The 54,008-nt window shown below is 43.5% G+C and overlaps 1 protein-coding gene across 1 annotated transcript; it reads left to right on the top strand.

The window, feature by feature from the left end:
* The first annotated feature begins 428 nt into the window (after nt 1-428).
* On the top strand, nt 429-51,066 carry LOC124545091 (alpha-tocopherol transfer protein-like). Its single transcript, XM_047123903.1, has 7 exons — nt 429-494; nt 14,150-14,288; nt 24,992-25,151; nt 39,675-39,933; nt 45,540-45,650; nt 48,115-48,217; nt 50,788-51,066. The coding sequence occupies exons 2-7, from the start codon at nt 14,150-14,152 to the stop codon at nt 50,937-50,939; spliced, it is 924 nt and encodes a 307-aa protein (XP_046979859.1). The 5' UTR covers nt 429-494; the 3' UTR covers nt 50,940-51,066.
* The last annotated feature ends 2,942 nt before the right edge of the window (nt 51,067-54,008 follow it).

Genomic DNA, 54,008 nt, shown 5'->3' with positions numbered 1-54,008 from the left:
TTTAATGGCCAGTAGTGTATTTACAAAAAATACTTGCCTATTAAATTCAGATTCTCGAATATTAACTCAGTTGGAAACGTGAGGAACATGCTCGGCGTATAACCAGGTTATCGTTGCAGATGTTCCACACTATCTGAGTGCTTTAGAATTTAATAACACACCCGTGAGGCTTAACACGGTGAGAAAATACAATTTTAATGACAGTCTATGATTCCGTTTTACGTATGGGCTTCTGTTGTTTGCACTCGACACCTCGCTATGCTTTTTAGATGCGGATATGCAGCTATCGGAGCCTCGAGTCGCCTCCGATACAGCTTGGGATTATTACCTAATCTCTGCTTATCTGTCATCATAGCTGCTCTTTGGCATTTCCGATAACAGCTACTGAGCGGTATATTAAAAGTTTCCATACGTGCGAGGGCCGTGTGAGCGCCTGTTACATCGTCCGCAGGAGGCGCCCGTAGTGGTTCAACCCGTGCACCAGATCATTTAAGGTTAGTGAAACTTTTAATTTCTGACTTAATTACTGCTCATTGCTAATTATCCTCCCCTTATTGTTGTCTCTCTGTCATTGGATGTATGGGCATGATAAATTCATTTATCCTAGTGGCAATACCGACTTTGTGGAAATTCAACTACAGCTGTATCACAAACTGTTAAACCATGTAGTAAATATAAAGTGCAACGAGTATAATTGCAGATATTTCTGTTGCTAACTGAGGGCAGTATACTGAACATTACATCGATACTAACGTCATTTGCAGACTAATACCCAGCGAGGTGGTGCAGTTGTTAGCACAGTGGACTCTATTTCTGGAGGACGATTGTTCAAACCTGCGTCCGGCCATCCTGACTTAAGGTTTTCCGTGATTTCACTAAATCGCTTGAGGCAAATGCCAGGATGGTTTCTTTGAAAGGGCACGGCCGACATCCTTCCCTAATCCGATGGGATCGATGACCTCGCTTATTGGTCCACACCCCCAAATCAACCAACCAAACTGACTAATGGTTATAGCTATTAAAAATGATATATTTTTAGGTTGGGTAGTACTTCCAAGTACATGTGGCAAGTTACTATTGTTATTTTCTCCTGGGTAGCAGGTCAGGTGTTTCAGTGTGGATGAGTGGCCAAAAACGGGTAGTCTATACTGAGTGTCGTAGTCCACTAAGTAGTTACAGTAGTCCAGAAAACGTCAGGTCATGAAGTTTGTAATATGTTTGTGGAAAGACTGTTCGATGCAGAGAAAAAAAGCCACCAACACACTGATGTGTGTACGTATTAAGGTACAAGACGTAAAAATATACCAGTTACACCCTGTATAACGTACATAAGCACACCAAGCCGAACCCCAGGAGATATCACTGTAACATCATGTCATACCTCCTCTAGCCTTCGTAATTACCCAAGTTCCATTAAGAAGAGATGCCACATTCTTCAGGTGTGCCATCTGTATAATTAAACTGCTAACCCATTTCATGGTTCATGGTTCTTGATCCACGGTTCACAGTTCACGGTGCGCTATACCAGTTTCAGGGTGCCTCCAAGAGCCAACAAAAAACTGATCAGCAGTCTTCTGTACTATTAACAATGCTAATAATGCAACTGTAAAACCGTCGTGTCTGTCTGTTGTCTAGTAGGGAAAACTTTTAGAACAATTTTCATGGGGTTTTACAGATAGCTTGAGCGTAGCTTGGGGCAACGTACAGGCTTCATTTAATCACAATCGGAACAAGGAAAAAAAATCGTAATTAATGTTTTATCTAAAGTCGTCTCCTCAGCTTAGCGGTATGGATGGATCACGGCATAGTACAGAAAAAAACCAACAGATCGCGCTGTTAGCTTTTTTAACTCAGTGACGGATGTATTTTCTGTGGTTTCCGTCAGTGACAATTAAGAGCCGTAATCTTATCTCTACAGATACTTGGCTAGGATATATCGATTTACTGATTTCACCATGTGTATTAAAAACTTGCTTCGTCCGTTAGCTTTACATTTTCTTTTACGAAAAACGAATTTATTAAGTTTGCTTTGTGATATGGGTGCCTGCTCATTACATTCTGATTTTGTTTTGCTTACGAATAAAAATGCCTAAAACGGTCGAGTCGTTCTTAGTACACCAGAACGGCTAAAAGACTAATGACCATCGCTCTCAATAATCCAGTGGGGATTGTTACATTCTTTGCTAGGAAAAACAAATTTATTGGGTTTTCTTAGTGATACGGGTACCTATTCATTACAATTTGATTTCGTTTCGCTTACGAATAAAATCATCAGTTCAAATGGTTCTGAGCACTATGGGACGTAACATCTATGGTCATCGGTCCCCTAGAACTTAGAACTACTTAAACCTAACTAACCTAAGGACATCACACAACACCCAGCCATCACGAGGCAGAGAAAATCCCTGACCCCGCCGGGAATCGAACCCGGGAACCCGGGCGTGTGAAGCGAGAACGCTACCGCACGACCACGAGATGCGGGCGAAAATTATCAGTGAGTCGTTCTCAATACACCAGCACGGCTTAAAGGTTAAAGATTATGCGGTGTCAAGAATCCAAGGCAGAGGAGCATTCATTGTGGCTCGAAAACTTTGGGGCTTAACTCGCTTTTTCGAAATTCCTTCTGAAATGGGAGGCGCGAGACATAACTCTGATAGAGAGTGCCATGCATTATCTCGCCTCTCAGAACGCTTCACTCACAGAGGCTTAAGGACTGATTGCTGACAATTTACCATTTCACTTTAAACGTCTACAATTCTCAGTAAGGTTATGTTACGTCACAACCATAAACTATGCACAGGGTAAGGCTCTGCGTGTTGAGGTCATGGATCTTGGTGTCAGTTGCTTTTCACACTGCCTATTCTGCATGGCTCCCTACCAAGAAAGTGGAGCAAAGAAGACCTTTGTTCATGTCCCCAATCATACAACTTCAAATGTTATATACAAAGAAGCTTCATACGTCGAAAATCAAATCCATACACACGAAGTCTCGGGTACAGATGTAAATAAATACTCAGGCAATGCCGGGTTTCTCAGGCAGTGTTTCACGTAATTACTAAAAGAATTGAAAACTTTAAAGCGCTATAAAAGTCTCTTCATGAAGAAGTGTCATGTTAAGTGTTTAATACAATAAGGCGAGTACTACAGTTAAAAACTGTGTTTCTCTCTTGAGGCAGCGTAACGTATGGCTCGCAGATTTGAATGAGATTACTAACTGACTTGCAACAAACTTTGCAAATAATTTCAAACTTTTCCAAAATTTATTCTCGCTGACACCCCCGGAAAATGATCAAAGGAAACAAGACTATCACTTACTACATTTTCACCATTATGCACCAAAACTACAGCATAAGGCATGACGTTTCTGTTTAGTGCTTCTTTACGACTAACTCTATTCACAACTCATTTAACAGACATTATCCCTATATACCACTGAATATAGGCAAAATTATATCACTGAAAGATACAGTTAAGAAGACATGACGTCATACATATTGGCATCGTGGCCTACGATAAATAAAGGGCTAAGCGCACGACTGTCTGAAATCATCAGTGTAATGTTCGTGTTCATCGACTAATGCTTCTCAATGTCCTTTGGTCAAATCTCTCTTAGTGTAGTAAGAAAACATTTAGTCAAGGTCTTCGATCAAAGTTAAAGCGAAGGCCTTACCAACACAGCAAAACAAGTTTGCCATTATGTACAGGTTACTTCGCTTGTTTTAGTGCATTTGAGCTATAAAATGACGAAGTATGTGTTGTGTGTGACCACCACCACAGTGATCACTAGAAAGTATGAAGAATACTAAATTCTTCATAACATAAAGCACGCTGATAACAAAAACTGTAATAAGCAGTTTGAATAGCTGCAACAATCAGTTCCATCCGAAATGGCTGCACTGTAAATGATGTTAAGCTTACATGCGAAAAAAACGGTATGGAAGCAGATGCAGATGTGAAAAGCCAACTGTATTCAAATTGTGCATAAGTTAAATAAATGTGTATTTATGTGTATTCCATATAATCTAACTTAACCTACATAAATCCCTTAGGTGGTTCACCTGTTTCAGGAATAATACGTAAAACGGTGCACTGTGGGATTCGAGTGCTACGAGTATATTGCAAGCTGGAATTGCTTTCGCATTTTGCTAACAGTCTTACCCTAACCATGAAGCCGTTTTTAGCGTAAATAGCATTCATGATTTAAATAATGATATACTGCACCACATATGTATTTTTTCACGACTTGAGACTGCAGTAGACCACAAAAACCAACTTCAGGGCAAGACAAGCAGAAAAACACACATACAAACATCACATAAAATACCTATGTGAATATTTCATCTTGATAATGAGAATAAATTCTCGAAACGTGCCATATTAAGCATGAGAAAAGACGTAACTAATTCAGTGTTTAATTATTTAAATCATAAATGACACAGTAGCAGGCTTTCTAGAAACATCAATTAGGATGATTGAAATTATGAAATTGTATGTCTTAAATGAGTATTTTGTATGCAAATATTTAGGGCCACTTTCTTGAGGGAAAATTGAAATTTTTGTTCATCCTTAGTCACAAAGCAAATTCTGGTGATCACTTTGAGCTTCTCTTCTTCCTACTCACGGTTTCAGCCACAATTCTTTCCATTTCTCTTTGTTTTCAACCAATGATTTCGCTACGGACATATGCTGTTGTACAGGCGATTAACTGTTTTGCATCCATTTCCGAACAACTGCGACGAAATATTTTACGGTTGTGTGATAGCTCCAGTGAAGTAGTCTGATCAAAGATATTTGATGAAAGCTTTGACAGAGATCATTTTCAAACATATTTTGCAGTTTCACATGGGCCTCAGGCGTCATGTCTTTAGTGTCTGCCGACAGTAATACTACACTACTGACGTCATACAGAAAAAACTAGCCTTTGCTTAATATGGAACGCTGATTACCGTAACTGTAGTCACAAAGTGCGATGATAATGAGAGCACTCAGCAACTTCCAACAAACTTTGAAGATAATATCAAACTTTTGATGAACTTTCACCAGTTCACATGCTAAAAGTCAAATATTTATTACATTGACTCATTTTGAAAGTAATCAGACGTCTGAAGCTGTTTTACATGTAGGAGTTAGATTCCTTACAGAGTCAATGGTTTATTGGATATTTAGATCCTGCAGAGTGGAGATGCTGATTGCTAAGTTTCACTCGCTATCCTAAGGATTTTCTATGGTTTTAATGTCGGATGATTTAGCGGGAAAGTGGAAGTGCGGTATGGTGTGTATATGCACCGGTTTATCAAAATCACTGTTGTCATCTTGGCAGATGGGAGTTCAAATGGTTTAAATGGGTCTGAGCACTATGAGACTTAACTTCTGAGGTCATCAGTCCCCTAGAACTTAGAACTATTTAAACCTAATTAACCTAAGGACATCACACACATCCATGCCCGAAGCAGGATTCGAACCTGCGACCGTAGCGCTCGCGCGGTTCCGGACTGAAGCGCCTAAAACCGCTCGGCCACCCCGGCCGGCTGCAGATGGGAGTGTCCACAGCTCACTCGTCTTGAAGATGTAGACGATAGAGCAACGCGACAATGTTGAAATAAACTCCCTCGTTCATCTTCACGGCAGTCTGAGTGTGTAGGCTCATACGGCTCCACGCGCGAAGCGTTGAACATCTCATTGGACCGTCAGTGCATTCGACAACTTCATTTGAAAAGGGCTTTAAGGACCACGCTATACACCTCCAGTCAGCTACTGTCGAGTTTCAACGTTGTTTGGCCACTGAAGACGTCCAGATTCATGTGCCACTATGAGCCGTCGTCTTTAGTGACGTACCCGACACCAAATTTCCACCGCGTGCAGCTTCTTCGTGTATCATTATTAGGAAATTGTTTGAGATGAAGTTCCATTCACTAAGAGCAGCGGTTCCTGTCGAGATTGAAATCGATTGACATTGACGAAGGTGGTTGTCTCTGATCCATGTCGGCTGCGACTGGTACACTATCCTTGTAAGACGTTGATACTCCCACTGATCGGGCACTTTCATTCACAATGTGGTCACCGACATATTCATACACTCTAGCTCTCTTCTAGGTCTATACGTCGACGCAGCTTACCATGATAATTCTACACAAGCGACAATCACATACAAATCACTTCATTGCCGTATCTATGATGGGTCACATGACCGTCTGGTACCAGTTATATACCACCTATACGCTACAAAGCGACTAGTGTTCTATTTTCAGGGGATGACTAACAATTTCACTGGCGAGTTTAGTACACAGCACTGGCTCAGAATCATTCACGGTCAGAGAGTACCGAAGCTTGATACTGAACACAAGTCTGCAGTTCGGGCGATCATATGGGGCTTCGGATTGTCTTGCAAAACCACTGCAATGTTTCGACAGAGAAACTGATCATCAGCAAGTCGATGATACATACCGCTGATGGAAGACACAAGTAGTGTCAATTGTGGCGAAGCACGTCTGTGGGTTCCAAGTAAAGTTGTAAAACTAACGTAGGCTGCCGTGTATTATAGTAAGTAAGCAGAGACAACGGTATTTTTCCTAGCAGCATTACCTGTACGTTAGGTGGATCGCCTCATTTAAATCGCTTCGTTTACGTATGTGATCAGTGTCTCCCTAGAGTCCCCTAGAAACTGGAAGCAGTAAACCGTAAGAAACTGAGTGTATCTAAAGGGTTGAGTAAAATATGGACCACTTCGTTCTATGTAGTTATCATCCTGTCTGTTACTTAAAAATAAGCCGAATATAGCAAAACTCAAATTTTCAATACTTAATTCGAAATTTTATATTCCAAATTTGTTGATTTGCAACGTGAAACAGAGGGATGTTGTAGTAAGAATAACAAAACAATACAGATATATTATATAGCGCTTGAAAACGCGATATCCTCAAAAAAGACAAAATTTAAAAAACACGGCAAAACCAATACATATCGAGCGTCGCTTCAATACTTCAGCGGGCTTAAATCAAACATGTTTCTCTTATTCTTATATATAGTTTTCGCACTTACCAACAAAAACAGAAAATTCTGGCCTTTAATCAGTAGAGATTTCAAAAGCCCCACAAATAAGTGACTAGTAAGTTTAGGCCCAGAGCTCATGGAGGCCACGAAATAATCGTTTTCTTTCTGTCCATCTGTCATGAACTCTGTTGTTTAAAATCCAACAAGCACTATCACTGAAATGAGAGGAATTGCATTCTGCATGAATGGCGTACTTCATCGCACTGAAAACCATGCATTTTCTAGCAGATCATGTACTTTCCAATGGAGCATTGTGAGTCAGTACATTAAGCTTGAATGGGAGAATATGACACCATAATACTAATAATGTCAACCCAAACATTAAAGAAAAGCTTTGTTGATGACATGCTTCAACAATATCGGGGGTAGTCCGTATGTGCCCACTGTGAAAACTTACAATAACTGATCTACTATTACCGGCTATAGAAAATGAGTTCTGATATGCAAATAAAGCTTTTCGGCACCCATAACCATGTAACATTTTGTCTTCTTTCATGTGTAATGAGCGTATCCTGAACCTATGTTAGTACCTTCTTGTTACATCTTGTATATCAATGATTAGCAAATAAAGATGGCAGGATCAGTTAAAGTCTTTCCAAAATAACACTATGGGACTGAGGGTACGTCTTGATTTAAAGCACTTTTCTTAAATGTTTATTCCCAAAATAGTTTCAGCGACAAATGTCGCCATCATCAGCGTTTTCTTTGATTCTAAAACATGCAGAAATTGTAAAACTTTCTACATGTGCTCTGTTTGGTTTTAAATATTGTTTTCTCTGAATAACTAGATACTACAGTATTAATTATACGTCACCGCACGGTTTTACGATTGTTGCCGCTGTTTCCGGCATATTTTCTGCGTTTATTTGTTGCCGGTTTTCTCGACATACATCATGTAATCTTTAACAGTATAAGTGGCTATTAGTAAATTACTACAAAAAGGTGAACTTGTGGATACCAGCGTTATACGTACAATTGGAACTGGGGTAGTGTTCTGGACGCAGTTTCGATGTTTCCTAGGTTGTTACGTAGTTTACCATGTGGTCACGTTTATTGGACAGCTTCCTGCTATCTTTTACCACAGAAGAACATAGCTTTCGTACCTTATTTGTTAACAAAAACATTGCGCCATCTTGCTATTCGCCGGTGTCGCGAGAAATGTATCCCATTATGCGTGAAGGTTATGAAAATTGTAGCGGGAGTTCTGACGACTTCTGTTCCTGATTTATGTATCTGTGTGTTACAGAGTAGTGATTCTCTCTCTCTCTCTCTCTCTCTCTCTCTCTGTGTGTGTGTGTGTGTGTGTGTGTGTGTTTTTCCCTGTTCTGTGACCTGTATCAGTTCCCTTAGAGCGGCATAGAGTGTGTTGTTGCAAAGTGTTGTGTTTTCGTTTATTGCGTTTTCCCTTCCACTATATCATTTTGTATGTAGTAATTTTCTTCTGTTGTTAGTTTTAATATTATTATTAATTAGTGTCCTCTACTTCCGCTGATTCCGGATCTATAGTTGAACTGATGGTAAGTACGTGGATAAAGATTTATTCTAAGTAGCAGCTTCAAAGAACGTACAAGAAGGCTCAAGCAGAGGGGTACTCCATCAGAAGCTTCAAATGGGGATCTTTGTGTATTAAAACCGTTCTGCATGTCATTCATAACAAATATAAGCGAGACGAGTGTTTCAGACACAGCACAGCGTTCATAGTAACAGAATGGCTGCACTGTGTTGGTTGCGATAGTTCAAGCCTGTAATAATTTGAAGCATACACCAAAGTTATCTGCCTTTGAAACATACATTCACATTCAGTCAGGTTATTTTTACTTTCATGGCCTTCGTGTGCAGTTGGTAACAGATTCATTTGCTTATCTCTTGATAATGAATGTTAGACAGGTCGCGAAAACACTTGAGATCCCGGATATGGGAGTGTATCAGTGACTGCGTGTGTGCACAGGATATATCCAGGTGTAGCAAACAACACAAATTAATGTCTGTGCTGTTCAACGCTTTCTTCATGTACCATATTTTCCTAGGTTTCTGGGGCATTCTATCGAATGGTTTCGCCAAAACCTTGCTGCGTTTCTGAAATCACCTGAGCTACAGAACCGTGTGCAATAATAGAAGTAAGAAATCCCCACGCTTACGCCTTGTGTTTCGACAGCCACATAACAAAACAGTTTTTACCACATTTCATCATACAGTGCTATTACCTGGTTTCCAGAGTTGAGAACCGTTACCTTGAACTAGAGTTCTGCTCTACCAAAACTACTGTTCGATAGCTTTGGTACAGATCATAGCAAATGATAGGATTACCGGTAGTACTGGTTGCATTTGTAGAGAGTAAAACATAAATGGATGTGTGAGAGACACTCGGAGGCGACGACTTCTCTTTGTATTTTGTTTGTTTTATTTGCACATAATTAGAACCAGGCATTGTACAGTGTTAACCCAGTGTGTATTTTATATCCGTACAAAATACAAATTTCACTTTATAAGTAATAAAAATTAGTTGATTTCGCATCTTCCGCGCTTTAATGTAACCAGAGCAATTATTTTTGATGCAGGTACAGCTTACAGGCAAAAACATAAAAAAATGTACATCATTTTGTTGATGTTTTGTAGTCAATAGAATGTTCTTCAGTACACTAGTCGTTTTTTTGTCATGATACTCGATAACTGACACAATATGTGAGCGTATCCGGAATTCAATATGATGGGAGATCGATTCACGTATTTGTAGTAACCGATAGCATTCTCAACATTCCACGCAAGGAAGAGTTTCATGTGCTACACTGGTATGCTCTGTTTCTGTGTGTTTCCCATGATTAATTTATTACGGAAATATGTACAAATAAAGAAAGTTTATACGACCCCATATCCACGCAACATATTTTGCTCAATTGTGTCTTAGAAATTCTTCCAAGTCTAGCAGCAACTTTGTGTTAAACATGATATTCAGAAAAGCAGTGAATGAAGAACAAAACGCTTGAGAACCTGTACTTCACTACACCACGAGTCAGATTTTGATTCGCTCCCTGTTGCCACGTGTGTAAGAAGCCGTAGGCGAAATTTTTCCCCTAAGTCCGTTATATCACGAGTTATGACCATACAGCTAAACGCCTTAAACAAATCAAAGAGAATACTATCTTCCACGAGTTCCCCCTGAAAGTAACTCGTACAGAAATGATTAAACACACGTGATGCTGATTCTTTTTAATAAGTAATATTTCAACAATGACATGTTGCTGTCCCAGAACACATAGTCCTGTCTCCGACAGCAGATACAGGATCATGGTGGTTCTAAATAGGAGCCAGATAGTTCAATGAGTTAACTCATGGTGTACAGTCATCGTCTATACAGTAATGTGCGAGCTAAATACACAGAACCAAAAAAATGCCAACATCAAGAAGGAGCTGTACATCAAAAACGAAAGTTGTTAGCCATACTTCTACATGACGTCTATTCAAATCTCGCGCCAGTCGCATAAGAGTGGCGCTAGTATCGACACTATGAGCAGGCACGCAAGGCTTTAAATACAAGCTGTAACGATCGTGAGTGTCTTTCCTGATAACCTTAGTAAGGCCAACCATTTTGCTTCTTACCTCTCCGATGTCTTTACTCTCCCTTACAATCCCCAGTTCAATTATTCCCTCTTCCCTGATGTCCGCGATCGAACTGACACCTCTGCCCCTCCACTCGCTCCTGGCTTCCACTACTTGGACAACATTACACACACCTAACTCAATGCCCCGATTACTACTCAAGATATCATATCTACGCTCCACACGAAACGCAACACCGCTCCCGGTCACGACCGTGTTACCTATCGTCACCTCCGTGAAGTTCCGGCCTCCTTCCTCTCCACCCTGCCCATACTTTATAATGTGGTATTGTCCACCGGCTTCTACCCCGACCTGTGGAAAACCTTCTGGATCCTGTTGTTCCTCAAACCCGACAAACCGCCATACGCTGTCTCTTCCTACCGTCCGATCAGCCATACCTCAGTCTTCAGCAATGTCCTGGAATCCATCCTCTCCCGACACATCCACCAGCATCTCCACCAGCACCGCCTCCTTCCACTACCCAACGTGGCTTTCAGCCGTCTTTCTCTGCTGATGACCTTCTCCTTCACCTCACTCACCTCCTCTCTGAACAACTCAACTCCTATCGCTCCGCCATCTTCCTCTCCCTCAACCATGACATGCCTACAACTGTGTATGGCATTCCGGTCTCCTCTTCAAGCTCCAAACCTTCGCCCTTCCTATTAACTACGTCAATATGGTCGCCTCCTTTCTTTCCCACCGTCCTTCCTATGTCACCATCCATAACACGGATTCCTACACCTTCTACCCCTCCACCGGTGTGCCCCAAGGTTCCGTACTCTCCCCTATTCTCTACCTTCTTTACACAGCGGACATGCCGCCACCTTCACCCGCCTTGCACCTTCTCCAGTACACCGATGACACCGCCTTTCTTGCCCTCGCCCCCACCCTGCAACGCTCCCATCACCTTCTCCAATCCCATCTTGTTTGGTTCACCACTTGGTATAACCAGTGGCTGCTTAAGGTCAATCCTTCCAAAACCCAGGCAATCATTGTAGGCAAAACCACCCCTTCCTTCCGCCTCCTTGATTTTTATGTCACCATCTGTGGCCATCCTATTTACCTCACCCCCACCCTCAAGTACCTTGGTGTCACCCCTGACCATCGCCTTTTCTGGACCCCCATCTCTGGATGATCCAAGCCAAGGCACATTCCCGACTCCACCTCCTCAAATTCCTCTCTGGCCGCACATGGGGTCTGGACCCCTCAAACATCCTCCACACCTCTAAATCCCTCATCCGCCCCATCCTCTGCTATACTCATCCAGCCTGGATCTCTGGCCTCTCACCAACTATGTCCCTCCAAACCCTCGAACGCCACGCACTCTGACTCACCTATTACATCCGCCTCCCATCCCCCACGCAGATCCTGTATGACTCTGTTCCCTTCCTGTACCATCTCCTTTTCCTCGAACGGATATGGATCCTTTACACCTACTGCCAGCTCGATCCACTACACCTGCTTGTTTCTCCCATCCTCGCCCATCCCAATGTGCTGCTGGAGCTGTATTCTTGCATCCCACCTGCTCTCCACCCCCTCCATACCCGTTCCCAAGGTGTCTTCCGCCAACTCCCCCTCTCTGATGATGTCCTTGGTCCTTGTCCCGTCCATCTACCCCTCCTACCAGCTCTGACTCTTCCCTCCCATTCCCCCATTCCCTCTTTTCCCCCAGGGCTCCCTCTCTCCCTTCTTACCTTCCTTTTCTCCCCCTCCTTTCTCCCACATCTCCCACTTCCACCCCACTCCCTGAGCTTCCGACCCCTCCCTTCTCTCCACACCACACTCTCCCTCCTTTCTCCCACTGGCTCCACCCCCCCTCCTTCCTGCCCTCCTACCTCTCCCTTTGTCCTGGAGGCAGACTCCCTCCCCCCCCCCCTTCGTCAGTGTGAGTGCTTCGCCAATGATCGTCACCAGTGTTTCAATGCATCAGTGTCTCTCTGTCTGTGTACAGTGTTTTCATCGGTTTTCTACTACATTCGCATCTCGATCTGGATGTCTTCATCTAATCAACTAGTGCAATCCTTCATGTACAGTGCCTTCTGTCGAACGACTTCTGATTTATTTGTGCAGTGTCCATTATGTGTTTACCATACTTTTTATGTTTTGTCTGTATTCCGTGTCTATATGTTGTGTCTCTTGGCCGAAGAATGGTGTATGTAGGCAACTGCCAGCCCGCCTCAGCTGAGGCATGAAATAACAATAAGAGAGAGAAAATCGTGAGTGTCAGTTGCTTTGGAGACTGAACGTGGTGAGTTGAAGTTAGTCAAGAATGCCTTTAAGGCGACAAAGACGTCATCATAAGAACCTCACTGTCTTTGAACGGGGTCGTGTAATAGGGCTACAAGAAGCTGGATGTTCGTTCTCCAATACCGCAAAAAGGCTTGGCATTAATGTAATCACTATAGATAGCAGGTGGATGCGGTAGTCACTATAGTCACTAGAACGTATGGTCCCAAAAGTCCCGGGTTCAGGACAGCCGCGCGGTACTACCGAGACAGAACATCATCGTGTTCGGCATATGGCTCTGACGCATTTTAGCAGAAAGTGGCACCACAGTGACACAACGAATTACAACAAATCGGTTACTTCAAGGACAGCCCCGTAGCCTGCATTCCACTGACCCCCACCCCCAATGAAAACGCCATTTACGACTTTAGTGGCGCCAAGCGAGAGCTCATTGGAGGGCAGGGTGGAGGTCTGTTGTGTTTCCTGATGACACCTATTTCTGTCTCGGTGCCAATGACGGCCGTGTGTTGTTTAGACGAAGGGCCTGCAACCAGCTTGTCTGGTGCTAGACACAATGGAACTAGACCTGAAGTTGTGGGCTGGGGTGTGATTTCGTATGACACTAGGAGCACTGTCGTGGTTATGCCATGTAACCCGGCTGCAAATTAGTACGTCAGTGTGGTGATTCAACCTGTTGTGCTGCCGGTCATGAACAGCTATCCACCAGGTTTTTCCAGCGTGTTAAGGCCACATACCGCTTTTGTAACCCAGTATGCTCTAAAGACTGTCGACAAGTTGCCTTGGTCTGCTAGATCGGCAGATCTGTCTCCAATTGAGCACATACGGGACACCGTCGAAAGAAAACTCTGGCGTCATCCACAAGCAGCATTAACCGTCCATGTATTGACTGACCAAGTGCCACAGTCCTGGAACTCCACCGCACAAACTGACACCTGGCACCTATACAACAAAATTCATACACGTCTGCATGTTTGCAATCGACATTCTAGTAGCTATACCAATTATTAATGTGACAGAATTTCACATTGGTAATAGCTTATTTCGCACTAACACTTAGGTGTGATCTTGCAATGTTAATCACTTTCATTTCTAGACAAATGTATTGCGGAAATTTAATTAGTCTAAATTCATTAGTGTTCGTTGTTGCGAATCTTTTTTCCTGTCAGGCTATTTTATTTTAGAAGAATGTCAATGAGAAGTACATGAATCGCTGATTACCCTAAAATTGTTTCTGTTGACTACCTCGTTGTTACAGATGAGTTACCGGCAGATTTCGCCCGAACTACAGGCTATAGCGCAGAAGAATCTGAATGAGGACCCCAAGAGGAGGGACGAAGACATCAAGCACATCAAGGAGTGGCTGAAGAAGCAGCCCCACCTCAAGGCTCGCGATGGTGAGTGTTGATGCGCCGTCGAAGAACACTCGCTACTAGCAATTATGTTTTATTTTTCAGAGATACGTCGCTGATATACATAGCAAATTTCCCAATAGCAAAGCCAAGAGAATCGTATCACCCACAGATTCTTTTTATATTTACTGATCTTGATTTAAACATACCACGCAACGGAGATCTCCTTTACGTTATCATCATTCGTCTTCCGAAGTTATACAATTGCCTGAGTATGCAGGTGGCGGCTATTACACTAACACAGCGTAATTTCCAACCAAAGATACGTTTCCTTTACATAACCTAAAGCAAACATACTCATGTGACAGAAGTCATGCGATACTTCCTAATATCGTGTCGGACATCATATTGCCCAGCGTATTGGAGCATCTGGACTTGGAATGGACTCAACAAACCGTCGGAAGTCGCCTGCAGAAATACTGAGCCATGTTGTCTCTATAGACGTCCATATTTGCGAAAGTGTTGTCGGCCAGTGCAGGATTTTGAGCACTAAAGGACCTATCGATTATGTCCCATAAATGTTCGATGTAATTCATGTCGGGCGATCTGGGTGGCCAAATCACTCGCTCGGATTGTCCAGAATCTTCTTCGAACCACTTGCGAACAATTGTGGCCCGGTGACATGGCGCACTGTCATCGCTAAAAGTTCCATCGTTCTTTGGGAATATTAAGTCCATAACTGCCTGAAAATGGTTTCCAAATAGACGAACATAGCAATTTACATTCAGTGATCGGTTCAGTTGGGCCAGAGAACCCAGTATATTCCATGTAAACACAGCTCACAATATTATGGATCTACCACCAGCTTGCAAAGTGCCTTGTTGACAACCTGGGTCCAAGGCTTCGTGGACTCTGCGCCACACTCGAATCCTACCATCAGCTCTTACCAACTGAAATCCGGACTCATCTGAACAGTCGTCTAGGGTCCAACCGATACTGTCACGAGCCCAGGAGACGTGCCGCTGGCGATATCGTGCTATTAGCAAAGGCACTCGCGTCGGTCGTCTGCCAGATTTCGCGATCTGTACTAACAGATACGTTCGTTGTGCTTTCCACATTGATTTCTGTGGTTATTTCACTCAGTATTGCTTGTCTGTTTGCACTGACGACTCTACGCGAACGCCGCTGCTCTCGGTCCTTAAGTGAATGCCGTCGGCCACTGCATTATCCGTGGTGAGAAGTAATGCATGATATTTGGTATTCTTGGCACACTCTTGACACAGTGTTTATACCATAACATTGATTTCTCTAACAATTTTCGAAATGGAATGTCCTATACGTCTATTTCCAACTACCGTTTCGCTTTCGAAGTCTGTTACAATCATGTCGGATACAGCGTGAATCACCTGAATAAAAATGACAGCTCCGCCGATGCATTGCCCTTTTACGCCTTGTGTACGCGTTACTATTGCCATCAGTATATGTGCATATCGTTGTTCCATGACTTTTGTCACTATAATCACTGCGTGGAAAGCACTGTTAGGAATAATGCAAAAACTACAATACACTACAATACAATTTAATACAATAATACTAAAAATTTAAAGAACATGTAAATATGTCATTATCATCAGAGTTTCAATGCGTTTTTGTTGTGGTCTTCCGTCCGAAGATTGCTTTCGTACGGTTTTCCTCTGTAGTCTCTCCATAACAAGTTTTTTCCTCTGTCCGTGACATTCCTTTGAATCGGCTTACTGTATCCAGACCATAACCTCCGTTTGCAGAGTAACCCCCTACACTTTCCTCCGTTTCTAAACCGACGATTCCTTGTTTCATTTATGATTTCAGAAATAGTGCCGTACTGGTTATGCCCCTACAAAATGCACAGTGTTGAGTATAGGTGATTTTTCTTTAGCTGCACAACCCAACTTTATGCTTGGGTTTTGCTACACCTTCCAAATTTTGCAGGCCTATACATACGCACGTTCGGTCTGGTAAATGAAACAGGGTGACCTTGTAGCAGTAGCTCCAGATTAACTAAGTTTTATTTATACGCTATAGAAATTGTACGTTATATATTGTTGTACTCTGGTCATACACCTATGATGAGTCTGTCTTGAACAACAATTTCGGTCTATCAGACAGCCTCCTCCATTTATAAAGAACTGTGACAAAGTCAAACACCTACAGCCGTCCTTATGATTTTATTTTATTTTTTTGCAACCAGTTTCAACACTTCAAAGCGCCATCTTCAGGCTGTTGTTGATGCGGTATGGGTTGACATGATCCCTGTATATATCACATCAATTGCCAGCATAGCATGATTCCCAGATAATGTGTCAGCACTCCAACCATCAACTGCCGACTGACTAGAGAAACATTCACATACCAAGCATTGTTGGACTTGAGAAACATTCAAATACCAAGTATTGTTGGCAGTTGATGGATAGAGTGCTGAAACATTATATACGTATCCAGTTATGCTGGCAACTGATGTGACATATATAGGCATCATATCAACCCATACCGCATCAACAACAGCCTGAAAATGGCGCACTGAAGCGTTGAAACTGGTTGCAACAAAATAAAATAAATTCGTAATGACTGCTGTAGGAGTTTTATTTTGTCACAATAGAAATAGGTCGTCTTCCTAAAGAACTCCTGCCAAAAAGATGGACATACAAAAACTTATAAAGTAGTCCTGCAAAAGCCATTTTGAGTGAGAGTTCACGTTAGTTTCAACTACTGTCGACTTCCGCAATTTATTTGAACAGGTATACTGATTCTGATACACCACGTGTTTTTACTGTTATGTTGGGTCGTCGCCGTGTAACGCGAGACGTGAGTGAACATATAGTTGCATGATGGGCAAGCGCATGTCGGTATAGGGCAAGGTACAGAGAGGGCTGGGTGATGTTCTGGAGGCTGTCCACATTGTTCAGTGTCACTACCGTCTGCAAAAGACTTGGAGGTGCTCGGTCATTGGGAGCATGTGGGAAACTTTCATGTGTGCAGTGATCCACATGCGACCTCTGTCACATCCATAGAGTGGATTGCCTTCATCACGTTTCTTCCGAAATGGTCTCTTATATCACTGTCTGATGTACTTTCTCAGTAAGTGTGCTGTTCTCGAGACTGCACTTTCAAGCGACTTATCTGTAGCGCCTGTAAATAATCTGCTTCCGTCACTGAACACAACTTTCCACCATCCATCCATGAAGTTGGGGTTGTCGCTACTATACACCAACAGAGGTGTGCTGCACCATGGAGAGTCGTGACCGAAGCTTTATAACGTAGCTGCCAGTAATTTATTTCTGAGGTCTCGACTTTCGGATTACAAAATTTGGCCTACTTTTATTGCGTTCGTCATAGGATTAGCAGCAACTGTTCATCTGATGTGGAAGTCCTGACGTGAATTTAGAAACCACTGAGGTTCGTAACCACAGCGATGAGCAAGTGCTCTTTCCTTGGGCCATCAGCTCGAACATCGATACACTAGCGACACCCAGGGCCCAATATCTTGGGCTGATGTTGGAAAGAATATACAAGCTCTCAAACGTCACCAATAGGGTTTCGCTGAACATCAGTTGCCTGCAACTGTGCTTGTCGAAGCTTTCCGGAAGCACCTGCAGTGCTTACTAACACCAGGTGTTCGAATGAAAGGGAAGATTTAAGTCCCGTCAAGGACGAGAACCCTATATACAGAGAACAAACGCGGAACAGGGAAGAATGAGGATTTAAATATGGCATGTCCTCTCCAAAGAAAGCAGCCTGGCTTATCGAAAAGCGATTTAGTGCAATCACTGAATATAATTGGATGAGAGACCAGAAAAAAATTGTTCGGTCATAATAAATTTTCCTCTTCTTCTCAGACTGTAAAGGAGTCACACTGCTTCATTGACACGATAAGTGCCACACAAACCAAATCCTCAGCGAAGAGGAAGTGATAAGATTGCAGAAACAAAGTGCAGTTTAATACATCCAACTCCAACTAAGCCGAATTTGGCTCTACACTCAGTACGTAAATTCTCTTATATGACTACCACGAGGATGGCCATACCGTACCACATTCGATACCGACGTCACTAATTCATGGTAATCCGACCACATAAATAAGACGAATGGTAGAGAGGAGGGCCACACGCCACTCAAGAACAGTGTTCACCACTATTAGAGTTCCATCCGAATCACCCTGTACATGAAATGATTCGCTTGCAAACATTAGATTGACAGTTCAATAAGCTGAAGCGAACGTCGCCAGCGAGAGAGGGCTGAACGGAAGAGGACCTAAAACTGACTTGTGATTGGAGATTGTTCTCAGACTATGGACAAATGCCAAGCATAAAGTCTTCACGAAACAAACTCTAATGTAAGGAAACAGTAGTTAATATCCTGTAGCAGATAGAAGCTGAAGTCTTTAACTTCCGATCAGTGAGAATTTTCGGTCTTTCTGTTCGGAACAAACTTGCAAACAGCCCTAACTCCTGAGAGAGAGATAAGTCAGGCATAGTTTGACTTAAGACATATTTTAAGTAGTTCCGCCGTCTGTCTCTGTATAGTATCCATTAGTAACAGAGGTGAAAATAGCAGCGCTTGCTCTGAGAAGTCGACGAACACGCACTGATACGTGAAATCATTATGACCACTGTCCACCGCCAGACTGAATGCCTGTTTGAAGCATTGGGGGCACGATATGGGTCAAGAAAATTATGTAAGCGAAACAGAGACGAATGGAGGATCATTCTAGCGACGACATGTCTGCAAATAGGGAAATCCACTAATATAACTGGCTTCACAAATGAAGGGGAGTTATGGCTGCACCAGGGAACAAGTATTTCAGAAACAGCGACGCCAATCGGCTCTTGCACATTACTGTGAGTATATATGAAAAGTGGTTGAAGGACTGTGAATCCATGATAAGGTGTCAAGCTGTTGAACGTTCCAGTTTCATCACACAATGTGGAAGTTGGGGGCTTGCGCACTCTGTAAAGTTGAATAGACGGAAATCTATGGCTGCCGTGATGACACGGTGTAAACTGCCTGGAGACAGTCCACTGGATAACTTACACTGAGGAGCCAAAGGAACTGGTACACCTGAATAATATCGTGTAGGGCCCACGCGAACACGCAGAACACGACGTGGCATGGACACGATTAATGTCTGAAGTAGTGCTGGACGACAATGACACAACGAATCCTGCTGGGCTGTCCATAAATCCGTAAGAGTGCGAAGGGGTGGAGATCTCTCCTGAACATCAGGTTGCAAGGCACCCAGATATGATCAGTAATGTTTATGTCTGAGGAGTTTGGTGGCCAGCAGAAGTGTTTAAACTCAGAAGAGAGTTCTTGAAGCCACTCTGTAGAAATCTGGGACATGAATGGACACAGATGATCAGATGACATGCTTACGTACGTGTCGCCTGTCAGAATCGTATCTAGACGCACCGGGGTCCCATATCTCCAACTGCACACGCCCCGCACCATAACAGAGCCTCCAAAATCTCGAATAGTGGCCTGCTGACATGCAGGGTCCATGGATTCATGAGATTATCTGCGTATCCGCACATATCCATCAGATCGATACAATCTGAAATGAGACTCGTCCGACCATGCAACATGTTCCCAGTCATCAACAGTCCATTGTCGGTGTTGACGGACCCAGGCGAGGCGTAAGGCTTTGAGTCATAGTCATCAAAGGCACATTAGTGGGCCTTCAGCTCCGATAGCCCATATCAATGATGTTGCGTTGGATGGTTCGCACTGTGACACTCGTTGATAGCCCAACATTGAGATTTGCTGCATTTCGCAGAAGGGTGGCACATCTGTCACTTTGAACGATTCTCTCCAGCCGTCGTTGGACCCGTTCTTATAGGATCTTTTTTGCGGCCGCAGTGATATCGGAGATTTGATGTTTTACTAGATTCCTAATATTCACGGTACACTCGTGAATTGGTCGTACAGGAAAATACCCCCTTCATTTCTACCACGGAGATGCTGTGTCCCATCGCTCGTGCAGCGAATATAACATCACGATCAAACTCAGTTAAACCTAGAAACCCTGCCATTGTAGCAGCAGTAACCTACCTCAACTGCGTCAGACACTTGCAGTCTTATACCGTATAGGCGTTGCCGACCGCAGCGCCGTATTCTGCCTGTTTATATATCGCTGTATGAGAATACGCATCGCTACACCCGTTTCATTGGTGTCAAACGCTTGCTAGATGTCGCATTGGATCCCTGTCTGTAGGAAAAAAAATCTCATGCCAGTCTTTAGCGGAGTCTTCTGATTGGTGGAGTATTCTATTGCGGGGGTTTTTTAGGAGCTGAGAGGAAAGGAGTAGAAGTACACGCTCGTTTATGGACAGCGGTACGATCGGGCCAATTACTGCACGCAGACCAACTGCTACATATTTTTGAGAATGCTTTATTAAGATGATGGTCAGTCACGTACCATATGTCCTTGCGGACATTGCCAAACCAATGTACCTCTGATTTTATTATGTTCAGATGCTCATAATTGGTAGTTCCTGTCACTTTGCTACTTGATGCCCACAATAATGTGTACAGGGAATGGTACAAACATGGAATACCTCTCTGTTTTTCGTTCAAAAAATTTCTCAGTTTTTCACTCAAAGCAAACAAAATGTCTATAGCACATACTTTGGGATATATTTTAATTCTTCCTATATTTTCGAATACATACTACGTTGGGAACATTCCTAAATTAGGATTAACACAAAGTTTGACATTCTTGGCTACTCAGATTATGGGGTACAAATATGGAATAGTCCATTTGTTTCAACTTTGTTAAGTTAAAACACTGAAGAAGAGAAATTTGTTAACATCGAGTATAGATTTAAGTGTCAGGAAGTCGTTTCTGAAAGTATTTGTATGGAGTGTAGCCATGTATGGAAGTAAAACGTGGACGATAAATATTTTAGACAAGAGAATAGAAGCTTTCGAAATGTGGTGCTACAGAAGAACGCTGAAGATTAGATGGGTAGATCATATAACTAATGAGGCGGTATTGGATAGAATTGGGGAGAAGAGAAGTTTGTGGCACAACTTGACTAGAAGGAGGGATCGGTTGGTAGGACATGTTCTGAGGCATCAAGGGATCACCAATTTAGTATTGGAGGGCAGCGTGGAGGGTAAAAATCGCAGAGGGAGACCAAGAGATGAATACACCAAGCAGATTCAGAAGGATATAGGTTGCAGTAGGTACTGGGAGATGAAGAAGCTTGCACAGGATAGAGTAGCATGGAGAGCTGCATCAAACCAATCTCTGGACTGAAGACCACTACAACAAGTTAAAACAAATAATGAGAAATCTTATGATTCACTATCAAAGAAAACACTGTAAAACATGATGAAAGAGTAGCAAAACACACGGAATATATCATTTTCAGTTATTAAATTCCTGACTAAGTAATTTCACTTGCAGACGTCCTCTGTCGTGGCATGCACATTCAGTGTGCGCCCACATTTCGCAGATTAGACACGTTACCCATTCTTCGCCTGCCTTGTCCTGCGAATATATACCTGAGCAAAAGAAATAATCGGCATCTTCATTAGTGGGTAAGCTGTTGCCTGGAACGCTGAGGGTGGACAAATCGTCTCTCACACTACATACATCAACCTCAGAATCAGATGATTCTTGGTTTTGGTGCCCTGTGCTTCTTTGTCTCCAGTTTATTTGTTGCTGTCGTTGATACTTCAAGACATCTCTGGCATGGACACGAGGTTAGGACTGCTGAAGGATCTGCTTTTCTTCCCCTGGTGCCTGGCCTCTTCTCTATTTGTGGAACGGGTGAGTTCTGCCAAGATGTAATTTCCAGTGTGGCAGACGACGTTCGTTCCTTGACTGCCACATTAGCCTTTCCACTTTTAGAAGCCACAGCTCCTGCAGATGGTTCATTGACTGGATCACTGGATGAATCACCAATCATTCCTTCATTGGCAACAATGAAATCTGCATCCGTGAAAATGTGAGGATTTAACGGGCATATTCCTGTCACCCTAGCTACCTCCCTTGTCTGGTATTTGAGGTAGGCCTTCCCAAACAGTTCGGCGATGTTCATGTTTGTTACTGGACCTGCAGTTTCCCTCATCAGTACGCGTACCTGCTCAGAGTAATGGGCTTTCAGAGGACTCATGAAAACTCTATCCAGTGGGTCCATCTTGTGGGAGGCATGAGGAGGAAGACACAGGATGCTGACATGGTCTTCGTGTGCGAGGTTTATAACATCCATATTTCTGGAGTGGCTATAACGCCCATCCAGAATCAGAAGTCATTTCTGAAGCAATACTTATAAATATCACAGTTTGTGACAGTGCAGTAGAAATGTGGAATACTAGGGTACAAATGTGGAATACTATTGTTTCATATTAGTGACACAGCCATCTTGAAATTGAGAAATGCAAATATAACCGAAAATTAAATTTAAATAGGCAACAAACACGACATTTACAACTTAATCTATTACACATCTTTTAAAAAGATATGCTAATATTTTATATCTTACGATAAGAATTAAACTGAAAAGCACCAACTTGCAACAATTATTCCTATTCATTAAACTGGCATCACTCACTAACAATGGCTGCCAATTGCAATACGAATTCATCCCAAAGAAGTCTACAGTTGCTGAACGTACTTTTCAAGCAGCTCACCAGAGTACAGCACATACAAGGTGAGAAACCATAGGATTTCAAATTATACCCCTGTTCCACATTTGTACATCTTCCTCTAATTATTGCTTTCTTTATTAAATATTTGAAATGATTGTAAGAAAATGGGGTTAAGTTGAACCAAGGCTTTTAATTCAGTAAACAGATTAGATCCCCTTTTTAATTATTGAGCCTTTAATTCTTTTGTAAGAACGAACACCCAGAACCAATTTACGAGGGCTATTCTATTCATATCTTTCAACCCGTTGTGCGAGAGAATCATATACGTACCTGAGTTCGTGGGGAGCGATCTGTCTCTTGGTTGATCCAGCCAGCTCAGGTCATTATAACAGCTGAAAGGCTTACTAGCTCGGTTGTCATCTAATGAGCTGCTGACTATGTGAACACTACTGCGGGCCACATGCGGTCCCTTCACGCTTGATGTCTTTCTCTATGGCGTTGGCATCTCGTTGCACAGAAACTGTCTGCAGCACAGGGCCAGAATCGTGCAACAGTACTTTGAGAAGCTTAATACTGAACTCACTTTCATATCTTTGGTACCAAATTCGGCTGGCCTGAACCATTTGGCTGGCCACTGTGGCCGAGCGGTTCTAGGCGCTTCGGTCCGGAACCGCGCTGCTGCTACGGTCGCAGGTTCGAATTCTGCCTCGGGCATTGATGTGTGTGATGTCCTCAGGTTAGTTAGGTTTAAGTAGTTCTAAGTCTAGGGGACTGATGACCTCAGATGTTAAGCCTCATAATGCTTAGAGCGATTTGAACCATTTTTTGAACCATTTGGAACTCGCCTGGGACGTTATCAGCTACCAGTGCCAGACCCACCTACAACCAGTCCGTAATTACAGGAATTGCGTTATCTTTTCGTAGACATTTGGTGAGGTCTACCTACCAAGTACTAGAGTCCATGCCGCATCCAAGCAGGATCGCTACAGTAGTGCGTTGAACAGATGGATCAATACACTGTTAAGGGGATGGTCATAATATTTTGACTCATTAGTGCATACTGGAGTTAGTCTGAAGATATATTGCTATCTCTGTCAGTTCAAATGGTTCAAATGGCTCTGAGCACTATGGGACTTAACATCTGTGGTCATCAGTCCCCTAGAACTCAGAACTACTGAAACCTAACTAACCTAAGGACATCACACACATCTATGCCCGAGGCAGGATTCGAACCTGCGACCGTAGCGGTCACGCGGTTCCAGACTGAAGCGTCTAGAACCGCACGGCCACACCGGCCGGCTATCTCTGTCAGTGTAACCACTTACTTCAATAAAAGTGTAATAACCGAGGCCTATAAAAGACATTTAATCCAGAATTTTCTCTAACTATTTAATCTAATAAAATGCTTGATTTCTCATCTCTCAAGACTCTCGTGGAAAACATCCCGATCGATCTCAGTTGTCCAACCCGAATTTTTTGTTAAGGTGCAGCATAAGCATAGCGATCAGCAACAGTCAAACAAGCGGGTCTCTACACGGTATTCGAAAAGACGTCTACCCCTACGTGAGTCCAGTGCGTCACGTCACTCGCTAGCAGACAGTGTTTTAAACAAGAGTGTGTTTTTAGTGAATGAGATAAAGTAGATATACCTCAGCAGTTTCATGCTGAGTACGTTCCTCATGCTGTATCCACAGAATGGCGCTTAGAATAATTATTGTTTATGCCCCTTGTCGGATGACGTAACAAGAAAACATCACATCTCTGGATGTGTTTTACTATTTTTTATTTACTTTTACTTTCATACCATACTACGGATTGCGCGGCCCCTCCCGGAGGAGGTTCGAGTCCTCCCTCGGGCATGGATGCGTGTGTTGTGTGTGTGTGTGTGTGTGTGTGTGTGTGTGTGTGTTTGTACTTAGCTTAGTTTAAGTAGTGAGTAAGTCTAGGGACCGATGACCTCAGCAGTTTGGTCCCTCAGGAATTAACACACATTTGAACATTTTTAATTTCATAGATTTTTAAATGTTCTTTGTTGATTCCATTGCATCAAAATTTTTATTTCAGTCCACTGCATAACTAGAAACTATGTTGTTTCGCACTATGATGGTGTTTCACAGACGACCAGTGGATCCTGACGTTCCTGCGCGGCTGCAAGTTCTCGCTGGAGAAGACTAAGCACAAGCTGGACATGTTCTACACGATGCGCTCCGCGCTGCCGGAGATATTTACCAACAGGGACCCCTTCTCGCCGATAGCCCAGAAGTATCTCAACTCTGCGTAAGTTGAAACATGGCTGCGCCAGTTAAGCTACGATGGTGACATTGCATGATTGGTTTTTGATTCCTTACCATGGTTTTGCCTTCTTATCGAATATCTGTCCCAGGACCGTAGGATGAACCTGTTTGTCAGACAGTGATCAACCAATCCTTACGTGAAAATGGCTATCATTGGCTTCTGACACAATAATCGCTGAGAGGCTGTTTTCACACCTAATTCGAATAATGCCAGGCTGTTTTACCATTTCCGCTTTAGAAGTACAGCACATAAACAGTTACATCGCGAAAAGCACACAACCAAAATTCACACAGATCGCAGATAGGGTTTCACATACGTGTTACGGTGGCAGATTGGTAACAGGAAATATAAATGCTACGAGAAATGATCAAAGATGCCACTGAATGTATACCGTCTAGCCAGGCTAATGTGGCCACCTGTCTCAAGGCGGAATAACCACCGTTTGCAGCGCGAGAAGTGTCCGTCCCTGGTTCAAATGTTCATTTACGGTCGCAGGCTCGAATCCTGCCTCGGGCATGGATGTATGTGATGTCCTTGGGTTAGTTAGGTTTAAGTAGTTCTAAGTTCTAGGGGACTGATGACCTCAGATGTTAAGTCTCATAGTGCTCAGAGCCATTTGAACCATTTTTTTGCGTGAAATTTTAAGAGACTTAACTGCTAAGATTATCAGTCCCTAAGCTTACACACTACGTAACCCAAATTATCCTAAGGACAAACACACACACCCATGCCCGAGGGAGGTCTCGAACCTCCGCCGGGATCAGCCGCACGGACTATGACTGCAGCGCCGTAGACCGCACGGCTAATCCCGCGCGGCCCGCCCCTGGTAGCTGAGTGGTCAGCGCGACGGAATGTCATGCCTAATGGCCCGGGTTCGATTCCCGGCTGGGTCAGAGATTTTCTCCGCTCAGTGGCTGGGTGTTGTATTGTCCTTATCATCATCATTTCATCCCCAGCGACACTCAAGTAGCCGAAGTGGCGTCAACTCGAAAGACTTGCACCCGGTGAACGGTCTACCCGACGGAAAGTCCTGCCCACATGGCACTCCCATAGCGCGAGAAGTGTGGGAAGAGAGTAAATGAGGCTCTGGAACGCACCGACAGAGATGTGGAGGCATGCCGATTCTAGTGCTGCGGGCAGTTGTGATAGGTTTGTCGGTTAAGGATCCGTGGTGGGAGCAGCCCAATGGAGGTGGTCCCACAGACTCTCGATTTGGTTTAAATCCGGGGAGTTAGAGGGCCAGGGGAGTACGGTAAACTCATCGTGGTGCTCTTCGAACCACGCACATACACTGCGAGCTGTGTGACACGTTGCGTTGTCTTGTTGGTAGATGCCATCGTGGCGAGGAAGAACAAACTGCATATAAGGGTAGACATGGTCCCGAAGGATAGATCCATTCTTGTGATGATCGATTGTGCCTTCCAGAATGACGAGATCACCCTGAAAATTCCACGAAAACATTCCCCAGACCATAAGGCTCCCCCCTACCGGCCTCGACCCTTCCCACGATTGTTGCAGAGAGACCGCCATCTGTCCGATGGAGCATAAAACTTGATTAATCCGAAAGGCCACCTGTCACCAGACAATGGACGTCCAGTTGCGGTATTCACGTGCAAATTCCAGCCTTCGTCGCTGGTGAACAGCAGTCAGCATGGTGCCAAGAACCAGGTGCTTGCTGCAGAGAGGCTCACACGCACCAACTTTCGGTGAACCGTCACTTAGGAGATACTATTGGTAGTCGCTTGGTCCATTTGGGTAATCAATTCCTCAACAGATGCACGTTTGCTAGCCCTTACACATCTCCACAGCCGTCATTCACTCCTGTCATCCACGATTTGTTAACCGATTTTTTCATGTTACAGAGGTGCTATTTATTACTTTAATTACTTTTATCATACGTCTTTCACAAACGGAACCATCATCTCCAGCATATAAGTGCTAAATCTATACTTTACTTAAAGACATTAAGATTCAGTCATTCAATCACCTTAGTGATGAATGAGACACTTTTTCTTCAGTCATCAGTCTGACTTGATGCAGCCCTCCACGAATTCCTCTCTAGTGTCAGCCTTTTCACTTCAGTGTACCAATTGCAACCTACATCCTCAGTTATTTGCTGGATGTATTCGTATTCCAATCTCAGCCTGCTTCTGCAGTTTTGTGATCTACAGCTGCCTCTAGCACCATCAAGCTATTACCTGATGTCTTAACAGGTATCCTATCATCCTGTCCCTTAGGTTACGTAAAGTATCCGAAAAGTGGACAATAGTCTTAGAGGCAGGCATTGCATTAGACAGACAGAGTTCTGTGTAGCCATTGAGAAAGTAGTGGTCTAACGCGTCACGTAACAAAGCTGTTGTCGTGCTTAGTACTGGCTGTCGGCTTCGCATTCGACGGCTAAATGGGCAAGCAAATGCATCGCGTCCAGTGTGCACACATTCGCTCTTGGAGATCATGCATGTCATCTTACGTTGACTAACACTAAACTGAGTATTTGATGTTCTAAGCTGTAGTTCACGCTCCAGACAGACACGGTAGACTGTTGCTATTGGCTGGTGTGCCGTGTGGTACCCTGTCCCTTAATTCCGGCCACTCCGCTGCCTTCATCTTTGCTCTCCTCTCTATATAACATCAGTTACAACCCACCCGCCACATCTTAGCCCGTGGATTCTGTTGAATCGTTTGCAAATTATTCCTTCATTCTGCCCTAGTCTCCTCTCTCTTCAGCTGGTGCTGCTCGAGTTTGGAATTCATTGATCGACGTGTTTTTTATTATTTTATTTTTGTCAAATATATTTCTTAACTCGAAATTTTTATTTGCTAAGATTGTCAAGGTCTACATGTAAGTTTATTCTTGCGTCCGCAGCATTTAGTTGTTGTGGTTGGATACTTAAATACACAAGCGTGTAACAGCAGCAAGATGAGAAGTGGCCTGTGGTCAATCATAAGAATGTGAATGACACAAGGCAATAGGGTTTCCGACACAGAAATTATTACGAAAAATGGCGGCATAATTATATGATGTTATCCTCATACTGAAGAAGGGATCAAAAAAAAAAATACATGCTAGTAGTCATTATCATCACTATCCAACAAACAAATGCACTGAAAACCATACGTTACTTCTTAAAATCACTAAAATTCTCTAAGGACTCATTCTTTCAGTGCCTCAGACCAAACTACTTTGATAACTTGTTTTTATAAATAATCTCTCATTTTACCAAGACTCTTGCCTTTTTCGATTTTATCACGACTACAAGTCGGGCCATCGTTATTTCACACATGATGGTATACAGAAATCTTGCGCAACACGGCCCGCTCTATCTGTTCACAAATATCAGGAGGTTTGCAGACAGCAGCGCTCACGTCGGTGCCGTCTCCAATAACTTCCTGTAGGGCTTCGATACACTTCCGCACTGGCATTTTGTGAACAAAATACCAGCCTACCAAGTATCAGCTTCATGGCTGGTTTCAGGGCTTTCTTGAAGACTGAACTTAACAGGCTTTCCTTAACGAGACGAACTTGACAAAGGTAAAGGTAATTTCAGCAGCACCCCAATGGAATGCCACAGGGCTGTTAATATTTACAGATACGTGGTGTTAAGGGTACAGGTGTTGATATTTTTATTGGTGACTGCGGGCAGTCTACTGAGCAACATTACATTAGTATTTATTTCATTTGCATACTGATTACTATAGCTATTAAGAGTAGCATGCTTTTATGTTGGTTAATGTCTCCAAGTGCATATGGTAAGAGCGAGTTATTAATGCTTATTTCCCCCTTAGCGGCAGGTCGGGTGTTGAAGTGTAGACGCAGAATGGTAGCCGTAGTCTATACTGATAGGCGTAGTCCACCTAGTGGTGCAATTACGGCCGTGCAGAAAACATCAGGCAGTAAAATATATGACACGTTTGCGAGAAGACTGTTAGACTCAGAAAAAAATAACCAATGCACTGAAGTAGGTACATGTTAAGGTACCAATAACCACAATATCTACCCTTACACCACTAACACCCTGCATGTAAATCATGTTACAGATAAACTCAGAACCTCTATGAGCCTGTTAGCAAGTGATGGCATTTCAACAACAGACACATGTCTCGCAAAACAACCAGGACGAGAAATTCTGTCAAATTGCAGCTTGTACAGACCTTTATCGATAGTGGTTCTTCACATGCACCATTTGTGAGCAACAGTGATAGCCGAAGTCCCGTCCGCAATCTCCGTAAAGTTACTTGGGGGTAGTAGCCCACTGCATCCATTTGTTTCTCACAATACCTGAATATGGCGGTTTTTGCATCCCACTGACCACAAATACAAATTGTTCTTTATACATATGATGGGCAAGTCTCGCTATGTAGTGCACAGAGTAATGTTGAGACTGGCGCTGAACACCTTAATAGACGGTACAAGCAAGGACACAGCGATACGAGAGTTCACCCTAAATGTTGCAAGCCGATAAATTTCTGAACTAATCCCAAGTCTGTATGTAAACGATGTAATGGATAATTTCAAAACTTCTATGAAGCTGTTCGCAAGCGATGGCATTTCGACAACAAACACATGTCTAGCACATATAGTCACAGTTGTATCCAGATCGAAATCCAAGTCCACAGCAGGCTGATCAGCACTATGCTACACTCAAGCGCCAAAGAAACAGGTGTATCCACGCGTATATAAAAATAAAAGCAGAGTGCGGCGCTGTGATCGACAAAGCCTATATCAGACAGCAAGTGTCTGGCACAGTTGTTAGATAGGTTACTGCTGCTACAATGGCAGGTCATCAACATTTAAGTGAGTTTGAACGTGGTGCTATAGTCGGCGCACGAGCGATGAGACACAGCATCTCCGAGGTAGCGAAGAAGTGGAGATTTTCCCACACGACCATTTCACCACGAATGTACCGTGAATATCAGGAATCCGGTAAAACATCCAATCTCCAACATTGCTGTGGACGGGAAATGATCCTGCAAGAACTGGACCAACGACGACTGAAGAGGATCGCTCAGCGTGACAGAAGCGCAACCCTTCCGCAAATTGCTGCACATTTCAGTGCTGGCCATCAACGGTTCAACGAACCATCATCGATATGGGCTTCCGGAGCCGAAGGCCCACACGTGTACCCTCGATTTCTGCACAACACAAGGCTTTACGCCTCACCTGGACCCGTCAACACCGACATTGGACTGTTGGTGACTGGAAACATCTTGCATGGTCGGACGAGTCCCGTTTCAAATTGTATGGAGTGGATAGACATGTGCGGATATGGAGACAACCTCATGAATCCGTGGACCCTGCATGTAAGCAAGGGACTGTTCAAGGTGGTGGTGGCGGCTCTGTAATAACGGGTGTGCGGAGTTGCATTGATATGGGACCCCTGATACGTCTAGATACGATTTTGAAAGGTGACACGTACATAAGCATCCTGTCTGATCACCTGCATCCATTCATGTCCTTTGTGCATTCCGACGGACTTGGATAATTCCAGCAGGGCAACGCGACAACCCACATGTTTAGAATTTCTACGGAGTGGCTCCAGGAACACTCTTCTCAGTTTAAACATTTCCACTGGCCACCAAACTCCTCAGGCATGAACATTATTGAGCATATCTGGGATGCCTTGCAACTGGTTGTCCAGAAGAGAACTCCACGCCCTCGTACTCTTACGGATTTATGGACAGCCCTGCAGGAATCAGGGTGTCAGTTCTCTCTAGCACTACATTAATCGTGTCCATGCCACGTCGTGTTCCGGCACTTCTGCGTGCTCACGGGGGGCCCAACACGATATTAGGCAGGTGTACCTGTTCGTTTGGCTCTTCAGTGTATGGTGATGTGCAATGTAGTGCTTGCGCTACAGTATGCGAAACAGTGAGAAACAAGTGAGAAACCAAAGGGTTTGCCCACCCACGTTGCGCCCCCTGGCGGCCTCTGCAGCCACATCGCTCAGTGACTGCGTTCTCTGCACCACGGAGGCGACTGTAGAGTCCATCATGAAAATAGGTACCTCAAGGTCATCTCACCATCATCAGCATTGCCAGTTAGTGATAATTCTAAATGGTACTAAAAATTTCGAAGAAATATCACACATCGTAAATAATGTCCGCGGCTCGTGGTCTTGCGGTAGCGTTCTCGCTTCCCGCGCACGGGGTACTGGGTTCGATTCCCGGCGTGGTCAGGGATATTCTCTGCCTGGAGATGACTGGGTGTTGTGTGTCTTTCATCATCATTTCATCCTCATTCACTCGCAAGTAGCCGTAGTGGCGTTAAAGAACTTGTGGAGCGGCGGCAGAACCGCCCCGCGGGGGATCTCCCGGCCACAAATGCCATACGCTCATTATTATTATTATCGCAAATAATTAATGTCGAGTAATAAAATTTCTGGAATAAATTTGTCTAGGGAACACATTTAAGGCCGGAATAGCCGTGCGGTTCTAGGCGCTACAGTCTGGAGCCGAGCGACCGCTACGGTCGCAGGTTCGAATCCTGCCTCGGGCATGGATGTGTGTGATGTCCTTAGGTTAGTTAGGTTTAATTAGTTCTAAGTTCTAGGCGACTGATGACCTCAGATGTTAAGTCGCATAGTGCTCAGAGCCATTTGAACCATTTTTGAACACATTTAAGTCATTCTCATTGCAAGATCATAGCTTAAAGTAAGCACAAGGCACGCCATTGCAAATACGAAATGCTTGTACATTAATAACTGGTGTAACCGCCAGAAAGTTGAATGCAAACGTGCATGTATAGCGTTGTACAAGTGCCGGATGCCAGTACGGGGTGAAGCTCCATGCGGGTTACACTTTGTCGGTCAATACAAGGGCGGTTCATGCTGTTTATGGATGATGCTGGAGTTGTCGTCCGATCATGTCTCGTATGTGCTCAATTGGAGACAGATCTGACGATCGAGCAGGCTAAAGCAACATATCGACACTTTGTAGCGCACAATGGGTTACAAGAGCGGTATGTCGACGAGCGTTGTCCTGTTGAAAAACACCCTCTGGAATACTGTTCATCCTTGGCAGCACAATAGGTCCAATCACCAGTTTGATGCGTAATTTGAGTCCAGGTGCTTGGGGGGTTGGGAGAGGGGGGGGGGGGGGGGGGGGAACACGAGAACGCTCCAGCTGCCATACGAAATCACGCCCCTAACCATAGCTCGATGTGATGATCCAGTATGCCTAGCACACAGACAGAATGGTTGCACGCTCTCGACTGTCGTCCTCCTAATCAACGTACGGCCATCGCTGGCAGCGAGGCAGAACCAGCTGCCAAGTGAAAACACATCAGACTTCCACCCTGCCCTCCAATGAGCTCTCGTTTGAAGCCACTGAAATTGGAAATTGTGATGTTTTGGGGTCAGGGGAATTCACGTTACAGGGCGTCTGGCTCGGAGTGGTATTTGAAGTATAACCAGTTTGTGACAGTTCGTTGTGTCACTATGGTGACAACTATTGCTCAGAATGCTGCTGCAGATGCAGTACAATGCGCCAGGTCTATATGCCGAACACAATGGCACACCACTCGGTATTGTCACGTGGCCGACCGGAGCCCGAACTCACTACGTCCAATCTCAAACGTAAGTAACGCTCACGATCGTTACAGACTCTATTTAAGGCAAACTTAATTAGCATCCTCATAGTGGCACTATTAGGGTCACCGTTATGCCACTGGCACGATACCTGAATAAATATCATCTTTCAGATTGTAACGGGAGATCCTCCTCTAGTATTACTTTTCCTCAACAGTAGTTATCGATACCAGTATTATTTTTCGAATTTTAGACAGATCAGTATTATCTCAGTTGCTCTTCTGAAAACTTTCACATTATTTCATACACAGTATGTTATATTTCAAGCTAAAGTTTACGAAAAGGATTTACCTTATACAATATTTTAGATTCGATGTTATAATCGATAAGTACTAGTTCTCAATGATAGTTAAAATTATTTTTATTAGAAACCTTTGCACACTTAAAGTTTGTGTTATTAATTACGGAATCCTCTACTGCTTACTATGTTTATTTCCGAATTCATTTATGAAATCATAATCCAAGTTAATAATGTAACGAAAGGCAGCAGGAATTCATTTGCAATATAATTTTCTCCGCAAAGATAGAGTCTTAAGCTTGCCTCTGATGGGATAGTACGTATTTTTGTGCGAACAATGTAATTTCGGCTTTGTTAATATGAAAAATCAAAATACTGTATGGTATACTAATAGCTGAGAAAATGTGTTAACTTAACAAAATGCTGCATCGACAATCTTCAGACTTATTTAGTTCAAACCAACCGTGAAAACCTGATGTGACATTTTCAGCTTCAGGAAACAAATCACTAGACAAGAAGAACTTACTAATTACATGGACTGCACATTGTATAATGTGAATAATAGATGGAAGTAGGAAGGAGAGGGGAGAATACAACATGAAGAAACACGCCTTACAACTTTAATTTATGTCGCACAACTCTTTCTGGCTGGTGTGAGATTTTTCCCTCATAAGAAAATTCTTGCCAGTTGCTGTGAATAATATAAAAACTGTTACAAGACATATAGAAGAAAAATTACTTTTTGCTTCAACCTGTTCAAAAAACAAAGCCACTGGCATATTTGGACCGAAGAAAATGTATGGATATTATGAAAGTTTATAGAAGCATGCGATACATACACTGAAGGGCCAAAGAAACTGGTACAGCTGCCTAATATCGTCTAGGGTCAATGTGAGCACGCAGAAGTGCTGCAACACGACGTGGCATGGACTGGACTAATGTCAGAAGTAGTGCTGGAGGAAACTGACACCACGAATCCTGTTAATCTGTAAGAGGACGAAGGGGTGGAGATCTCTTCTGAACAGCACATTGCTAGGTATCATAGATGTGCTCAATAAAGTTGATGTCTGGGAAATTTGGTGGCCAGCAGAAGTTTTTAACCTCAGAGGAGCGTTCCTGCAACCACTCTGTAGCAATTCTGAACGTGTGGTGTGTCGCAATGTCCTGCTGGAATTGCCCAAGTCCATCGGAATGCACAATGGACACGAATGGATGCAGGTGAAGAGACATGGTGCTTATGTACGTGCCATAAGTCAGAATCGTATCTAGACGTATCGTGGATCCCATATCACTCCAACTGTACACGCCTGACACTATTACAGTGCATCTAAAAGCTTGAATAGTCGCCTGCTGACACGCCGGGTCTATGGATTCATGAGGTTGCCTCCTTACCCGTACACGTCCATCCGCTCGATACAGTTTGAAATGAGACTCGTCCGATCAGGCAACATATTTCCAGTGATCTACAGTTCAGCGTCGGTGTTCACGGGCCCAGGCGTGGAGAAAAGCTTTGTGTTGTGCAGCCATCAAGGGTACACGACTGGGCCTTCGAAAGACCATATCGATGATATTTCGTTGAATGGTTCTCACACTGACACTTATTGATGGCCCAGCATTGAAATCTTCAGCAACTTGCGGATGGGTTGCATTTTTGTCACGTTGAACGATTCTCTTCAGTCGTCATTGGTCCTGATCTTACAGGATCTTTTAGCGGACGCAGCGATGTCGGCGATTTGTTGTTTTACTAGATTCCTGATATTCACGATACACTCTGAAATGGTCGTACGGGAAAATCCCCACTTCATCGCTACCTCGGAGATGCTGTGTCCCATCGCTCGTGAACCAACTATAACATCACGTTCAAACTAACTTAAATCTCGATAACCTACCACTGTAGCAGCAGTAACCGATCTAACAACTGCGTCAGACACTTGTTGTTTTTATATAACTGTTGCCGACGGCAGCACCGTATTCTGCCTACTTACATATATCTGTATTTGAATACGCATGCCTACACCAGTTTCTTTGGCGCTTTAGTGTGTTTTATCATGAAAACATAGGAGTATTCTGAGGCAAAAAGTAAAATATCGTAAGAAATGTGAAACTGTCTCCCCTGTGTAACGAAAAGAGTCGTCGCTGGTGAGCGCCTTCTAGAATCTTCCAGCGAGAAAACTATCAAGAATTCTATTTTGCTAAGATCTGAGATATCATTATTGTATCGTGTAACCTACGAACGCAATAACATTTACGAGAGACTTCGTACACGGCAGCGTTCGGGTGCTTCTGTGGCAAAGCCAGAAGTTTAGTTCCGACAGCTCGGCCTAATGCGACTGAGAATACTATCTACTTCTCGATTTTTTTTATTTGGCGCTCTTACTGACTCTTCATCACTGCACCGTCAACCAAATCTCCAATATACTTTCAGGACAACATCTTCCTTGAAGTAGAGCAAAATATATTTGTGGGGATGCTATTAGGGAACCCAAGTTTTATCGAAGTATACTACAAAACTGTTGTCCTCAGCATGCAATAAGTGCATTGTAGACTAAACTTCGTTCATGTAGTCGCAATGTCTCCGCGTTCTATTATAAGTTTTCGTCCCTGGTTACACTTTCTCAGTCGAAAACCAACCGAGGAGAGAAGAGAAAGAAGTCGCTGAGGCAGAACAGTTTATGTTTTCGCCTACATCACTCTGTATTTTTCTTGCCATCAGATGCTCTCCCTGTCTTAGTATTAAAGTAAAGTTCTAAATAACAACTTTTTGTCAAAATCGTCAAACTCTGTATAGTCTTGTATTCATTTATATCCATTTCTTGGAGATCATGCTCATATCTAGGAATCCTGTTAATGTCACTGCACTGTTAACATAGAATACAGTCGATTCGGAAATACCACAAGGTTTTGTTGTTATTTTATGAACTTGTGCTAAATTCACGTTACTCGTGGTTTCTACACTGTTGGTCAGATCAGTAAAAAAATAATCAATATACTTGGAACGTTTTTACTGAACACCTGCTTTCTTTAACCTTTAAATCTAAAGGGAGTGGAAGGGCTGACTCAATAAAGTGAACATTTCAATTCCAAAGTTTTTATTAGCTACCAAAAACAATCTCACATAAAAATTGACAGACGCCACTCAAGCAAGATTATTAATGAAACACTCATTACATAAAATCATAAGCAAGTTAATAGATCATTAGCCAACGATCTCCCATAAACATTGATAAACGCCAGTAAGGCTGAATTTGACCATAAGCTTAACAAACAACTCTAGTTAAAACACATTATTTAAGACCCTTTCAATTTCAATATTTTAACATTATATGTAAAATAACAGTGGACTCACAGCCTTAATTTTAACACGAATACTTAGAACATATTTAATAAAACGTGACTTGGGCAATCTTGCAAATTACTAGGGAACCTTGCAGAGCGTACCACGAAATTATTCAAATGTCCATTGGCTTGTAAGATGGGCTTTCAGGGCGTATAAAGTTACAACTTTGTACAATCATAAATGTGTAACAACAGAAGTAAGACCCAAGCTTGTAAGGCCTAAGTTTAACCACGAACGATGGAGCCGACTGAGGGAAGTAATACTTAACTACGAACCAATACATGGTACCGTTTGCAACCCCACATCGAGTAGGCCATCGAAATGTGAACCCAGCAAACGCTACCGAAGAGGTACACACGAGCTCAGGCGAAGTCCACCGCCCGTAAGCCAAACCTGTAATCTAATGGGAAGCTCTGCGCTTCGGTTGCCCGCTGCCTCAGCTTACTGAAACACAGACAACACCCGTCAACAAGAGGGCAAAAAATTTTTCTTAACTTGAACGTTCATGATTGACAAGTAAATTAACACTACAAAATCAAGGCTAAACAACAACTAATTTCACTTGGAAGTCCTTTCTTTAGTCCTAAGTGAAACAAATGGCTCTGAGCACTATGGAACTTAACTTCTGAGGTCATCAGTCCCCTAGACTTAGAACTACTTAAACCTAACTAACCTAAGGACGTCACACACATCCATGCCCGAGGCAGAATTCTAACCTGCAACCGTAGCGGTCGCGCGGTTCCAGACTGTAGCGCCTAGAACGGCTTGGCCACTCCGCCCGGCCTAAGTGAAACAGTATCTGATAAACAAACGCTAGGAGTGGGAAATGAACTGGCTCACGAGAACCGACACGCATTAGAACTTAATGACACACATATTGGCCACCTTAAGTGGGCCTGGAAAGCTCAACACGGTAACCTTTAGAAATAAAAATTCAGATTGCCCGCAGAGGACATTCCGACATGGATTAACCAATATCGTAAACAAATTAAACATTTGCTAATAATAGCTAATGAACTAACATTCTGCAATACATCAATATTATGCGGAAGCAGAGCACACGCTTAGCAAGAGGCATCAAATGAAATCGAACACACATAACATCACGCGTCCGGCAACGACTTACTATACCAAGAGCGATCACAATCACAGTTAAATAAGCGCTCTTAATAATTAGAGAGCTTAACTGGGCGTCTTGATGCTGGGGCGATTTTGCGAAGACGTCAGACCATCACTTCGCAAGACCTTACCAGCGTGTCCCTCCTAGCAAGCGCGTACATCCACAGCTCACGAGGTTGCCGGAGAATGCACAGCGCTGGCCAACTCCCACCGCCTCCAGTATAACCACGTGATAACCACCGCCCGGCTTCAGACACTCCGTTTTCGCTTCTGCCCGACAGCCAATCGCCGACTCGCGCACCCGCGACTTCCGTTCTCAAAGCATTGTTCCCCCTTACTCGCGGTCAGCACTCGCTTGTAACCCGAGCCGGACCAAGCCCCAAGACAAACCTCTGTACATCGTACTCATGTCAGAGATACCATTGGCGCAGGTCCCGCCACGGCTCATACTCGATACGACAATTTTATATTGTTTACAAATGTCTTTTCGTCCTCTACGCACACCTACCAGAGTGGTATGAGACGTATGCCCTTGCGCCTGCGTCTTGCCAACCACCAAACACACGTCACGACCAAACACATGTCGCCACCAAACACACGTGAAGAGACGATATACACTACTGGCCATTAAAATTGCTACACCAAGAAGAAATGCAGATGATAAACGGGTATTCATTCGACAAATATATTATACTAGAACTGACATGTGATTACATTTTCACGCAATTTGGGTGCATAGATCCTGAGTAATCAGTACCCAGAAAAACCATCTCTGGCCGTAATAACGGCCTTGATACGCCTGGGCATTGAGTCAAACAGAGCTTGGATCGCGTGTACAGGTACAGCTGCCCATGCAGCTTCAACACGATACCACAGTTCATCAAGGGTAGTGACTGGCGTATTGTGACGCGCCAGTTGCGCGGCCGCCATTGACCAGACGTTTTCAATTGGTGAGAGATCTGGAGAATGTGCTGGCCAGAGCAGCAGTCAAACATTTTCTGTATCCAGAAAGGCCCGTACAGGACCTGCAACATGCGGTCGTGCATTATCCTGCTGAAATGTAGGATTTCGCAGGGATCGAATGAAGGGTAGAGCCGCGGGTCTAACACATCTCAAATGTAACGTCCACTGTTCAAAGAGGTGGCCGAGACGTGTAACCAATGGCACCCCATACCATCACGCCGGGTGATACGTCAGTATGGCGATGACGAATGTGCGTTCACCGCGATGTCGCCAAACACGGATGCGACCATCGTGATGCTGTATTCATCCGAAAAAATGACGTTTTGCCATTCGTGCACCCAGGTTCGTCGTTGAGTACACCATCGCTGGCGCTCCTGTCTGTGATGCAGCGTCAAGGGAAACCGCAGCCATGGTCTCCGAGCTGATAGTCCATGCTGCTGCAATCGTATTCGAACTGTTCGTGCAGATGGTTGTTGTTTTGCAAACGTCCCCATCTGTTGACTCAGGGATCGAGACGTGGCTGCACGATCCGTTACAGCCATGCGGATAAGTTGCCTGTCATCTCGACTGCTAGTGATACGAGGTCGTTGGGATCCAGCACGGCGTTGGGTATTACCCTCCTGAACCCACCGATTCCATATTCTGCTAACAGTCGTTGGATCTCGACCAATGCGAGCAGCCATGTCGCGATACGATAAACCGCAATCGCGATAGGCTACAATCCAGCCTTTGTCAAAGTCGGAAACGTGATGGTACGCATTTCTTCTCCTTACACGAGGCATCACAACAACGTTTCACCAGGCAACGCCGGTCAACTGCTGTTTGTGTATGAGAAATCGGTTGGAAACTTTCCTCATGTCATCACGTTGTAGGTGTCGCCACCGGCGCCAACCTTGTGTGAATGTTCTGAAAAGCTTATCATTTGCATATCACGGCATCTTCTTCCTGTTGGTTAAATTTCGCGTCTGTAGCACGTCATCGTCGTGGTGTAGCAATTTTAATGGCCAGTAGTGTAGTACAGACATACTAATCACTCAGCGAGCGGTGACCAACTGCACGTGTCAGTCTATATGTGGCAATATAGCTCTAAGGCGGCCAAAACACAGTGCTTACAGCTTCTGGACTGCAGGCAGCGGGTGTGACCTTTAGGCGTCTAATTTCTTGAGGGCTACTTTCTACTGCCCGGTTGTGAAATATCCGCTATTTGGCAAAGATACCGTAATTTTCACCCGCTGTATCAAATAACAATAAGCCTTTTTCAGGGCCGTAGTGCAGCTGCCGGAACGAGACCCGAAGGGCAGACGTGTGACCCTGCTGCGCGCAGGCAAGCTGGCACCGGGCACCTTTCCACCGGAGGAGCAGGCCAAAGTCGACTTCATGAGTGGCGACGCCACCTTGTGGGAGGACGACGCCACCATCATCTGCGGCGAGGTGCTCATCCAGGACATGCAGGGCGCCACCATGGCGCACTTCACCGCCATGTCGCCCTGGCTGATGCGGCGCATCATGACCTGCTACCAGGTAAACAAAGAAAAACCAACAGCAGCCGCTACTACGTACGCCTACGGTCGAAGCTTATTTTGTGGAAAAACCACGAGGTTCGAAACAAACCGAACTTATTGCATCCGAATATAGGGATATCTATATACTATCTAGAGGCAACGGCCTTGACGCAGTGGATACACCGGTTCCCGTGAGATCACCGAACTTAAGCGCTGTCGGGCGTGGCCGGCACTTGGATGGGTGACCATCCAGGCCGCCATTTGATGCCAATTGAGGAGCTACTCGACCGAATAGTAGCGGCTCCGGTCAAATAAAACCATCATAACGACCGGGAGAGCGGTGTGCTGACCACACGCCCCTCCTATCCGCATCCTCAACTGAGGATGACACGGCGGTCAGATGGTCCCGATGGGCCACTTGTGGCCTGAAGACGGAGTGCTTTATACACTATCTAGGGATATCTATACACTAGGTCATGGGATACCTCCTAAATTCGAGTCGGACCTCCTTTTCCCCGGCGCAATACAGCAGCTTGATGTGGCATGGACTCAAGAAGTCGTTGGAAGTCCCGTATAGAATTATTGAGCGATACTGTCTCTATAGACGTCCACAATTGTGGTAGTGTTGCCGGTGCAGGATTTTTTGCACGAAAAGACCGCCCGATTATATCCTATAAAAAATGTTCGATGGGATTCATGCCACGCGATTTGGGTTGCCAAATCGTTCGCTCAAGTTGTTCACAGTGTTCTTCAAACCAATGATGAAAAACTGTCGCCCAGAAACTTGGCGCACTGACATCCATAAGAATTCCATTGCTGTTAGGGAACATCAGGCCCATGAATGCCTCCAAATGATCTCCACCTAGTCGAACGTAATCATTTTCCGTCAATGGTCCCTTCAGTTGGACGAGCGGATCCAGTCTATTCCACAGAAAAACAGCGTACACCAATACCGAGCCACTACCAGCTTGCAGTGCCTTGTTGACAACTTGGGTCCATGGCTTCGTGCGGCCTGTGCCACTCTCGAACGCAGCCACCAGCTCCCAACAACTGGAATTCAGACCCATCTGACCAGGCCACGGTTTTCCTATCGTCTACGGTTCAGCTGGTATTATCACGAGCACGGGACACGCGCTGCAGGCGATGCCGTGGTGTTCCCAAAGGCACTCGCCTCACTCCTCTGCTGCTGTCGCCCATTAACGCCAGGTTTCGCAGTACTGTCCTAACGGATACGTTCGTCGTACGTTCAACATGGATTTATGCTGCCACGCAATCTTGCCTCTCTGTTAACATTAACAACTCTACGCACACGCTGCTGGTCGCAGTGGTTAAGTGAAGGTCGTCGACGACTGCGTTGAGGGCATCTTCAAGCTAGCTCTTGGCATTCGTTTTAGCACTTCTTGTTTCTTTGGTAACTTGAAGAGCGAGTCTTTCAGCTTCATGCACCCTTTGTCTGTAACGCGCAAGCAATTGATCTTCCACATTAGAGCCATATTTTATGCCTAAATATCTCTGGAATTCCTACCTTCCCATCACTGCAACATTGAAACATATCACTGCATCTAGTACACTAACTTTTAATGTATTTAGTCCTACAAAAACATTCAAGGGTAATCTTTCCCATACGCAATGGTTGAAACTTTCATTTGTATTCTGAGTGCCCCAATGAAGACATTTACTAAGCAAAACAGGGCACTCAGGTCTCTAAAATTTTTTGTTTCATTCATAACAGTCTTAGGAAGAGAATGCTTAGGATGGTATATTTGACCACTTTAGTTTGCTCTTTGGTAACCACACCAAGAATCTGCTCCTTTAGGACAAAGTCCGTGAACAAGGTGGTCATCTGTGAACAATTTATGAAAGTAGGTGGCCCATACAGCTTTTCTCATTGCTGTAACATCATTCAGAGATGCAGTTCGTCTAGTGGCCAGTCCATAATAACTCTGAAGAAGATCTGTTTCAGTCTCTACCAAACTGCCTCGGCCAGACAGAGATTTTCTGTACGATAGCAACTTTCCTTTCATTTCTCTTCGTAGCTTCCTCAATCTAGCACCCATCCTCTTTTGCACATATTCACAACACTTCGGTTTTGTTACCAAGGTATCACCATAAACATTGAAATCATATTTATTGAAAGCTTTAGAGTCCCCATCGCCTAGGTACTTCGTGTATCTAACGTCATAAACGGGCACCGATCTCTGAAATATTTTCGAGCTCCATCACACTCCATACCTCCACTGTAACGATCATAATTCTTAGAACACTGATGTTCAATATGTCCTTCAGTGTTACCATGGCAGGTATGGCAGTACTTAGATAAGCACTCAACATCAACAACTTTTCCATTCTCACTAGAAGTAGCACTTACAACACAATTCAAGCAACGATGTCCTCGACGTTGCCATGTCCCATCAAATGTAACAGCGATGTCCCTGGTTCCACCAATATTTACAGTTTCTTCTACTACACGTTTTATAGATATTTTAGACACAACCGTCAAGGCACATAAGAGTGTTTTTATGTACTTGCTGGACCTGCTGGGGGGAGGAGGAAGGTCCATCAAACCACAAAAGTTTGAGCAGCCTTTTTTCCTTTTCCTATTGCAAGCATTGCATACACTAACTTCAAATTCACATCATATGAATTATGCACAATGTTCGAAGTCATTTTCGAGGTAAATTTATTGCAGGATCTACACAGAACAACTAATTTTGACACTAAACCCTTCCTGCTCGCTACGGTCGCAGGTTCGAATCTTGCCTCGGGCATGGATGTGTGTGACGTCCGTAGGTTAGTTAGGTTTAAGTAGTTCTACGTTCTAGGAGACTGATGACCTCAGAAGTTAAATCCCATAGTGCTCAGAGCCATTTGAACCATTCCTGCAACTTTATTGTTCAGTTATTTCCAGACAGCCTACACCATCACATTGTGTACATTTCGCCACTTCCATAATCATAGAAGATAAGATGAACACATCAACAATAACAAATCCACTACAAACAGCGTCATTGTTACCACAAAAATTGGAATCACCAGGAGGCGTGCCATGTGGGAGTTTCTTCCCTGAAGAACTGATACATAGGTTACTTTCAACAGTGTGGCTTGCTTTGTTTGTGAACTGGTTATCACGGAATTTCCTTTTACTGAATTTATTGACGCATGGCATATTTATTGCATACTAAAGGATATGTACTTCCACAAATATATGTAACACTTTGGCAACAAATATTTATTAATACGTGAACAAACTGTTTCGGTGAAACAAAAGTAAAAAGTAGCAAAGATAATAATTTGCAGACACTGGAAACCTGCACTGTTAGGAAGATACACAATATATCATTCGCATAATCGCTGAAAACAGAAAATTCACAGTTCCTTTCGAAATAATACTGGTTTCTGTAACAGAAATAAAGGCAGCGTGGTGGCATACATGACCGTAACTTTATAATTTGGTATATATCAATCATTTTCCATTTGAAACCCTATAATGTATATATCAAAGTAATTAGGAAAGACTATAGAAGTTAATAAAGCTATAAAAAATTTCGATTTTTCCATCATTTATAAGTACCCTGTATCCTTAACAGAAGTTCCATGCTGCCAAGGAAAAGTCACTAGTTTTTAAACAAGAGAAGTCCGATCACCATCTCCAGGTTAGACAATGCCCCCGTCTCCTGGACACTGGAAACGGACCCCAGAAGACCAGCCCAGGAGCTGCCAGTAATGACATGTTAGAAGATTCACAATACAGCTGTACTAAAGGACAACAGACATACAGACAGACATAGCATGAGAGGGAGAGAGTGCTCTGTCACCAAAAGAATAGTTTGACGTGTCACGTAACAAGGCTGTTGTATTTTGTACTGGCTGCTGGCTTGTCAAAAAATGGTTCAAATGGCTCTGAGCACTATGCGACTCAACTTCTGAGGTCATCAGTCGCCTAGAACTTAGAACTAATTAAACCTAAGTAACCTAAGGACGTCACACACATCCATGCCCGAGGCAGGATTCGAGCCTGCGACCGTAGCGGTCGCTTGGCTCCAGACTGTAGCGCCTAGAACCGCACTGCCACTCCGGCCGGCTTGCGGGCTTGACAGTCGAGGGCCAAGTAGGCAAGCAAATGCATGGCGTCTAGCGTGCACAACACGCACTCTTGGGGATTATGCATATCACCATACGAACACCAATACGAAAGTGAGTGTTTAATGTTCTATTTACAACCTGCGGCATACGCTCCGTACAGACACAGTGGAATGATGCTATTGGCTGCTGTGTCATGTGTTACACTGCCTTTTGGTACCTCCCACGTCCCCACCTTCATCTGTGTTCGCCACTGCTGCAAACGTGAGCTACAACCTGCCGTGGTTTTTGTCTTGTAACTCATTCCTTCATTCCACCCTGTTCACGTGTCTTTCTAATTGGCTCTGCTCGAGTTGTGGAATTTATTGGTCGATGTGGTTTCTTTTCTATTTTACTTTCATCCATTATATTTTTTTAGTTCCCAATTATAATTTACCACTCTTTTCAGGATTTACATGTAATTTTATTCGTGAGTCAGCAGTATTTCGTTGCTGTTGCGACGAATTGTTTGCCCACTCCCAAGGACCCCAGCTTACCAGCTGTGCTGTTGGTTATTTAAACCCATAAATCTGTAATAGCACCAAGGTGAGAAGTGACCTGTCGACTATCATTGGAATATGACTGACACATGGTTTTATAGTTTTAGAAATGTAAATAGCAACGAAAAATGATGGCATAATTCTGTATGTTGTCCATCAATACAATTGTCGTACCTATCGCGCATGAGTCTGGAAGATGTCTTCGCATCAAAACTAACTTCGCGATCTGAGCAACGGGGATTGCTTCATACTAATTGATAGTTGCTCCAGTCTCTGGATACGGCGTTATTGGACGGTGGTAATGGAGTATAATGTTCTGCACACTGCTTTCCCAGCCACTAATTTTCTATTTCAAACGATACCTTACTTCTGATCACCAGTTCCCATCAACACCTTTCCTGTGCATCTCAGTACTCTTACATGTTGCAAGTTTCTGTCATCTAACAAGGTTGTTCCAAAATATTATTTCGCTTAGTCTAAAAAAATTAAAATACTCAACAAGAAAGATCAGCGCCTACCCAGGGTTAGCATTCCACCTCTCAAGGATCGCCGCTCATGTCGACTAATACTATACTCCATACCTATTTCCGTTTGTAACATGATACAGGTCTGTACTTCAGTAACTTCTTGCCATCCGCGCTGCAAACACAGCCACACCAAGATGGCTCAGCATTCCATGAGAACCACTACACGACGTCCCAACGATTACTTCTCTCAATACTACCACATCCGTCTGTGTCTCTCTGTTGGTAATTCGTTCCAGTTCGATGCAATACGAAATCAAAGGACAGTGACAGTTCATGAGACTCAAAACCACACAAAGTTTAAATATTGTTTCCCACCGAAATTGTCGCTCTTGCTTTATGAAGTGTTGGAAAACAGTAAATAACAAGTCGAATGGAACGGGTTGATGAGTTTTCAAAGTTTAACTCTTGGTTAGCTCGTCAAGAGGTGAGTTTCGCTTCGTCTCCAAGTGGTGAAATTTCTTTCTTTTCTCTTCTTACAGGAAGCATATCCGCTTCGGCCTCAAGGCTTCCACATTATCAACAGCAATCCTGGCCTCGAGAAAATATTCTCGTTTTTCGAGGGTTTCCTTAAAGAGAAGTTCAAGAAAAGGGTATGTACTCAAATATATGTAAGTGTCGGTTGTAATTTAAAATATGAATCCTCAGTACCATTAACATGCACTCTAGAAACATTTCTGGCGCAGAATCAGGTCAAATACTTCTTTACATAACATGTTTCAATCTGGATTTAATGGATACCCTAGAAAAAGTGCACATAAAGCAAAGAGTGTCTTCAATATTACTTATTATTCTAAACATGTCTCGTTATCTGAATTCATAAGCTTTAAATACGTACAATTAATAATTAAACTTACTTTCGTTTCAAACATTTATTGGTTAGATGGAAATTCTGGCTGTAGCACATTCTTTGAAATTATAAGTGCAAGAGGGGTAAAATACAGGGAGTGAATGGTTATCAGAATGGAAAACTAGAGAGTAGCTACAAGAGTCGTAGGACTTGAAAGGGAGGCAAAAGATGAGGAAAGAGTGATACAGACATGCAGCCTATTCCGACATTATTCGACACTGAAAAAGCACTAAAGGAAAGCAAACAGAAATTTAGAATTGTAATTAAAATTCAAGGAGAAGAAATGAAAAAGGTATTGTTTGCTGATGGCATTGTAATTCTGTCACAGACGGCAGAGGACTTGGAAGTGCAGTTGAACGGAATTGATGATGCCTTGAAATTACAATGATTTCTTGACAGTATTAGAAAGTTTCAAGGGTTATGGAGAAGGATAAATGTATCACTTTGAGGTGAGAGACCATGATTCGGAGACGAACGAGTCGATTGTTGTAAACGAAAATAGTTCTGATATCTCTGACAGTGCAATACGTCATCAGTATTGCTTTGCAAAGATTATAGGGTAGGTAACTTACAGACGTGCTAGTATGGACCATAATAAGGAAAAATGTCCAGTAAACGTGATCTCTGAAATGCATACTTTAAGAACTACAGGGACTTGTTCAGTAGAAGAGATGTGTTTCACAGTATCGTAGATGAAAAAGTGCCCGTAGCTCTTAAGGTATTCATGCTATAGCTCATTTTTACCAGACATTTTTTCTTCTTTTGTTCCGTATTACCACCTCTGTAAGCTACCCTACAACAGTTCCGGTACATACACTGAGATAAAGGAAGTCATGGGATAGCGATATGCACATATACTGATGGCGGTAGTACAGCGTACACAAGCTATAAAAGAGCAGTGTATTGGCGGAACTGTCATTTGTACTCACGTGATTCATGTCAAAATATGCCAACGTGATTACAGCAGCACGAAGGGAACTAACAGACTTTGAACGCGGCATGGTAGTTGGAGCTAGACACGTGGGCCATTCCATTTCGGAATTCGTTAGGGAATTCAGTATTCCGAGATCACAGTGTCAAGATTGTGCCGAAAATACCAAATTTCAGACGTTACATCTCACAACACATAATGCAGTGACCGGCGGGATTTGAGGCGTCAGAAAGGGCACTCGGTCAGCAATTGCCAGAGACACAACCAAAACCGATACATAACAACGCCGACCCCGTTAGTAACGGGAAAAGGTAGTAGTAACAGAAGAAGGAGAACCTTCTCATTTTTCTTGGAAAATGAGACACTTAAAGTAGTAGATGAGAATAAATGAGAACGTTCGAAGTACTACGGAAGATATTAAACGTTGAGTGGGAACAATACGAAAACTTTTTCTTGATAGAAATTTTTTAGCATCTAACACAAATTTTAGTTACTAACTTCCGGCACACTCGACTAATTGCAGGTCAGCAACTTCTGTTAATCAGTACAACGAAAAACATGCCAAAACTAAAAAACTTCATGTTTTTGTAACTTGATGACTAGCTTCGGGCCTAGCCTATTTTCGAATCAATCAGAAAGTCAAAATGGCATTTCCAAAAGTACAAGAAACATATCAAAATTATACGTGTATTGAAGTGAATATGGACAGTTATAGCGCTTGTAGAGTTATCTGGAGGCCAAAATTGGGCGAGCAACAGCATAGACAAGAAGAGAATAGTAGCTTTTGAAATGTGATATTACAATAAATGTTGAAGATTGAATAGGTTGTTCGAATAACTAATAAGATGCCCAGAATCTAATTAGGGAGAAAAGAGGATTATGGTAAAATCTGACTGAAAGAAATAATCGTTTGATAGGAAACACTCTGAGGCGTCAGTAAACAATAAGTTTGCTAATGGAAGGAAATGGAGGCAGTTGCAGGAGGTTGGGGAACTGCTATAGAGGGTAATTAAAGTTTGGGTACAGTAAGTGAGGGTGTAGCTTGCCGTAATTATGGAGAAATGAAGAGGCTTACGCAGGATAGACTAGCGTGGAGAGCTGCTTCATATCAGTCTTGGGACTGAAAAACGCAACGGAAAGTTATGCAACAAGAAGGAAGTGTGTATAGCGACCGGTATTGTTATTAGAACACGTCTCAATAGTATGTTATGCGTTAGAGCACCTCTTAATGCTTAGAAAATAATACGTTGTTATGTTTACGTTTTATGTATTTCAGATGTTCATCCATCCCAATCTGGAGTCTCTTTATAAGCACGTCCCCAAGAAGATTTTGCCAGAGGAGTACGGAGGAGAAGCAGGACCTATTGAAAAATTGCAAAGTAAGTGCAAATCATTGTCAGCGATTTTTACGTCATCCAAAGTGTGCAACGTTATGTACTCTCATAAGCCCTAAAACAGGCTTTTAGGAGTTATAGAGGGGACTTGGTAGATAAATTCTCCTAAGGAACCCATGACCGGAAATGTGCTGATCGGACTAAAGTTTGAAACTCAGCTCACTTTCAAATCCCACGCTTCGTGGTACAACACAGCGGAAGCAAAGAGCTCTGACCTGTGTGCTTTACTGGAGCCCATGGCATGGGCAATGTTTCAGGTACTCGCCTTTAAGTACTCTCCTACGTGACGAAGGACGCTCTCTCAAAGACGAGAGAGAGGATCGTCAGAGCAACAGCACAGTCAGCCATTCTCGTTGCAAAACGTGCCATTTTCCCGTTTCTGTAAGAGGATGAAAATGGTATGTGACGTCGTAATAGAACTGACGACAGCTGCCTCTTCTCAGTTTATGTGTGTACTGTGCAGCAGGAAATTTGAAAATGAACTGATCTTCTAACTTATATTACATCCGAACTGTACGTTTCTGGACTTGGGTTCCTTATCAAAGCTACTAACTCCCCTTTACAACCCCTATGAGTCCGGTAACAGGAATTGTGAAATACCCTGTAAAATATATTAGGGCAGCAGTATGTAAGATCAGGTAATAAATAACTGACTATTCGTTTACTTTAACAGCATCACTACATTGGCTACTGATCTTGACATACATGGAGATTAACCTGCCATGAGTTTTATGCAACCCGCAATGCCTTCAAAAACCACAAGTGAGTTTTTCATATTTTCTCGCTCGCTATGTGCAGACTATCAGTCCTACACAAAAAATGAATAAGACCATTTTGCAGTTAATGTAGTTAAATTTTGTACTCGGATTCGTTTTCGCTGGAGGTTCTTGAGTTTGAACGTCACTTCTTCCTGTTTCTCTTGACTAATTCGAAAACTAGAGCCTCCGGCGAAAACGTATCCCAGTACAAACTTTAACCACATTTAAAATCCTGCAGAAAGATCCCCCACATTTTTTCTCTAGGACAATAGTTTGTGTGTAGACACTGAGAGAATATGATAATTTCGTGTGTGGGTTTTGAAGGCATTACGGCTTGCATAAAACCCATAGGGAGGGGAAGCTGAATCACTCTGTATTAATATAGAGAAAAAACGGCTTCAAGACCATCATCTCAACATTCTTCAAATCGTTTTAAATTGAACTAGAACAAATCGGAAGCAGCTATTATGTGACGATTTATTAAGGACCAGTTCCGCTGCGTTAAAGCAACAACTTGAGGTTGTTAGTAGTGTCACATAGATAAGAACACAGAGACACTCTCAACGTCGTTGTCACGTAATCCAACCGCATGAAGAGAGGAAGTCGTCAACAAACAATCAGCGGCAGAGCATTGAGACGAACAGCGCGGGGAATGAGGAACCTGTTGTTGGTTATCACAAGAATAAAGTACTGACACTATTAACAAGCTGAAGGTACTGCCTTATCGTAGCGAAACCGATCGTTAATAAATCATGCAATAATAGCTCTCTGCGGTCTATTCATGTTCAGTTTTCCATGAATTTCAGCAGCTATGGTTGCCCATACTATAAAGTTCCATATTTCTCAAATGTATTGAACTTGAAATTTTAAACATGTATATGAGCCTCTGTCAAATACAAGCAATCATGCGCTTGGTTTCATCATTCCTAAACAATGTAGAAGTAACACTTGCAGAAAGACGAATTCCGCTTGTAATTTGACTGCCGTTCAGAGTGTCTTGAAATGACATCTTCTTTCGTTATGGCAGTACAGTGTGGATCAGTTTCGCCTCGATAGTCTGGCCTTCAGCAGATATTCAAGAGCGTATAATTTTTATATGATGTGTAACAGACAACAGCCTGGAGGGTGGTGTGCTCTCCCCACGCTCCTCCATATCGCGTCCAAAAGAAGCCATTGGCAGAGGACGACATGACGGTAGGTCGGTCTCGAGTGGCCCGTTTGAGGCCAGAATAGTGGAAGTAGGAAAAAAGAAAAAAAATATGAATATCTTAGTATCCGTGTCTCAATCTCGTATGGGTAATGCGACTTACGCATTTCAAAAACATATGACGTTGCGTGAGATTTCGACTCGTCTTATGTTACTAAGGGGGAGAAATAGCACAAATACAGAAGCATAATAAAGTATCCAGAATGACATTTTCATTGTGCAGTGGAGTGTGTGATGATATGAAACTTCTTGGCAGATTAGAACTGTGTGCCGGACCGAGACTCGAACTCGGGGACCTTAGTTCGAGTCTCGGTCCGGCACACAGTTTTAATCTGCAAGGAAATTTCATAATAAAGTAATATTAGACTATGTGTAGACGTACCCCTACCCCTGTCAGTTAAGAAAAGGGAACAACCAAGAACAAAGGAAGAGAATTTAGCTGTGCCGACGTGTACTTTATAACATTAGTGTAGGAATCACTGTAGAATGAGTTACCAAATGACTGGAAATTCGTAACATCAGACATTCCTAATTCCCTTAAACTTAGTTGTCCACATGGGATGTGTTTTACGATGTCACTCTGTTTGCAGATACGTGGAAAGAGCGCGTTGAGAGGAATGCGGCGTTCTTCAAGGAGGACGAGAAGTACGGGGTGGACGAGTCGAAGCGGCCCGGCAAACCCAAGACGCACACCGACCTGTTCGGCGTGGAGGGCTCCTTCCGACAGCTCTCCGTGGACTGAGCACGATTCTCTGCCGACCTATTGTCTTTACTCTTGTCAAAGGCCATTCTTAGTGGTACTACTGTTATATGCTCCTACTGTAAAATACTACCGATGAATTTGAGAATAAAATTACTTTGCTTTCAAATTCTGGCACTACATCTCTCATCTAATCGCCTTAACATGTGTCATTTAGGGCACAAAAAACACAACACGTAATACATGATGTGTAACCATCAATTTAACACACAAAGGAATTAAAAGCATTAGCTGGCAGTCAGCACTGATTTACGCTGATGAGCCATAATATTATGACCACCTGGTTAATAGTTTGTTTGTCCGCCTTTTGCGTATTGGGGATCCGACAGTTTGTCGGTAAGTTTGTGGAGGTATGTGGCATTAGATATCTGCGTACAGGTCAAGTAATCCGCGTAAATAATGGGCCGCTGATGGTGCACGATAGTGACCCAGATGGCTCCCAAAGGACTTACATCAGGTGAATTTGGTCGCCGAGACATCGAGTGAGTTCACTATAACGCTCCTCAAACCAGTGTGGTACGGTTCTGGCTCCGAGACACGGACAACTGTACTGCTGGACTATCACATCACCGTCGGGGTATATATGAAGGAATGCAGGTGGTTCGCAGCTGTCAGCGTATCTTCCATTACTTTCACAGGTCTCATGCAAACACAGGAGAATTTTTCCATAGCCTAATACTGTTCCCACAGGCCTGCGTCTGTGGCGCGCACCACGTTTCGGACCGCCGTTCACCTAGATGACGGAGTTCGTGGAGATGACCATCGACCTACTGCAGCAAAAATATGATTCGCCAGAAGAGTCGTCACGTTTTCCTTGACCCAAGGTCGAGTACCGTTGGTCCCGTGCACACTACAAGCCTAATTAACCATGGGTCACCATGTGAACACGAAGGAGTGGCCTGCTACAGAGCATCATATTCAACAATGTATCCTGAATAGACACACTTGTCCGTGCACCAGCATTGTGCTCTTTCGGCAGAGATGCGACAAATTCCCATTTATCCTTCTTTACAGAGCAGACAAGCCTCTGAAATCTGCGTTCTGTAAAGAGTAGTGGACGTCCAACCATTTAGCGCCTGTTGGTAGTTTCACTGTCCTTCTTTCCGTAGATACTCACGAGAGTAGCACGTGGACATACGATCAGCTTCGTGGTTTTCGAAATACTCGTTTAGAGGCTCTGCATAATGATAATCTGCACTTTTTCGTAGTCGATTTTCCCATTGGCATCCCATGTCTTCGCTAAGGTGATCCCTCACCCGTGTCTGCCTCGCTTACATACTTATGTTACCGCGTCACGTCCCACAACGCCACCATGCGTCATCTATCGTCGCGGTGGGCAGTGGTCATAAAGTTTTGGCTGATCGTTGTATATCAATGGGTCAAGTTGAAAATTTGTGCTGGATCGGGATTCTAACCCAGGTCTCCTGCTTACTAAGAAAGATGCGCTGATCGCTATGCCATCTGGACACAGTGGCCACCATAACCGCACCGACTTCTAATCAAGCTGCAGGCCTATGGGGTATCGTCTCAGTTGTGCTACTGGATTCGTGATTTCCTGTCAGAAAGGTCGCAGTTCATAGTAATAGACTGCAAATCATCGAGTAAACCTGAAGTGATATCAGGGAAGCGTCCTGGGACCTCTGCTGTTCCTGATCTATGTAAATGACCTGGGTGACAATCTGAGCAGTTCTCTTAGGTTGTTCGTAGATGATGCTGTAATTTAGCGTCTAGTAAGGTCATCCGAAGACCAGTATCAGTTGCAAAGCGATTTAGAAAAGATTGCTGTATGGTGTGGCAGGTGGCAGTTGACGCTAAATAACGAAAAGTGTCAGGTGATCCACATGAGTTCCAAAAGAAACACGTTGGAATTCGATTACTCGATAAATAGTACAATTCTCAAGACTGTTAATTCAACTAAGTACCTGGGTGTTAAAATTGCGAACAACTTCAGTTGGAAAGACCACACAGATAATACTGTGGGGAAGGCGAGCCAAAGGCTGCGTTTCATTGGCAGGACACTTAGAAGATGCAACAAGTCCACTAAAGAGACAGCTTACACTACACTCGTTCGTCCTCTGTTACAATATTGCTGCGAGGGATTGACGGAAGACATCGAAAGGGTGCAAAAAAGGGCAACTCGTTTTGTATTATCACGTAATAGGGGAGAGAGTGTGGCAGATATGATACGCGAGTTGGGATGGAAGTCATTAAAGCAAAGACGTTTTTCGTCGCGGCGAGATCTATTTACGAAATTTTAGTCACCAACTTTCTCTTCCGAATGCGAAAATATTTTGTTGAGCCCAACCTACATAGGTAGGAATGATCATCAAAATAAAATAAGAGAAATCAGAGCTCGAACAGAAAGGTTTAGGTGTTCGTTTTTTCCCGCGCGCTGTTCGGGAGTGGAATGGTTCAAATGGTACAAATGGCTCTGAGCACTATGGGACTCAACTGCTGTGGTCATCAGTCCCCTAGAACTTAGAACTACTTAAACCTAACTAACCTAAGGACATCACACACATCCATGCCCGAGGCAGGATTCGAACCTGCGACCGTAGCAGTCGCACGGTTCCGGACTGCGCGCCTAGAACCGCGAGACCACCGCGGCCGGCCGGGAGTGGAATGGTAGAGAAATAGTATGATTGTGGTTCGATGAACTCTCTGCCAAGCACTTAAATGTGAATTGCAGAGTAGTCGTGTAGATGTAGATGTAGACTACCATACCACGCCTCTCGTCAGACCCAAATTCTCTGCTTGTACCAAAAACTACTGGTGCGGTGTCCCCGCTCATTAGCCTCATTACTCGCGGCATCTCGCCAACTCCCTTAAGAATTCGAGCATTTTGTGCATCTACAGTGAAGGGATCATTGGCCGTCAAGGCCTTAGTTAAATATATGTGTCCGAAACAACAAGCACCAATTATATGCTATCAATTTAATCAGTGTATAGTATTTTTTCTTAGGGACGTTAATGGTAAGTTACTTTGCAAACGAACAGTGAAATGTCGATCCCTTGTTGCTTAAGCCTTGATCCTTTATCTCTGATCAATTT

The sequence above is a fragment of the Schistocerca americana genome, chromosome 8 (assembly GCF_021461395.2).
Source record: "Schistocerca americana isolate TAMUIC-IGC-003095 chromosome 8, iqSchAmer2.1, whole genome shotgun sequence".
NCBI lineage: Eukaryota > Metazoa > Arthropoda > Insecta > Orthoptera > Acrididae > Schistocerca > Schistocerca americana.
This window is presented reverse-complemented; position numbering and strand designations above follow the sequence as displayed.

Bases quoted from the DNA above. Each gene is read 5' to 3' on its own strand.
- LOC124545091 (XM_047123903.1), top strand. From the start codon at position 14,150: ATGAGTTACCGGCAGATTTCGCCCGAACTACAGGCTATAGCGCAGAAG. The intron at 39,934-45,539 runs GTAAACAAAGAA...CTCTTCTTACAG, and splicing joins GCATCATGACCTGCTACCAG to GAAGCATATCCGCTTCGGCC. The intron at 48,218-50,787 runs GTAAGTGCAAAT...CTCTGTTTGCAG, and splicing joins ACCTATTGAAAAATTGCAAA to ATACGTGGAAAGAGCGCGTT.